Raw genomic sequence first — 67881 nt, 5'->3', positions numbered from 1 at the left:
AGTGAAAGTGAACCCTCACAGAGTGCCAGACAGCTGACTGTGCTGCATTGTGGGAAAGTCTGAGCTGTAGCCAATAAAAATAAGCTCAATTACCGAATGACTGATAAAAATAGGTGGAATGCGTTATTGATTCCAGGAGATGAAATTACACGAAATTACACAATTAAGCTTTTACACCCATTTAAAGTTTTAGAGTGCTCTAATTTCCTCCCAAAATTAGACAATTTCATTGCAGTTCAAAAATATATTATATTGTTTTAACTGCTTGACGAGCAGAGAAACAAACATACCTTGTCCACATGATTTGCTATTTCAAGCAGTCTCCTCTCCATTGTCTTCTTAGGATAAAACTTTTTGTACTAAAAATAAATATTGTTTAAATTAGCAATTCAATCAAACATCATCATTCCAAAATTGTATGACAGACAAAGAAATAAAGAAAATCAAACCTCAGTGTTGTCGACCACCAAAACCAGCTCCACTGTCCTGCCTTTGACTTTGCGGTCTTTCGTCTGGGCTCTGGTTTTCTGCAAAACACAAAAGGTGTAAGGAGTCAGTGTGTGAGTGAGTGTGTCAGACAATGAGTTTGGGTGTTTGGTAGTTCTGCTGCAACAAAATGCATTTTATGATGATTGAGAATAATTGTGATTCATCTATTTGAATATGCAAATTTATATTTAAAAAAGTTACTGTCACTTGTTTACTTACAGTTTCTGAACATATTAAAGTTGCTGTATTTTCTTTTACTTTGTATTGTGATAAGTCACAGAGCTTTTGTGAAAAACAGGATTTTTACTGCATGTAAGTTTGTGTTTTCTCTCTTTGTATAAAATTGTCAAATGTAAGAAGAATGCAGCACGAAACATTAGACGTCAGCTGTTTCAGTCCAAAAATACCAGCTGAGGTTTCCAGTCCTGGTGTATATGTCTGTGTCCACTCTGTGCGTCTTTACCAGGCTGCTGAGCTGGAACAGTCCAGACGGACGAGCTCCATGATCATAGAAAGTGGTCGTGTTTCCATGGGAACAGGAGCTCCTCTTCCTCCTCAGGTGTTTGTAGTTGTAAACAGCATGTAGACCTTCCTCACTGTGAGCCCCTGAGCTCTGCCCGTCATCCCGCTGTCCCCCGTCAGCACCGGCCAGAGGTTCAATAAGGTACATCTGGTCCTGGAGAAGCACAAACCCCCTGCAGTGCAACACATGAGGAACATGAGATCGGACGGAAGCAAACACCTTGACTCAAAACATATCAAAACATATCTCACTGTAGCATCATAAAAACAGCCTTTGTTTATAATGCTTTTACTTTCCACACCTTTTAATGACAAACGGAAGAGAGGCTTTAATCAAAGAAATATGCGCAACTTGTTTTCAGCACTACATGCAGCGTTAATGATCTGCATGTTGGAGCGAATGGTGAAACTGACTGTCTCTCTGGATTGGACACGCAGGTCATGAGTCACAGAAGGGCACTTACAGTCCCAAACGGTCATGGGTTTAATTTGATTTGACACTCTATTTGGGGAGACAATAACCTTTTTGTAATTAGAGATACAGGATGAAATACATTTGCATCCAGCATTACTCACTCTATTCCAGAGCACAGGCTCACGCTGGCAGACGAGTCCTCCACTCCCACAATGTGTCCATGGTAGTAGCAGTGAACCTGAACAGACGTCCATCATCAGGTCATCAGAGGAGAGATTTAACACTAACACTTTGCTTTTCATTAATCAGCCAAATGTCTCAAGCTCAGTGCAGAAATGTGATCTAATCTAAAGAACATATTATGTGTCCGTCATGGTCAGAGGGATTGACAGTCTTGACCTTATATGTCAATTCCTGTTCCTCTTAAGACTCGGGAATTGCTGTGTGTTGCCGTGTGTGGTGTCATTACTCATTAAGAGGAACTTTATAGTTGAGAAACCCAAAAGCTGAAAGGCTCATGATAACCTCCCATGTTTTGAAATAAGAACACGGGACTACCATTGCATGCAAGTTTTTAGCACTGAAGATGGGGATGAGGATAACTGGTATCTGAACTGCGAAATATTAATAAATTATTGATTGATTTTATTGTGTGATTAGTATTTGTGTTGTGGAGTTTCAGAAAACTTGTTACAGCAGCTTGAGATCAAACTTCTCAGAGGAAGTTTATTACTAAGCCAGTTTCTCACATTTAACAGTTCAGCATTCAGCGAGGTACAGGAAGAAAGGTGTGTCAAAACCACAGACATTGGGTTTTCAGTTGAAACAGGACATCCTGCAGCCTAATTAATTTAAATTAGTCAATTGTTGCGTATCTGTTATCTATTAAGAAAGATACTTCTTTGGTACTGTTGGTAATGTTCTTTGGTAATTCATTTATTCTTTGGTAATTTGGTCTGATAATAACACACTCAGAAAAAGGGTTATGATTAAATTTAAGTGATACATGTCTGTTTCTAATAGACATGATATAACCCATTATATTGGAGGCTGATCATGAATACAGAGAATATGTTAATGTTCGTGAAATTGTGCAGAAAGAATTCAAAAGGTACATACCCCAAGATCTGGAGTAGTTGTGATCTGGGTGCCCTGATCAGAATAGTGTGTCACAGAAAAGTTTTTCCCGACAAGATTTCTGAAAGGAACAGATTTTTTTTTCAATGACAATCATATTGATAGATAAAGAAATAAAACACAATATGTAGATACATAAACCTGCACTGCTACACACACACACACAAAATCAAAAAATCTTACTTGTTCCTCTCTAGGTGCAGAGTGTAATTTTTCCCAGCAATCGTCAAAGAGTACTGGAGTACATCAGGGTATGCCTACACACACACAGACACACACACACACACACACACACACACACACACACACACACACACACACACACACACACACACACACACACACACACACACACACACACAAAGAATATACTTTAATATTTTCTTCAAGAGATAAAACACATTTAAATAAACTGCTAAGTATCTAAAGTGTGTGTGTGTTTTACCTGATGTGTAGCTGCATCATTGATGAGAGATGAATCCTTCAGTCTTTGAGGTATCACTGTTTGGTACTTCATCACATGAGGTAGAGTCCCTACACTGTCCACCAGTATTCCTGCAAGTAGGGACATTTACATGAGACAAGAAAAAGAGGAAAGAAAGAAAGAAAGAAAGAAAGAAAGAAAGAAATAGCCTTTACCCCATGAGGAGAGTAAAATCCCTATTAAATATCCAGTATGTAGCATGTTGCTCTATCGGACGGACACTGTCATTGTGTGGCTCGCAGACTGAGGTAAGTAGCTCTCCAGCTCCTCATCTCTCCGCCCCTCCGCCGTGTAATATCCTGAACAATCTCAGGCTGCCTGACACAACATGAGTCACTGTAAGAAGTTCAACGTTGCTTTTACAAAACCAACATGATTTTTTTTTAAAATTCAGTTCCTGGAAGAGCAAAACATCAAGTTACATTCCGCACTTTATTGAAAATACTCTCACAGGTCACGAGCCTAAATTGAAACCACTTCGAGACGCAACCCTAACTTTTTTTCTTCCCACACGTGGGAAGGGTCTAATATATTCAGCCAATTAGCCTACCACCAACAGCACACATATAGGCCTACATTTCCATAACAATGTAAACTAGGTTGTACGTGTGTCAGCATATTTTATTGGGGTGATAAAAAATTATAAATACCGTAAGTGATAACGGGAATTCCCCTCTTTCATTCACAAAGTATGCTATACACATGGTCACTGAGCTGAGCAAAAAGCTGTGACCCTGTGAGGCCTCTTAGTGGCCTTTGGGGCCATCTACTGGCCAAATGGCGTCAATGTTTTCATACATTTTAATTTTCATGTGTTGCCTTTGTTGTCCTGTCTTGTCATAGGAAAAAATAGTGTTTAATTATCTCCAAGGGTCATTAAAACCTCAAATAAAAAATGTGATTGTTTGTGATACTGTGATTATGAGTGTCATAATAAATATTCACGATGCAGGCAAAATGTGGGCTGAATAAATATTAATATTTTGATACAGGGCTTCCAAACAAATGTACCCATTTCAGGCCGGTGTGGAGCCGCTGTGGGCAAGACCACAATGTCCCTAGTTGCCCTTAGAAAGCCCTTATGGGGCAACAAGGGCAAAACTTTCATTATATCATATTTATATATCAGACAAGAGCAATTGAACATGGCAGGAAAGTGAGGGGAAAAAAATTAAGACGTTACCTGACGTTACGTGAATGCAGCATGGGACACCCGCCTAAAACGAAGAAATGACGTTATCATTCCGCGACAATTGCAACCAAAACATAAAACTCTTTCACGACAGTAGCTCTTCTTCTTTCGGCGGACGGAGTATGAGTATGACGGCGTCTGTGCAGGTGAAGTCTCTGCCAGGAAACACGGAGGAACCGGAGCAGAAGCAGAGTGAGCTCCCGTTCAGCTTCACGCCACAGCTCGTGCACCTGCACAAGGACCACGAGCTGTTTGAGGTAACGTAGCGACAACGAACTGGCCCCCGTCAAGTCAACCATAGCAACCGGCTAACCATAGCAACCACACTAACGTACTGCCCGTGGACGCTGTTTGCAGGATGGAGACGTTCACAGACACATGTACCTGCAGGACCTGTACTCCTCGGGAGGAGACGACAAGCCAAGCCCCAGGTATGAGATGATTGTGGTTGGCCTACATTGTGTTAAGAAGGAGCAAACAAATCTTTATTTACACTGTAGCAGGTGAAAAGATTTGTTTATAGACTTTTTTGTTAATCGAATAGTCATTAGAGATATTTGTAAAGCAAAAAGCTTCGTAGTGTTCAGCCGCTAAAATATTAATATTTTCTGTCTAGTCAGTCTTTCAATGCAAAAAATATATAACCTGATTAAGTATCTTTTAGATGTTGGACTGTTGGTTTGATAAATCACCTTGAAATGTATTTTATCACATTGTATGGACCAAACTATGAAGTTAGTCGATCAATTGAGAACGATTGACAAGATACAGATAACAAAGGTTAGTTTATTTTGCCGAGGGAAATTAGCATGTGGAAACACAAAAATCAGCAAACCTTTTTTTAAAGTAAGAAATAAAAAATAAACTAAACCAAATAAAATTCATTAATGATAAATCCTTGGTATTAGCCGACCCCCTTTTTAACTGTAGCTTATTACAGTGTCAGTGCTGCTTGGGCTGTTAATCACCTTCCTCCACATCTTGTCTTCTTCACAGTGTGTCAGAGTTTGCCTGTCACATCTCTGGCTGCAGTGCTGTCTTCAGTACGCTGGAGGAGTACGAACACCACTACAACTCCCTGCACAGACATGTTTGCTGCTCCTGCCGTCGCTCCCTGCCAAGTGCCCGGCTCCTGGACATTCACATTCAGGAGTGGCACGACTCTCTCTTCACTATCCTCGCCCAGAGGCAGGACATGGTAAGCCAAAGCAAAGAAAATTTATAATAATCTCTTAAGTCATGAGGGGCATCTGTACATATAGTTACATTTTTTTGAACATTATTTGAAGAGCTCTTCCTTCACATTGTTCAGTACCAGTGTTTGGTGGAAGGCTGTGGACAGAAGTTCAGGACAAGTAAACACAGGAAAGACCATCTAATAAGAGTTCACAAATATCCTCCAGACTTCAGATTCGACAAACCCAAAAAGGACAGAGGGTAAGTCTCCACCTTCCATATTTTGTCCACTAGATGGCAGCAAAACATCAGTAGAACTGTTACTTTGAACGACTCAGTTTAGAGGTTAAAATAAGAATAGTAAGAATTTATGCATCTGAAATGAACATTTTTGACATATTTCATATTGACAGATTCTCCTTGCTACAGGGTATTAAAAACCAATGGGTGTTTTCTTTAAGAACTCCGCACTGTACACTTGAGAGTTGTTGTAAATGTTTTTTTTTTATTGTTTTGGTGCAAAAAAAAGTAAAACAAGGCAAGGCAAGTCAATTTTATTTGTATAGCCTATTTTTTTTACAAACAGTTTGTCTCAAAGGGCTTTACATAGCATCATAACAACATCTTCTGCCCTTAGAAAACCCTTTTAACAGGGAAAAATTTGGAGAAACCTCAGGGTGAGCAACAGAGGAATCCCTCACTCAGGACGGGCAGACGTGCAATAGATGTTGTATACAGACAAGAAAACAGTTTATAACATAGAATATGCAAAAACAGATGCTATAAAGTTGTTAAATAATTATATATTTCTTATATGTGTAAACTTAGCATTATCTATTTTTTGTTAACAGAACCAGAGAGATTAAGAAACCGCAGCAGAAAGACTCAGCCATGGAGGTAGTAGATGATGTGTGTGAGTCTGAGGGTGTGTGTGAGGTTATGTGTGATGTGTTGTCTGACCAAACTGAGCAAGGGGAGTCCATGGAGACACATGTGTCTGGGGAAGCGGCTGCGCACACTGCCGAGCCCGTCTCTTCTGGGGAGCATGCACGTCTTTCAGCTGCAGCTCACAGCAACGAGTCTGCAAGCACCACAACTGTGAAACCTCGATTCTCCTACAGGTCAGTCTTTACATTTTATCAAGTGTACCAGGGAGTTCAGTGCAAAAACTTCATTGTGTTTTTAGGTTCATCCTATGACCATTAGATAAGATATCAGTGTTGTTAATGTTAAAATTGTCCAATTTTTGTCTGGCAAACTGTAGCAGTGTAGAGAAAACTGTAGGAAGGGATCTTTCTGACAGGTGTATTATGTGTATGTGTCGGTTAATATTATATTATTAAATTACATGTGTGTTGTGTTGATATTCACCATAGTTTTCCTATGAAAACTATGAAAACAACAGCCGTGCTCTTTTCTTTCAGGGTCCCCACAACAGTGTGCTTCGGCCAAGGCTCTGTCCGAGGCTTCAGAGGACGGCGGGGAAGGAGGAAATGAAACCACAGGACTGCGCCTTCTGTTTGTCGTTTTTAAAATGTATACTCAGTGCCCTTGACTTGTAATATACTTGCTGTCACATGTGTCTTTTAACTTAAAAATTAAAGGCTTTTGCACAAAGAAAACATGTCATGCATTAGCATTTTTAGTTGATAGAGAAGAATCCCTTTTCTTGCTACAAGGCTCCTCTTCTTGCTCCTGTGTGAGGTTACATCCAGCAGTTGTCTGTTATACTAGGGGCTGAATAAAATCAAAATGCAATTGCTGTTCAAAAGAAAGCTGCAGTGCAACTCATGGTTGTGCTTGAATCACAGTTTTACAGGGATGTTTTCATGAGGAGAAAAATGAGAGGAATGACAGAATTTACACAAGAGATTTTAATAATTGTACAAAACAACTTCTCACCCATCAAATATAAAATATACTGTACATTAATGACTGATGTGAGTCTATCAGTCCTGTTTAGCATTTTGGAGTGTTTGCAAAAATAGTTGATGACTTTTATTTACACTTTGTAATGAAACTGGTCTTGGATTTTTAAGAGCTCTTTGAACATTCGTGCAAAAAAGTTCATTTGAGGTAATGTAAAACAAAAAACAACGCAGATTTATTTTAGACCTAATTTGTATTTTTTATGGCTATTATATTAATATAAGTTTGACCCAATTTGAGTATTTTTTTGTTAAATGACTGATGTGTGAGATTGCTTCTGAATTGTAGGTAGCCTACAATGCGAAAGTCAAACTCGTCTGGTAACATTTATTTTTCCACCTTCAGCCTATATAAAAAAAAGTCTGACTGAGTTATTATATCTGTGTCTAAGCAGAAATACAGAGAAATGCTGGTGCTCTTCAGAGTTTTCTATACCACACAAATTTCAAACAAACTGCATCTGTTCAAGGTGATAAATTTCAAAAGGCCTCAGAAATGGAAATATATAACATTCACACGGTCACTTCAGTGGTCACCAGAAGTTATTGCTTTAAACAATCACATCATCGTCTCTTTCTTTCTTTTTCTTTTTTCTTTTTACGTTGAAATAACAAAGAATCAAGTAATTACTGCACAATAGTGGAAAACAGAAGTTAACGTGAAATTTTAAAGAGAAAAAAAAAAATTCCGGAAAATGAGTTCAGAAAGTTTGTGATTTGGGGAAAAAATAATATTACCGATTACACTGCAAAAAATGACCACATTAACAAATAATTTACGATAAAGTAAATCTGAAACACGTCATAGAAAATTAATGAAAAATTACCCAAGTGGAAATATTGGACTTGTTTCTGTTCCAATTGTCTCTCATCCCTGTTCCTGTTCCTTGAAAATATAAAGAGACCAGTCTGTTCTGCCAACATTTTTATATGAAAAATATTCCTCTCAACGCAAATAAATTTTTCACTCTAACGAAAAAAATATTTTACATTAGATTTAACATGATATTTCAGACAGGTGGACGTTTGTGCAGTGTTTGTTATTTGCTGTGTGAAGGCATTTTTAAAGGCAACTTTCCCAGCGATGCAGCTCAGAGTTAGTGAGGGTTAAGACAGGTAGTACATCCCATATGGTCCACTGAATAGTCCCGGGACAGGTAAGGCGGGCCGCGGTGCGTTCAAGGCCGCGTAGAGGGACGGAGCGCCCATAGGTGCGCTCAGGGGGAAGGGGAAAGCGAAGGCCGGCAGCAGCGGCTTCGCGGCCAGCTTGATCTTCTCCAGCTCGGCCTCCTGCAGTCTCTTGGCCTTGGCTCTGCGGTTCTGAAACCAGATCTTGACCTGGGTCTCTGTGAGGCTGAGGGAGCTGGAGAACTCCGCTCTCTCCGCGATGGAGAGGTACTGTTTCTGACGGAACTTCCTCTCCAGAGAAAGCAGCTGAGAGGTTGTAAAGGGAGTTCTAGGTTTCCTGTTGTTCTTGTGTTTCCGTAGGTTACAATTGGACGGGCTGGGAAGTCCTGGAAATATATAGAAGTCACATAATCACAACACTGGTATACAAAACATGTATTTCTTGTTTCTTGTTTTAGAGACTGTAGCCTTTATAGTGCCTATAAGTCAAAACAGGACAAGAAGAAGACGTTGCTTGTGTCATATGAACAGTTTCTGTACTTTTTAAGGCAACACGACCACATATCACTCCATAAAATCCCTCTCCATCATCTCTAGATTTACTGAATTTCCTCGTTATTATTTTCTATTAAAACACACAAGGTGAGCAAAGCCTATATTTACTTTAGTTTGTTATAGCTAGAGTTTTGGAGATTTTAGATTGAGTTTAAAACAGTTTGACAGATGAAAATACCAGGCGTTTCTCAGTGTCAATAAAGACAGGGGGCAGCTATCCAACACTCACTTGGTGGGGATGTGCAAGGAGCCTGAAACCAGGGGCTCGTTTCCTTGTCACTGGAGTCCACTGCCTCTGGTTTGGACCGATAAAGTCCACTGGGTGACGCGCACTCGGTCTCCACCGCCTGGACGCAGTCGGAGCCAGGCTCCGGGGAGTGGACGCTTCTGCCGGGCGGCCGCTCTGATATGAGGGACTCCACACTGAAAGGCAGATCCAAAGTCTTGGTTTTACATCTTCTGACGGGCGATAGATCCATTTCGTCTGTTCCCATGTCGCCTGTAGCTCTGTCCTCCGGTGAGATGTCCCCCGGAGCAGTCGAGGGTGGTGATCCCTGCGCAGGATTCATTACGCACGACTGAGGTGCCATACAACCAATTTTCCTGCCGCTCTCCTCCTCGCTCCTGTTTTATGTTTTCGTGTTTTCGTCGTGAGGAAATCTGTCAGACCTCTGAGGCTCCTCCGATGATGCGTGGTAAACTTCAGATTTGACGCACGGACCTGCCTCTCCCTCTGTGATGTTGCCACAAATTCGTCTTTCATCTTGGCACCCGCCTATCAGTCTGTCGGTGTTTCCACGTGACCCAACCAAAACAGTTTCTGATAGGTCGGGCTTATTATGACACCGTAGTGGTCAATATCATCCACAAAAACCAAAATACAATTACAGGGTTTCATTTGTGCACTCAGACATTACTTCAATAGCACTTACATGTGTTTATTACATTATATTGTTTGACACATCTTATTCAATATTCATAATATTGACTAAAGATTTCTCTGATTTCAGTGAATATAAATTTAGCTGATGTGGGCAAATGCTGACCACATCTCACCATAACTTTCTTAAGATTAGGTATTTACCAAGTTTAAAGCTGCACCGATCAGTTTTTAACAGGTGATCATTTGACAAAATTTGAACATGACATGTGTTTCTTGTTTTAGAGGAAGTAGCCTATATGATGCTGCATTTTCCATCAGCGCTGTGGAGCTATGGAGCACTTTTGTGCCTTTCAACACAGTGTTTTGATTTTACAACACAGACTGTTTTGATTTAACGTCCTCATCAACCCTGTGCCCAGAAGCAACAGGCAGCTGCTTTAAAGTCCTGCTATACACTGAGATCAACAACAGAGCTAAAAGGACACTCAAAACTGGACTAACTTTCTGACACATACACGACTTCAAATGAATATTCATGACGACTCATGTCCTCTGCACACATAAGCCAGCTGTGTCTTGGGGTGTTTGTCGTACCCCCCTATCAGTGATAATATGTTAATGCTCTATTTACATCTTGTTTAGCTGTTCCCAAGTGGCTAAATAGACTCCAAAAGAGCAAGATGTTAGAGAACATTTACTTTACAAAAGTTTACCAGCATAAATGCTTTCCTTATGTTGCTGAAACTATAGAGCTGCTGTTTGTCCCCATACTGGAGGTTATGCTTGGGAAAATGTTCGCAGTATTTTATCACTTTGTTTCATTAAAGCAGTAAGACAATCCAGGATTACAGTACTTTTTATTCTCTTAAGAGTTATTATCACTGTAAATTTCTGTCTTGTGGCCTGTAATCCAATTATCTATGGTTGTACATTGGCCATATTTCAGCCTATTGTGTTCATTGTGATCCCTTTCAAAGACAGTAAAACCCCAACTAATGTTGCAGGAGCCCATTGAAGGGGCCCGTCCAAATTGGCCTTGTTTTGCTGCTCCTCATATTAAATCGAACCATTTTCAGTGAAACCTAATATGTGAGAGTTTTTCTGTCCTATTAGAGCTATTGCTGGGCTTGCTGCAGCACACTGTCTGTCTGTCTCCGGGACAATTGGTTAAATGAAGTTAACTGTTTCTCTCCCCGAGGTACATTTCTGCTTTGATCCTGTTGCGCCTGGCGCCTGTCTGCTCTGCCCCCCTCCTCTCCCTCTCTGTGTGACAGTGATAGATTGCTGGGTAACCATACAAGCTTTCAATGACTGTAATTTAGTGCCCCGCAACATTACATTCTCCTCTACTTAGTGCGAATATTACCACTCTCACTCCCCTTCTGTTTGAAGAAGGATGTAGGGCTGTCTGTAATGTTTTGTTTCTCTTCAACTGTTTTATAATGAATGAGTAAATGATATTTCCTGCCTCTCTCCCTGAGTCGCACAGACATGCCAGCAAAGTCAACAATGAGTTCAGTATTTTGGTTTGAGAGATGAAAATTCATTCAGTAGCTGCACTACAGTTTTAGTATTTTTTTTAAATCTTTTTTTTTTTAAATCTATGCATTAGGACTTTCCAATGCATTTGATAAATACAACCAGATCAGTTCAAAGTTTACAGACTACATAAATGCCAACATTTGTTTATTAGCTCAAAAGACAAATACAGCTTAAGGTGATTGTAAAGCTATTCGTTTTGTATTAAGTATTGGTAATTAACCAAAGTTTTGAACACTTTTTACATATTTAAGACACAAAATCAAAAGTAAAAGGATCATCAAAGTTTATGAGGATTCATTGTTTGGGAATTTCTTTTAGTACAAAACGTTATACTAATCCATCCAGTATGTTGATGTTGACATCACTGGTCCTGTTGGTGGAGCTGAAATGTTGCCCAGTTATTAGGATTCAACATCTGGGCACTATGGATATGTGCCAAATTTCAGGACTCTTCATCCAATGCCAGACCATAAAGTCTGAAATGTCAACCTGCTGATGGTGTTGGACATAAAGTCTGTTGATATTGGAGTTTTTAAAATTCATCCTCTGTGGACAATGAATGTGGCAGTGAGGCAGTCCATCTAGTTCTTGTTGACACATTTGAAAGTGATGATCCAACTGAATAACACTGTGAACTGTGAAGCCTCGGCACCAGTGTGAAGAAACAATTATAATTTTCAAACCTATTAAACATACAAATGAAAGAAAAAAAAAAGCAATCAAACAGCGATCAAACCGAACTACAACCAGTCAGTCTGATTGTCAGCCTGGTTTTTGTACACGCACATGCGCACACACACACACACACACGTTTATACACACCTCTCTGATCCTTGCTGGCTTGCCAAAGTGGAGAATTGTTTAGGGAGGTAATTGTGGTTTCCAAAAGAGTTCTCCCTTCAAACAAGCATGTTGAGACAAGCTTTATATATTTCATTTTTTAAATCATTCTCTTTCATGAGAGTTGGCAGGGTTTCCAGTTCTCTTAAGCAAACTTTGTGGAGGGGGCCGAAGTCATGTGGGATAAACATTTATGAAACACACAGCGGGGAGCGTTGTGGTGAAAGTGTATCGTCTTTAAAAGAGACGGGAGGCCTGCCCGGTGAAGCATAACAGAGTATTATCCTGTGTCTGAGTGGACGTGCCAACTTTGTGCAGTATGTCAAAATCTCCATGGATGTGCGATCACAAACTTTCCTTTTCCGGCTGACATTTACAATAAAATCACACCCTATATGAATTCTCTTTATATTCACAGACAGAATGCAGTGTTGATTGAAATTCAAACAAGTATTAGCATTTTTACGATTTGGTCCATTTCCTTCAGCTCATACTGAGCCGTTGTTGGTGTGATTAAATTGGTCCTTTCTCTGGAAATGACTCTAAATGTAAAATATCATATGTCTAGTCTCATGTCAAGTCTCAGTAATAAATATTCCAGAGTCCACTGCAGCTTTCATGTCTGAAATTACATTTTAATGCCAAATTATGTTTTAAATTGGATGGGATACTCTGTCTCATCTTTTTTATTTTCCATGTACAATCCATGTAAAGTCAGGATTGAGTTCAGGTCATGTGACTTGTGTCCACAACTCTAAATTTACAGCCCTATAACCTCATCTAGCTTGTTCATCACCACGCCATCACTGAACGCCATTAACTGTGACTAGTTAATGTCCTGCCATCACATGATGATTATATCACGTCACGTGGTAGAATGAAGAGGCCTCATTGAGGACATTAATAAGAGCAAACTTAAAGCTACCGTAGCAGCGTCCATGACATAAACTGGGATCATTGGATTACAGGACTATTTATATCTATTTATCACAGTCAGACCATTTACATTGGAATAGGCTGCTTACAACACTCACACTGTAAATTGAATTGATATGAGCGTTTTATTACATTTGGCCCGCTTGACTCCAGCTCTGTTTCGCTCAGGCCCAGTCATGCCAAAGAAGAGTGTATGGAAGGCCTGGGGTCTTCCCACAGCATCAACTGATCTGAGCTGGAAGGGAAGCGCCACAACTTGTTAGCCTTGATTAGTTGTTTTATCTTTCCCACCATCATCAACACATTGTGTCATGTGAGCTGCTGCTCTCTCTCTACACCCAATGAGGGTCAGGTCTAACCTGTCAGTGGCGTCACTGATATGACCCGCACCAACCACTGGGACATACTTAAGTTTTCACCTGAGAACATCGCTCAAGGGGTCGCAGAGTGAAATATTACTGGAAATTTTACAAAGAGTTACTACGGGTTGCTTAGGGCATCAATATGAATCGTATCATAAAGGAGGGGGCTGTGTTTGACAAATCACACAGACATTGTATTTTGCCAGTTGTGTGAAAGTAAACAGGGTTAGAGCTAACTTTTGTAGGTAAGACTTCAACAGTTTGAATGCTGTCCAGGAAAACCACTATTTGAATAATTTATGTGAAACTATAAGTGTAGCCATATCGAAAGCCATAAATGTCGTCAACTTGAATTGTTAACTTGAAAATACATTTTAAGCCCACATGAACTGCAGTTGTCTGATCTATGCATTATTTGTGAGTCTGTAATTCCCTCCTGGAGGATGACATGTTTGGGACTCAAATGCTTGAAACCTTTGTAATTACCTGATGGGTTGTTGATTGGTTAAGTGCTTTTCATTTATCTTGTATATGTTAGCATGATTCGGCTGCCGGGGGGGGAAGCGTTGACAAGCAAGAGGCGAGTGGGTTATTATGCCTCTGTGTGTTTTGTATGTAGGATATTGGGCTTGGTGACAGGAAGGCGCGTTCCACATGGCGTCCGACAGAGATGAGCAGAGCGTTTGGCTGTCGGGGACTCGGCAGTGAGTCTTACCTGCGGTGCCAGGTGCTAACAGGTGAACACAGAGATATTGTTGCTCTATTGTTGCAGTTTGGGAGGAACGGAGGGGGGCAGAGGGAACCGGACACCCTCTCTGGACCCGGAGCGAGCCAAGGGTTAGGGTGAGCTCAGCGACCTCGCTGACAGCAGAGGTGGGGACTCAGATGGTAGCCTGCCATGCACTCTGTGAGGATAATGATGATGATGATGATGATGATGATGATGTCAAATTATCATAGGCTGTTTATTGTGTGGCCATGGTAGCAGATGTAGGAGTCGTTAGTATGTGGGTGATGACAGAGGAGGAGCTGAGGACAACGCAGGACTAATGGAAGCTAGAGAAACCTGACACACACACTTGGAGGTGCAGCTTCTCCCCATGCAGAGTCTTAAAATATAGACAAGCTCAACTATAAACTACTGAAAAGGTCTTACCACAAGATACTGTATAATACTCTACATATTTTTTATTATCTACTTGTGTTCCCGTTTCCTCTCCACAGTCTGTGGATTTACAGTGAATTAAATTTGACAAATTTTCTGTGTCACAGCATCAATTTCCCACTTTGTCTTAAGTGAATTGTAGCGTGAGGTCAGACCACAGCACACTGGGAGACGGCAGTGAACACACAGTTTGGTGTATCCGCCTGCTGGAAGCTGAAGATGGCTGGATCTGTTTTGTGTGTCTTGCAAATGTGTTTGAACATTTCCAAACAATACTAAAATTGAATTCTCTGAAACCACTTGCATGATGGCAGCAACACAGAGATACTTGTCTTTTTTGTTTTTGAGACTGCGGTAGGCCTACTTCTTTGAATTCAAAAGGAGACAAAGAGTAATATGACTTTTTTGGGGAAAAAAAGTTATTTCCTTCCTTGCCAGGAGACAGATGAGAATATTACACTCTAATGTCTGTGTGATCAACACTATATTTAGATTAGAAGAAGCTCAGCTCAGCTGGTAGATGGATTAAATTCCTCTGGACACAGCCAGACTAGCTGTCTCCCTGTTTCAAGCCAATTATGCCATGCTAAATGAGCGCAAATCTGCTGGCTTTAGTGTCATGTTTACTGCACAGAGACATATGAGAGTGGTCCAGCTTATCTCACTCTGCAAGAAAGTAAATCAGCATATTCTGGAAAGAAATGTTAAACTGATCCTTAAATAGAGGAGAGCTGAAAGTGCCACCTTCTTTTTTTTCGCTTCAGAAACATAGTGAATTGGGCGCCTTTTGTTTATGTAGCATATAAGATATTTAATTGTCGTAAGAGTTGTCTTGTTTTACCCACTGGAGCAAAACCTGTACATAACTGTGTGTTTGAAGTCTCGTACACTGAGACTTCAAAAGATCAAGTTGATAATGTCAATAAATGACGGTTTCATCATCTACTGAGGCTCTGAGGAAGCCACAGAGGAGCTGCAACTGGAACAAATTGGGGTTACATGCCTTGCTCAGCGGCATTTTTGACTGTGGGAAGAGTATTTTGCATTCACAAACCCCTCATGCAGACTCTTTCAGGCTATCAGAGGAACTGAGTCAGTGTGATGTTATGGTCACACTTTTATCTCTCATACTTTTAGCCAATACTGGACCAAACATGTCTGCTACAGATTCTGGGTTTAAAAGAAATATAGTTTAATTAAAAGATATTGAGGATGCTCATCTGTATTTGTGTGAGAATGTGAGTGCGTGCCTGTGATCTCAGCGCAGTGACAACCTGAACAAATATGCTGAGTTGATTCTTCTGAGATTACAATAGATTCCACGTCGTCTCATGAAGCTCTGAAAGAGATGGGAGGGCACAGCAGAGGCCCCTGAATAAACAACCATTAAATTCTCCCTATGAGGGGAGCCTTCAGACTTGGAGCTGTGCTACAAATAAAACTTTAAAAAAAAAAAAATCCTCCAAAAACTTAATAATAGACAGAGACAGGGAGAGGGAAATTTGTTGGAATAAGGAAGCCCATTTTATCCAGTCTACTTTATCTTTTTATACTGGATGCTTGAAAGCGGCAGATTAGTGGACAGGGAGATAAAGCGAGGAAGATGGGTGGAGGGAGAGAAGAGGGGGATGAAGGAGAAGATGAAAGCTTTGTTGTGCTGATGCTTAATGAGCTGGAAAACACAATTGAACTTCTCTGACTGTGGAAATTGCTGTGAGGGCATCGTAAATTAGTGCCAGTGTGGGAGCTAGCCTGCTGACAGAAAAGGGGCTTTGTGTGGTGAAGGCTTCTTCACAGGCCTGCAGCCACTGGGATCCTCACAGCGGTATATCATAGCCTGATCTGTCGCACGACAAGGTTCGGCGGATACTTGTAAAAAAAAAAAAAAAAAAAAGAAAATGGAGGAGGTTACTGCTTTGGCAGCATTTTTGTTGCCAGTGTAATTCTTGCTCTCCGCTAACCCACCTGTTGATTTGTGTTTTACCTTTTCCCTAAATCCTCCATAGGTTTTTTATTTGATACCGTCCACGCTTCCTTTGCACACTGCTACCTGTAGATTATTAGTCCATAAACAGCGAGGCCAGACAAAGAACAGAACAGACAAAGATAAGGACACAGTGGATAAGGAAGAAAGGGAGCGAAGAGAAGATGGGTCTAACTCTTCTCTGATATGCAGTGAACTCCAAAAAGGGTGACTCCTCATTCTGGCTTTGCAGGCTTGGCACATGCCTTCTGTTACTAAGTGGCTTCATATTGAAAGGCTCTGCGGACGCTATTCTCTCTCCCACTGGGTGCCAGCCTCTCTGCCCTGGCAGCTGCTGGGCTTTAGAATAGACCCATAGTTTCCCCTCTGCAGGTGAGCTGCGCAGCCAAAACAGGGCCCCTGAAAGGCTCTTTCACAGCCTCAATAGGAAACTGACTTCGGGAGAGAGGAACGGGCACACAATGGCCGCCTTCTCTGGACACAGAGGACATGGAGATGAGCTATTGGGGTGCTGCTTTAGTTTTGCTTATAGCCATGGCGAGGAGAGGTGATGAGAGAAGAGAGGAGAGGATGAGTTTCCCCAGTTAAGTTTTTCAAGGCGTGCCCCTCAGCGTTTGTCTTTTCCTTTTTTACAGCTCTGCCGCTGCCGTGCAGGGATGTCCTGTCATCCCCCGTCTCTGATGTAATTGCTGTTGCCTTTGAAACTTGACGAAACAAAATGTTTTTTCCATGTCCTGGGGCGATGGGGGTGACACTCAGCTCCCCTCCACACCCACCCTCTTTCCACCCTCCTCCTCCTCCTCCTCTGAACTCCCTCTCTCCCGAGCAAGACTCTTCCCATGCGGGGAGAAGAGAATGCACCTCCCTCTGCCTCCCTCTCACCTCCTTTTCATAGTTTGCTTTTTAACTTTCATTAGCAACAGCTTTCACTTGACACTTGAAGACTTGGCAATGGATAGATAGGGTGAAGGAGGGGATGAGAGATGAAGAGAGTAAAAAAAAGATAGAGGAGTGATGAAGGACAGGAAAAGAGGGTTAGTCATTTCAGCGTATCCACATCCTGTCAAAGCAGAAGAAAAACAACAGAAATTCACTGAGTCACTGAATCTCTGCCTCTTATCATGACTTTGCGAATAGAACTTTTACTTACTGATGATATTGATTGATTGAATTGATATATTGTGGTTTCAAATGTATTTTATACAACACTCCAGAAGTTTAAACTGTGTGTGCGCTCATAATTTGGTCACATATCCCCTCCTTCACAAAACTAAAGGGAAAGATCAAAGTGTTACTTTTCACCTGTTCACCAACAGTGACTTGTATCTTTTCTTGATCTCACAGTCGACTGTCTTTCTGCCCAATGAGATAAAATGTTCGCCTGGAGCCAAACCAGTGTTAAAAGCCAACATGGCCACGGACTGTTGTGCTCTTGATACTGTGAAATTTTGAATTTGAATAACAAAGAATTACGATCTTATACAAAGAAGTAGTAATATTTGAGATAGCGAAAAATACTTTAAATGCTTCAATCTGCTTCTGGACAACAGGTAAAATAAAACATTTTGATGTTTCCCTCTAAAGTATGATGATACGTGGCTAAATTATGGAGTCATGGATAGAAGTTTGACATCACTGATATGCACAAAAAAATAATTAAAAATACATTTTCCCACCGAAGTAGTACCCTTCGAGTAGTAAACTATACATGTTTTTTTCTCATTCACCCCGTCAGGAAATGTGTCCCGCCCTGTTCTTTACAGAAGTGAATCCTGAGCAGAATCAGACATGACTGAGGCACAGCGATACATTTTAGGACAAACTCTATGGGTTGTAGTCTAATAATCAAGACAAATTATTGTTGATTATTGTTTGAGCATGATTTTGTAATCAGTGATAATAACCCTATCATAAAACGTACAAAAAAAATATTAAAATAATTAAAACCCTTTGACCTAATATTAACTGGTTAACAGGTTGCATGTTATTAATCTTTCAGTAAAATGAACGAGGGTCAGTTTAATACCTGCTCCTGCTCCAGAAAACAGAAATATTTCCACAGAATATTCATTGTTATTGTCTTGCAGTTCACATATAATTTTAAAAACAGTCATCTGAGAGATTATGGAGTCTTTAGCCAACTAATATAATTAACTTTGGTAAGAAGATGCTATCAGTCCCTGTCTCATTTTTCCTCTCTTTTCTTTCTTTCTCTCTCCTCCTCTAATCAGTTCCACTCTGTTATTGCTGGCCCCAGGCTGTTTACCTCTTTGCTAAACTGCTTTTACAAGCATGAGACCAAAGCCTGCTCAAATGTCTATTAGACCCTTTAAATACCCACTCAGACCCACAGTCACTGAGCGGCTGACCTGAAAGCGGTTGTTACCATCATTATGGAATCAATGCTCGCTGATCTGGCGTTCCTCACACCTTCTTAAGCCAGGAATGGTTTCCCCCTCTGAAGTTAGTTGAGCACTTTTGAAAGGTTAAGTGGTGAATGGGGGCTCTCATGGCAGCGCGGAGGGGCTGAGCAGACTGACAGAGACAGACTGTGACCGCAGCCCTGGAGAGCATTAAACGCTATGAAATCCCGGACAGACAGTTTAACATAAATTCTGAGGACAGACATGCTCATGAATGCACCATGCTTCATGTACTATTTGCTCTGAGGTTTTGAGAAGAAAGAAGCATTTCCTGCAGTCAGACCAGCTGGGAGTGATTTAGTGACATTAGTAAAATCCCATTCTGGCAAGCGTCTTTCCTCAGGGATAAGTTCATAGGACTATGTAAACCAATAATGTAACAGCAACCCTCTTCGGTGAGATTCATCTTGTGTAGGCTTATTTGAACACAGTGGGCATCATTATTGTGTTAGTTTAATTTGCAAAGAGTTGTGGGGAGTTTTGAATTTGGGTACAGTGTTTAACTCTCATCACTACATGTGTGAGTAGCTGCTGAAATACACACGGCCTGTAGTTTTTGCATCTACTACACTGGATTGGGTTATTAGAACAGAATTTATCGTTTTATATTTTGTTCACACACTGTTAGAAATTACAAGGATTTCACAATAATTAACAGTATTATTTTACAGTAACTTGTTGTAATTAAGTTTTCCTGTAATTTCCCGATGAATACCTGTAAAAACTACAGAATCCTGTGATTTTACAGATTTTAACTGTTATTTTACAGTTAAATACTGCAATCAAAAAACTCCTGTTATATCACAACAAGGTCTGTAATGTCACAGCAACACCGTAAAAACATGCAAGGATTTCACAGCATTCAACAGTTTTATCACAGTAAAATATTGTTTTTTCAAATATTCCATGGTCACATGACACCTAACCGACGCACTGAACCAACTGAACCTGAAGATGCCATTTTCTCTTCTGGACTGAATGGAGAAGGTGAGCTGCATGCATAACTCCAATGTTATGGGTTTTTTACTTTCAAATGAACGTATATTGCATGACACATTTCATATTTTTTTAAGCAAGTGCCCGAAAGGTTGTCTCATAGCATTTGCTAATAGCTGTCTTTTCATTAATGCTACCCAACTACTAACGTTAGCTGCCGTACATCATGCTTTTGCTGAACCGTATAAAGTGTTAATGTGTTAAGATTATAGGCTAAAGGTCATAATGACTCAACATTTGATCATATAGTTGGGTTTGGGCTTTTTTTGAAGAAAGTGGGACACCTCGGCCGTATCGATCCCATACCAGCTAGAACATTTTCTGATATACAGTATATGTGTGAAATTAATTTTACATTTTTTATTTTCCCCTACTTGGTCATGTCAATGTTTTTACATTCAAATGACACCACCACGGCCCTGACGGACGTCGATGTCCCCCAGATCCGAGATGTTGTGGCCTGCTGTGATCCAGACCCTGACGAGTCTGCCTGCATCCTGCTGCTCCTAATGTCGGACTTCAAAAAGCCGAAGGAGAATTTAATGCTTGAAGCTGATGTAAGATTTTTTTAATTCAAAATATTATTAAAATGGAAAATAAGTGATTACATTAGACGCCATGTATTACCTTGTATGAAACCTCTGACCAATGAACAATATTTAATGTTAAATATCTGCTATGGTGTGTTTACTATTTTACAGCCATGTGCCACTGCCATGGACGTCAATACTGCAGAACTCCCCAGCACCGCCTCCTTGATCAATCATGGTAAAGTTTCTTGGATCTGTTATCCACATTTCTAACTCAGTATTTTATTTTGATTCTAGGAATTTACATGGCCACAATGAACATTTGTGGAGCACTTTATATTTGAAACAGATCTCAAAGTGCTCATAACACATGATGTTTTATCTGTTCATTTCAGGTGACATGATGAAGCCCTCTGGATGGCTGATATCCATTGAGGGACATGTGATGGGCCCACCCTGCTTTCTTCAGCAGCTATTGCATCTTCAACCTTGAGTATCCTGTCGCTGGACAGTCACTAAAGGTATTGTATAAAGATCAGATTTGATCTTGTAATTCATATTATAGTATAGGTTTCTAATTCAGTGATCAGCAATCTTGATGTTTTTCATGCAAGTAACCGTTTAGATCCCAATATGTGGTAAGTTTTTCGGAATGATCAAAGGAGATCCAACAAGTTTGGATTATAAGTCTATTAGGGTGTGATATGGGAAAATGCCTTGACAAATGCTGCCTGCAATACATAAGTCTATTTAAAACTGAAACTATCTTTGCTTGTTAACAGGTGCTTCTTGGACATCGAGGAAGAAGTGGACCAAAGACCAAGAAGTGGACAACAATGAACCCTTATGTGAGCACCCTTTTGAGGAAACTACCCCTTTCTGACATCCCTTCATTGCTCTCTCCCTTCTCTTATTTTGCCATGTAGGCCTCATTCCTATCCTCTTACTGTTATTGTGACACAGCTAGGTAGTGAATTCCACGTTTCTGTACAATTTCTCTGTATTTTAAAGGGATAGTTCACCCAAAATTGAAATTTCACTCATTATCTACTCACCCTCATGTGGACTAAGGGTTGGGAGAAGTTTCAGAGTCCTCCGTGGCTTCTCTGAGTTACAGGGGGTCTCGGCGTAGCAGTGCATGTCCATATGACGGTTGCAAATGGATACCAACTGTCTTCGTAACAAAAAGACACGCCAAAAAACATCCAGATACCTCCATGCTGCTCGTATGTAATGTCCGTCTGTATTGAATAAGTTAAATAAGTCTATTCTTCAAGCTTGTTTTGTAGCGGAAGCTTCTAGAAGCTCTTCTTCTCTCGAAGAGGACAGATCCTGGTTCGTCCAAATTTGACGGACCAGGAAGAGGAGCTTCCGCTACAAACAAGCTTGAAGAATAGACTTATTTAATTTTTTTGGGGACAATTTCGCATTTCGGGGCTTCAATACAAGACGGACATTACATACGAGCAGCATGGAGGTATTTGGATGTTTTTTGGTGTGTCTTTTTGTTACGAAGAAAAGTGGTATCCATTTGCAACCATCATATGGACATGCACTGCTACGTCGAGACCCCCTGTAACTCAGAGAAGCCACGGAGGACTCTGAAACTTCTCCCAGCCCTTAGTCCACATGAGGGTGAGTAGATAATGAGTGAAATTTCAATTTTGGGTAAACTATCCCTTTAAGATGGCTTTGGAAAGTTTATAACTGTTGAATTTCTTGAATTCTTGAATATCTTGGCATTTACTGTATGTATGTATGTTTTATTTGTAAATAAATATGCCATTGGGCTAACAGTAAATTGAAACTTTGTCTGCATTACTTATATGACTTCCACAGTATACATTGTAAATTCACAATAAATTACTATGAACTTGTGCATTACATTTACAGTACACACTGTAAAAGTACAGGGCCTTGTTGTAATGATGTACAGCAAAAGGTTGTAATTCCCCAGTAATGTACTGTAATATCACAGTAATTGCTTTGTCATTGAAGCTGTGAAGTTACAGTATACAGCTGTGCTTTTACAACAATGCATTGTAATATCACAGGTATAAAATTACAGTAAATTGCTGTGAGTATATTTCACAGTAACCTTATTGTGAAAGTCATGCAAAATTTATCCAATAATTTATTGTAAATTCACGGCGAAAATCTTTACAGTGCATGAATGAAATGTGAATTATTAAAAAAAAATAAAAAAAAATCCTCTGAACGTTCTGGTAAAATATTCCCTCATTTTTCATATTATGCTTTGTTCTCTTATTGTAACCCATAACATATTTTAAATAGTTGCCTAAACAGAGATTACAACAGTGAGTCACTGATTATGCCAGCAAAAGGCAAATCAAGCTCAGTGAGAAATTTCAAAGCATTCGTGCCATAACATGCCGCAGTTTTAGATACCACGTCATTCTCAAAGTTAAGTTTAACTTCCTCTTACTTTACCCTCATATTGAGATATATCTAAATCAAAAGAAGACCAGTATAAACATCACTGCAGTATCTCCTTTTATGGCGTCTACTTCTGCATCCGCTCCTTTTCTATGTCAGAACTGTTTGACTGCACTTTATCTGGAGTTGTTTTATCCACATTATGTAAACATGTCCGACAGCAGTAATCTTTTCACTGGAGAGACGCTGTATGCAACAGAGTGATATTTAATATGTTGAGCTGCTGGGATTCAGAGGAACGGAGGAGACACTCGACATTACTGTTGTTTCAGTGAGCAGTGACTGTAAAAGACTTATTTACAGTACTTCCCTTTAAAGTAAATTGGATACAGTGGTTTGTGCATGGCAGCGAGTTATCACGTATCACTGATGGTGACCCCTTCCTCTTTCATGCTGTGTCTCTTTCTGCTGCCGCTGCTGCTGTTGTCTGCCTTCTGCAGGTATGTAATTATGGTTTGAAAAGGTTGGAGCCAGACGTTCCACAGGGCACAGCGTGGGAACAAAGCCGGGTCTGGGAGGGGAGGTCAGGGAGCGCGGCGGCTGCACGGGGGCTTCAGACTACAGAGATAGACATCTTAGGGACAGTCATCGTCCTCAAATGAAAGCCTGCGAAGTGGAGTGGATTCAGAGGTCTGACTCACATCCTCTGACTGTGCCGAGGATATTTACTTGGCACTGAATGACGTGCAATGAGCAACTTTGCTATTCTGGCATGAATGGAGGTCGTTATAGTAGCTGCGGCTGATGAACGATGTATTACATGTAACAGGATTCCTCAAATCCGATTACAATTTGTCATTGTGAGACAGCGCAGTTACTGAGCATTATACACAGGGGCAAATACACACTCTGTGTAGTTCTTAAATACTGGAAATGTCTTTGCTTCATAAAAGCAGGCATTTAATGTCATAAAACCAGAATGCAATGTGAGCCTTTTGTGTTTGGGGAGATTTTTTGCATTAGAATAGGTACAACACTTGGATTTTGACTAGAAAATATCAACATTTATATATCAGTATCTCACAGATTTTAGGTCTTGTCCACTTCAGGATGTCAGTATCCCTGTTTTGTGTTTTAAACTTGAAAGAGACCGTTTTTTATTATAGTTTTGTTGCTCTCATTCTCACATAAGTTGAAGATTAGCAGGGTAAGAAGACATCAGGACTGTGTTGATCCTGGGGTTGTTTATTTATTCGAATATAGCACACATTTCCAATTGTAAGATGCTAATGAAATTAACATTAGTAAAGATTTTTGGTCAAATTGCTCCCTGTACTGAGAGAAACTTTGCTGTTACGCCAAACCAGCACATGAGAGCAGCCCTAGAAGCCACGCTCCAATCCAGTTGTGGAGAAACGGGGAGGACCAAAGATTAAGTAATCATCTTAATTGAATCAGCTGGGTGTAACATTCTTTGTCACCAGGCAGTCTGTAATTATCCTTTGACTGTGTGACAAAGAAACCACCCTTATTTCAAGTATGAGGATGCACCAAAAGGAGGCATAAATCAGATACAAATAACAGTCTTTTTATTCATCTCTACATATTCTCACAGGCTGAACCTTTTGTTTCTTATGACAAAGGAGTGTATAAACTTCAGAAGATTAGAGTTTTGTGGACTGATCATATCTGTGTAATATCCTTATCTCTACTGAGAGAAACTAAAAGCAGACAGCATGAAAAAGTTTCATCTGCCGACATCACTGCACAGAGAGGGCACATGTTTCTTTAATAAGGATGAAAGCGCGGCACTCTTGTAACCGGATCTCTCTGTAGCAGGCAGCTTTCCATCAAGGAACAGCAGGATCCTCTTTTTAACCCAGGAGCATCAGGACAGATGGGACCGTGACACGCAAACTCAAACACACACAACTCACCAGTTCAGAGCGTGACAGAATCTGAGAGGATTTCTGTGATGTTATGGATACTTCTTCAATGTGAGTATCAAGAGAGGAGGGGGGGGGAGTGTGCAGTGTGAAGAACATCCTTAACACCTGTCCTCCTCACTGTTAACACCTGTACTCGGTGTCTGCCCGCTCTGTTGTCGTGACACTGTTTCACAGGATGCGCTCCCCGCTGAGTGCATTGAGCCGACGGCTCTGTGATGAATTTTGTGGTGCTGGGGGTCAGATGTTAAAGGTCGGGGCTTCTCCAGCTGGCAACCAGGGCCGCTGTGGACTCCAGTGAGGAGGCATTCAGTGGCTGGAGCAGGAGGGGGGACGAGGGGGAGGCCGAGGTTGTTTTTTTTTCTCTGTGTCTTGTTTTAAGTACTCCACCCTGAAAGTGCTTTTCGTTTCTGGCACCATCATCACTTGTCTCAGATAACGACTTAATAACGGCTGAAAAAGCAGATAGTTTAAATTTTACAGGCCTCAATCTCAATTGAAAGAGCTACAATCAACATTTTTATCCTAACAGTGGCTCACATGACACACATGTGTGACTGATTCACTCTTAATGATTAATCCAAAGATAATTATTACCCAAAAATCACAAAACACTCTAAGGCAATCTACTTTAAAGCTATTGGAAATTCTTTTGCTGTACTGAAATGCTTTGCAGTTTATTGGTTTTAAGGTCTCACATGACTATGCTGTTAAAATAAAGGCTTTTTAATAGTTTTAAAGGAGAGCCTTTGTGATTTTTAAGCACATAAACGTCCCCATATCCAAAAAGCATCTCAAACAAACGCATCCTGATGTATGCCGACCTCAGTTATCACATTGTAAAACATAAAACAACAGCAACTAACAACAGGTAAAGCCACATCTGTAAAACTATTCTGTGAGAGCATGTCAGTGGTCATGTTTCTGCAGTTCCCTGCTTAATCCTGTAGAGGGCAGTTTGTTTAATTAATGAACCACATCTGCCAAGTTTTGGCATGATGTGTGCTTGATTTAACAGAGTTTTCCAAAACATTAGTTCTCCTCGAGTGGAAAATGTGTTTAATGAGAAGCGTACAAAACACAGTAAATAGCCATTAAACTTACTTTAACAGCTCCCACATGTTTACTGAGTTTATGAGGGGTGTGATTGAGGCAGGATAAGGGTGTGAGGTATGTTTGTGTGTGTGCGTGAGAGAGAACGGGAGGGACCACCTGAGCTCTCCCTCTCATTATTGTGTCTATAATATGATATTTCCATGGCTGATACACACTGTCGGAGCTGTGCGATGGCTCTGCGTCAGCCCCGAGCAGCTGGAGCCACTAATGGCCGGCGTTCACACAGAAACTCAGTGCGGCTTTTCAGATTAGCCGCTCTGGACAAAAAGGTCAACCATATTCCTGTGCGTCTCATCTGAAACAGACAAAGAATTTCCCAGTCCTCTGTCATCAGTTACATAAGAGACAGCGGAAAGTTGCTCTCTCTGCCTGTCTCCTGTGTAGTCGGACTCGTGCAGCTCCTGGTCCATCTCCCCTCAACTGCCTCTGCTGTCATCAGTGCTATTATTGCTGGAGAACTGTCTCAGATATTACCTGTGGCCCCAGACTGACTGGCTCATCACTCCCGTCCTTTAACCCCCCCACCCCCAAAACACACCTAATATCCAGCCTCTTCAGGGAGAAGGCATTTTATTAAGCACTTAGCATCAAAACATGCTCAAGGCAGTGTCGAAAACTGAACTGCCGGCATGTTACTTTCGAGCAGATGGTTCACTAATTCTTTCTGCGGCTGCCTCACAAGCCTGACAGCTCCTCCGTTCACCAGACCGTCGTCACAACATTTCATGTTCGCCTCCGCTCTTCCATGGAGGTCCTTCCCTCAGCCCTGTAATTTGTGCGGTTAAACTCCACTGTGAGATGTCTAATGTGTGTTTAATGGGTGTTGGTGAGGCATCAATTAAGTTAATTGTAGATCATTGAGTTAATTTTAGTTATTTAGAAAACCCCAGCTTTCCTAAATGTTGTGAGTGATGGGGGATGTGACGGAAGACTGCGAGTGAAGACAGTGGTGGCGGTTAGCTGACAGCCCCACGCTGCAGGACGACCTTTATGGGATTTACTGACAGTAATGATGAGGATGATGGAGGTTTTGGTGCTGATGATTGTTTTAGTGCGGAGGGGTATCTTTTCTGTTTTCATACAATTATGTAATATTAATTCTCACACCTCAGATAATGATAGTCTCTGTTGAGGTTTAGCATGGAGTCTGATTGTCGCCCGTTAGATATTGAATTTTATGATTGCCCTTTTACCCGTAGAGAAATCTCGATAAAGATGCCACTTTAAGTCAAGTAGAAACACGACGGCTGCATTCCTCACAGTTTCAGCAGTGATAAAGCTTCTATGACTTTTGGGGCAGAGCCAGAATAACAGATGTTGCACTTAAGATACAATTTCAAGAGAGTGCTGTCATCGGTGGCAATGACATATTAATCTACCGTATCTGACTACACACTCTGCATGTGGGTAAGAGACACTGCAAACTGTGTACACAAGCATCCATTGCTCATGCATGCGCCCCCACACACCCATGCAACAAGTGTGCAACAGTAACATTAAGAAAAGTGAAGCCAAGTTTGTTCATTTTGAAATGGGAATTCAGTCAAATATTCATTTTAGTGGTTTCCCCCATAAATTGCTGCAAGCTGCAACATTTGGAGCATGTTTTCTAACCCAGAGTTACGAGCATAAATCATGACTTAATGTTGCATTTAAATAGTTACAGACAGGCAATTTATTCTTGGCTCCCTCTTTACATTTTGTGCAATAACATTGAAAGGCTGTGTGTGTTTGTGTGTGTGTGTGTGTTTGCTTCACAGTTTATTGGGAGCAATCATTACTTGCTGACAACTCCCATTCGTTCTGGTCTTGCTGTTACGTTTTCTGAAAAGTTTGCCATTCATGTGACACATGCACGTTCACACGTTGAACCACCACATGCACCGAACCAACAGTAGGATACAAACAGAAGTACGTGATGTGGCGGGACAAGGAAAACGTATTTGCACCTCATGTGCTTGGCAGATTAAACCAAGCCTGTGATGAGTCCTAGAGGTGTCAGGGTATAATCTGTACATACCACATATAAAGATTCAATTATCCTCATATCACCTGCAGGCTGTTTGAAAGAAGAGAGACTCATTGAGGTATCTTGCCATCTTTCATTCTTGGTTTGCTTCCAGGCTTGACAATTACACTACATAAATTTCTTCATCACTAAAGTATAAACAAACTCATTGTGAAATATGACCAATATATGACCCTAATAAGATAAATCTATGAACAAATCAGAGCAATAAAACATGAATGTACATATTACATTTAGAGAGTTTTAATAGAGGGATGTGCTTTGCTGTAGAATCACTGCTAATAAAAAATGTAAGTGGCAGTAAAATGAGATCAGTTAGATAAAGACATAAATATCTCTCCCTATTTTTGTGGTTGAAATGATGCCACAGCAGCAGTTATCTTAGCATAAAGAGTGGAAACTGGGAAACAACAAGTTTGGCTTTAATCCACCTAACAGCTCCTCACATGTTATATGTCATTAATTTAATGTGTACAGAGACTTAAGTGACAATTTGCTCTTTTATAGGGGTTATGTGCCAAAGCTAATTACTGCTATTCCTTTAAAAAGTTTCCGTATTAAAAATATAGTATAAGATTTTAAAAGTTTACACAGTAGTATTTATTTATACTGCATCTTTCCACTGTTGCTGTGAAAAACTAAGAAATCTTGATCACCTTGATGGCGTGACTGAGACGTGATTCAGTCCAATGGAGAACGACTCATTTGCTGAGCTGCAGCTCTCTGCCACAACCAGAGGCTGGTTCAACCACAGAGGAGCATGTTTTCCTGGAAACCTGTGGGAGCATCAGAAGTTCAGGGAGCACAGAGTCATGTGGTTAATCTGTGTTGGTAACTGCTGGGCCTCTGGGCTTCACATGAAAGCTGTTTTACTGATTGTGTGCAGAGCACAGAGGGTGGATTGGTAGAAGCCTCTGCACACTTGATCCATCAAACCTCACTTTCAAGGCCTTGGAGCTGCGGGTTGTCTTCTCCTGGGGTTGTGGTTTCTCCGATACATTTCTGTAATGGCTCAGCAGCCAGTTTGTCATCAGTGGTGAGCCGGGGCCGGGCAGCAGTGTTTTTATGATTATCTTCATAAAGACAGTATTATTTAAAAGAATAGATTAACATTTTTGAAAAATGTGATGATGTCCCTCTTGCTGAAAGTTGAATGAAATGATGACTACCTCTCTCTCATCAGTCATGTCTAAAACCTGTAGCCAGTTAGCTTTGATTAACACAATGATTGGAAACAGCTAGCCTGGCTCTGTCCTGGTGTAACAACAACAGCCTACCAGTACCTAATTGATACATTATATCTAATTTGTTTAATTCATTCAATAACCAAAGCGTAGAAACAACAATTTATGCTTTTACAGGGGCTAACTTCAGCAGAGCCAAGCTAATTGTTTCCCCCTGCCTTTGGTCTTCATGCAAAGCTAAGCTAACTAGCTGTTGTCTGTACCTTCATATTTAGCTTACAAACATTTAAATGGTATTGATTTTCTCATGGCATTCTTAGCATTCATCTAAATATTCTTTTAAATAATGTTATATACTGCAGCAGTAAAAACTGAACAGGCTGTTTGCTTAGACGTCTGGCATTTGCTTGCTTAGGGAGAGCATGTTTAGGTCGAAGACAGTAGGCCAGTGAGTGACCTGGGTGTGGGGCGAGTCGAGGGGCAATGTTGGACTTGCACATATGGATCTGATAGAGAGGGCAGATAACCAGCAGACGCCGTGGAGCCATCCCTTGTACCGGGCAGGAAGTGTGCGGTGTGTCTGTCTGCTCCTGTTCTATACTGTACTGTGTGTGTGTGTGTTTGCTGAACCCTTCTGTTGTGAGCTATTATTAACCCATATGTTAACTCAGTGACTCCCCCACTGTCATATGAAGAGTGAAGGAGGTGTAGTGAAGAGTTGTAATATTGCCTCAATGTCAACAGTAGTGTGATGGACAGTGAGAGAAAGCTGAGATTAAATCATATCCCTCAGGGATGTATATGTTATGTTACATTAGCTGACTTAGTTTGTGGTGGTGTATGTATATCTACATAGGTTTAACCTATAGCCTTTGAGTTAAATGGTTTCTTTCTTGGGTGCATATCAGAAAAAACTGACTCATAAAGAGAAATTTACTTTAAACAGCTCATGTAAAACACACACTAAAATAATGAGTTTTACATGTGTGGATGGGATCTAGCATGGACATATTTCAGAGCTGACACACTGAACAGTTGATTCACTTTAGTGGTGCCTGGTCTTAAAATCACAGATGAATCATCTGCCTCCAATCTGTCCTCCTACTGTGAATGTGAATGTGAGGGGTAATTAGTTGTTTTAAATGGTTGAAGCTGTAAACCGGAGGGAGTCTCTCTTATTCTGAGAAGGTTTCTGTATAAATCATTATTGATTACTGATACAACCTTGGACAGTGTCCCTTTTGAATAAAACCATTATTTGAATATAACATATTGGCAACACGTGTACACATCCAAAATCAGAGTAGAATTCAATTTCTAAAATGTGTTGAAATTGTTACAGGTAGAAACAGTGAAGCAAACTGTGTCAACAATGCTGAATTGAGTGTCAGCTTTGTTTTTGATATATGCGTCCAACACATAAACATACACTATCATTTCCATAGTAAACAATGATATACTTTTTTTGTTTGTTGTTGTTGTAGTTCACTGAACCCTAGGAGTAGGAACAACCCTCTCACAGAGACTGGAGAAACTATTTCTACATAATAAAGATTGTCTCATGATAAAATATCTCAATCTCAGCTTTAAGGCTGCAGGGCTCTCTAACCTTGTGATAACTGATTGCTGATAAGGACCATAAATCACACAAAATGTAGTTATTATGCTAGTAATTATATTAGATTTAGCAAATAACTCTAAGTCTCTGCATGCAGTGAATTATACACAAGCGTTACCTGTTATCCAAAACACCGTACAGTAACAAAGATGATCTAAAACATGGGTGATAATCTTATTTTGACTCTCATATGTGCAGTTTACATTCACTCTTATTAGACTTGATGACAGAATTAATTCAACTGTCATCAATCATCACAGTTTTTATTATATCATGAGCCACTTTGTTATGCACAAATATGAGATAAGGAGAGATTAATTACTTACAGCGAGTGTTCCTGTATTCAGAGAATACAAAGGTCAAGAAAGTCTCACCGGTTTATAGGAGGAACTTTGGTCTATTGCTTCAGGTGAACTGAAGTCAAACTTCCCTTTTCGTTCCAAAACGTAGAGCGGACTGCAAAAGGAGACATCATGATCAGGTAAGAGGAGTAACACTTATCTTAAAATGGTTTCTGACTTCAGATCAAAATGACCTGGTTTTCATGGTGAACAGAGTAGAGACTGTACATTAAAGTTACAGTTTGTTTCTTTGATTGAGCAAGGATCTATTGTGCGGTGAATGTTTCACGTTGAAGTTTGAAATGTGGACATTAATCCTGAGTCTTTCCACTTCTAGGTTTTCGCTACTAGTCTGTGTTTCTCTGATATTTGGCATCGCAGCACAGCCATACAAACCCAGGGTATGTTTGCTTCTGGCTGTTGCTTCAAATCACATGATTAATTGTGCCTGATTATTTTAAATTGACAAACATTGTTGGTATGGTTGCTGACGTCTATTGACGCCCTACAACAGTCATGTAACATTTGTACTCTTTTCTCAGACTAAACTTACAGATGAGGCCTTCCAGGACACTGTTATGTACGTTTTAATTTCCTTTAACTACCATGAAAGTGAATGATTTTCTCTCAGGCACAGGACACAAGACTGAGATTGTGTGATATTTTCAGGTCCATAGATGACAATGGAAAAATGTCCTGGGCAGTGGAGGTGGAGCCTCCGGAGGACTTGGATGAGACTGACTTCGACATCGACCCCAGTATGTTGATTTGGAAAAGCATGATGGGCAAGCAGCAGGACAAACCACCCCTGATGGCTGAAAAAGACTTTGACAAGCTGAACCATCCCTCCATGGCTGATCTCCTCAGAGACGTGCGTCCAGCTGCTGACATCCAGGCAGGGCTCACACAGGAAGAACCCCGCAAGTACGACGAACCGGAGGAGGACAGAGACGAAGTCGACCACCCTGTTTTCAGCGAAGCGGAAGAGGAACCTGAGGAGATCAGTGAAGAAGCCTACAACCAAGCCAGAGAGGCGTTGGAGAGATATCTGGCTCCACTGACGGCTGAATACAGAAGACGCTCTGAGCCTGAGAGGGATGAAGACGACCTCTATCACCACGACGACCAGCCTTCACCTGTGCAGATGGAGCTGCTGCAGCGTGAGGTCAGGGAAGGAAGAGAGGTCAGAGTTCACCTTCAACCAGAGGAGGACATGGACGACCTGTACCACAGAGACCTGCTGCAGCCCGTCCCTTACCAAGATGCTGCCGCCGCCGCTCCTGTTGATTTGCCATCAGAGAGGAAGCACAGTGAACCAGAGGAAGATCTGGATGCTCTGTACCACCAGTGATCCTTCAGTAACCATACAACCTGTGGAGATCCTTTTCATTTCAGATCGGACACAGCTCATACACTGTAGCAGCAGCAGGAAAATTAATCATGAGCTTATTTTGCCTCATTAAAATTGTCTTTGTATCCAAAGAATGATCCCAATGTCACTGTCATCTATATGTATCTTGATGATAAAGACACAAACACACTCATCAAAGACCTTCTGTCCTTCATTTATTGACATGCAGGTTCAACACCGAAGATATTTACAAAAATACAAACTAATTTCTGCTCCATGTAAACTAAAGATTTTTCAAAATCGTATTTTACTCATTAACAAACATAAATTCTCTTGTAAAAATTGTTGTTCATGCCAAGATATTAATCTTTCCTTGATTTTTACTTGAAAGATTTAACATGTATGAAATTGTCATGAGATCAAGATTATTTTAACATGTGCGCATCACTGTAGCAGCTCTGCAGGAATCACCCCCTTCTTCAGTATCAAGTTACCGTAAAGAGCCGTTTCCCTGTGTAGACAGAGCAGAGGAATACATTCAAATTGAGCATTTGTTTATTATTTCCCAAATAATAGTATGACTTCAGAAGGTTTTTAGACTTTTACAAATGAAGAAATCTGTGCTCTTGTACACATTAACCCACAATACACACCCTGTTGCGACAACTGCATAGGCTTTCTTGGCTCTTTCATAGAAAACAAACCTTTCCACCCTCTCGAGAGGAGCCTGTATGTTGACAGAAATCAACACACAGTGATTCAAAATTCAATGGGATGCACATCTATATTGTGCTGCCTATAACTGTTTCACTCAGAGGTGTTTTACCTGAGAGCCGGCCTGGTCCAGGAGCTGTGTGTACGTGTCCCACACAGGAACAGCTAAACATCTCTGTTTGTCACTGTCTACCAGATCCATGACTGCAGCCTGTGGAGACATATTACCACAAACCTAAGAGTGTTGTACTGTTTCCATATAAAAAAAGACACTAGTCTGCTGGCTGTGGCTTTTTTTTTTATATGTGAAGGTGCTCTACCGGAGAAGGGACATAGGTATCCAGGGGCAACAGCTTCAAAATGGCCTCCAAAAGTTGTGGGATTCCCACACCTACATTAAATTCAGGCACAGTTGAAACAACAGCTCCAATACAGGATTTTATTTTCACAGATGTGTGTGTGTGTGTGTGTGTTTACATTGTACACAAGTACATACCATCCGCTCTTATCTCTTTCGGGCCATGGGTACAAATAGAAGATGTTGGAAAATTTGCATCAGCAAGAACTGAAAAAAAGGAGAAAACCACAGTCTATATGGTGAGAAGTAAACAAACTGACTGAATGAACCACAACGGGTTAAGTTTGTGGACTTTGACAGTGTAGCTGGTGCCTCCTGCTCTGTAGGTGATAGCTTGGACCTGGAGAGGCAGGCGACCTGTGTGTCCGTGGTTATGTATTGTATATCATACCTAGCTCATCCCCGTGGCCCATTTTAGCGAGAGCATAGAGCAGCTCAGGAGATAACACAGAGGGGATTCCTCTCAGGACGACCATACCAGCAGCTGCGGTAGCGACACCACCACCGAAGAGTGTTTAAGCGAAGTGAGAGCAGTCAGTCACTCCAGTCGACTTCCGCCTTCGTTTCGCTCCGCCAAAAAAAAAAAAAGCGAGCCGATATGCCAGTAAAATAGTTTGTAAAATACGTTTATGAGGAGGCGGCTGTCGCGGCTGTCGCGTGTGAATCACGGTGATGTTTCCTGTTGGCCGTGAAGCCGATTATTTGGGCTGTTATCTTCCGGACGGAGTTTTTCTGCGCTGTTGTATCTATCTTGATTCAACACCGTCGTCTTTATGAGGCTCGTCACGTGATCCGGGCCTAATTTAATTGGCTAGAGGCGCTATACGTCAAGTCCCTGTCAAAGATTTGTGATTTAAATACTGCAGGCTTAAACGCATCCACCTGTTTCCAACATTAATAGCTACATTCAGTTATTGTTATCTATTTTTATTTTTGTTTTGTAATTGTGGAGTTGGCTTGAAAAAAAAGACATGCCATTGCATATGTGTTAGCGTTAGCTGCATGCTTTATTGCACATAGAATAAAATGGGGGAAAAAAATTATGAAACACAATTACAATGTGGAGTCACCTTTACAAAAAGTATACATATGGCTAAAGATATGGACTGGGGCAGTGTCATTAGGAGGTTACGACAAGCTGCATAGTTGGTTAATCTTCGGCCTATGTTATTTCTGACACCCTTGGGTGGGCATAATTCAAAGCAGACACCCCTGGTGAACGTGTTATTTCGACGTACGGTCGCCGGTGCCAAGAATGTGAGATAATGAAAATATTTGTCAGATGAAAACCACACTCCACCCGGCACTGTTTCATCCGAGCCAGAAGAAACTCTCAGCTGGATGGCAGAAAAAATGCTGAGGAATCCTTTCCATGACCGCAGATCCCGGTTGTGTGTAAGAAAAAAGTCAAGGCATCTGCATATAAAAAAGGCTTTTATAAAAGTCAAGTCACAGTGTAGCGTTGCGGGCTTGTGGCCCTGGCCTGTATACTTGAATTTACAATCCTCATTCAGCTGCTGTTAATAATGGACGGGAGAAATATGCAGCCACTTTATTGCAAATATGTTCTATACGTGCTCAAAGGATTTTTGCATTCCAGCCCTGCATTTTATTCCCACTTTATCCGTGTAATATCCCCCCATATATCTAGCGCCAATGTGTCGTTTGTGATTTCTTTAATTGTGCAGGAAGACATCCTCAACATCACACTGCAAAAACCTATTTTCATAGGAAGCCATAGTTTTATTGTTAATTTCTTGGAGCCAATGGAAAATGGTTGGTGTTAAAATAATGAATTGGATGAAAACGCATAGATACACTGTTAGAAATTACCAGGATTTCACAATAATTAACAGTATTATTTTACAGTAACTTGTTGTAATTAAGTTCCCCTGTAATATCCCAATGAATACCTGTAAAAAAATACAGTATCCTTTGATTTTACAGCATTTAACTGTTATTTTACAGTTAAATACTGCAATCAAAAACCTCCTGTTATATCACAACAATGTCTGTAATATCACAGCAACACAGTAAAAAATGCAAGGATTTTACAGCATTCAACCGTATTATTACAGTGAAATATTGTATTTTCAAATATTCCCTGGTCACATGACATAACGGCACTGAACCAACTGAACCTGAAGATGCCATTTTCCCTTTCTCTTCTGGACTGAATGGAGAAGGTGAGCTGCATGCATTACACCCATGTCATTTTAAATATGATAATAATATTGACTTTCAAATGAACGTTTATCGCATGACACAGTTTATATTTTTTTTAGCAAGTGCCCGAAATTGTCGAACGTTCTCTCACTGCATTTGCTAATAGTGATAGCTGTCTTTTCACGTTAGCTTTGCTATTTACTAACGTTACAGCCTGGACCAGACAAATGCAGCCTCTTACTATTTTAATTTGAATACGTAAATAATGTACTGTACATTATGCTTTTACTGAACCAAAGTGTTCATATGATAAGATTATAAAGGATGATGACTCAACATTTGGTCAGATATAGTTGGGTTTGGGCTTTTTTAATGAAAGTGGGACCCCTCGGCCGTATTGATCACATATACCTTGAAGAACAGCTATAACATTTAAAAACAACTTCATAATAATTTTCTGATATGTGTGAAATTAATTTTACGTTTTTTATTTTCCCCTCTATACTTGGTCATGTCAATTTTCTACCACCACAGCCCTACTGACGGACATCGATGTCACCCAGATCCGCGATGTTCTGGCCTGCTGTGATCCAGACCCTGACAAGTCTGCCTGCATCCTGCTGCTCCTAATGTCCTACTTCAAAGAGCCAAAGGAGAATTTGATGCTTGAAGATGAAGTGTAAGATTTTTTATTCAAATATTTAAAATGCAAAATGAGTGATTAACGCAATTTATTACCTTGTATGATTGACCTCTGACCAATGAACAATATTTATTCTACATTAAATCTCTGCTATCGTGTGTTACTATGTTACAGCCCTGTGCCACTGCTGTGGACGTCAATAGCCTACTGCAGAACTCCCCACCACCGCCTGCTTGATCATTCAAGGTAATGTTTCTTGGATCTTTTATTGACATTTCTAACTCAGTATTTTGTTTTGATTCTAGGAATTTACATGGCCACAATGAACATTTGTGGAGCACTTTATATTTGAAACAGATCTCAAAGTGCTCATAACACATGATGTTTTATCGGTTCATTTCAGGTGACATGATGAAGCCCTCTGGATGGCTGATATCCATCGAGGGACATGTGATGGGCCCACCCTGCTTTCTTCAGCAGCTATTGCATCTTCAACCTTGAGTATCCTGTCGCTGGACAGTCACTAAAGGTATTGTATAAAGATCAGATTTGATCTTGTAATTCATATTATAGTATAGGTTTCTAATTCAGTGATCAGCAATCTTGATGTTTTTCATGCAAGTAACCGTTTAGATCCCAATATGTGGTTAGTTTTTCCAAATGATCAAAGGAGATCCAACAAGTTTGGATTAAAAGTCTATTAGGGTGTGATATGGGAAAATGCCTTGACAAATGCTGCCTGCAATACATAAGTCTATTTAAAACTGAAACTATGTTTGCTTGTTAACAGGTGCTTCTTGGACATCGAGGAAGAAGTGGACCAAAGACCAAGAAGTGGACAACAATGAACCCTTATGTGAGCACCCTTTTGAGGAAACTACCCCTTTCTGACATCCCTTCATTGCTCTCTCCCTTCTCTTATCTTGCCATGTAGGCCTCATTCCTATCCTCTTACTGTTATTGTGACACAGCTAGGTAGTGAATTCCACGTTTCTGTACAATTTCTCTGTATTTTAAAGGGATAGTTCACCCAAAATTGAAATTTCACTCATTATCTACTCACCCTCATGTGGACTAAGGGCTGGGAGAAGTTTCAGAGTCCTCCGTGGCTTCTCTGAGTTACAGGGGGTCTCGGCGTAGCAGTGCATATCCATATGACGGTTGCAAATGGATACCAACTGTCTTCGTAACAAAAAGACACACCAAAAAACATCCAAATACCTCCATGCTGCTGGTATGTAATGTCCATTTTGTATTGAAGCCCCAAAATGCGAAATTGTCCTGAAAAAACTTAAACAAGTCTATTCTTCAAGCTTGTTTTGCAGCGGAAGCTTTTAGAAGCTCCTCTTCCCGGTTCGTCAACTTTGGACGAACTGGGAAGAGGACAGATCCTGGTTCGCCCAAATTTGACAGACCAGGAAGAGGAGCTTCCGCTACAAACAAGCTTGAAGAATAGACTTATTTAATTTTTGGGGGACAATTTCGCATTTCGGGGCTTCAATACAAGACGGACATTACATACGAGCAGCATGGAGGTATTTGGATGTTTTTTGGTGTGTCTTTTTGTTACGAAGAAAAGTGGTATCCATTTGCAACCGTCATATGGACATGCACTGCTACGCCGAGACCCCCTGTAACTCAGAGAAGACACGAAGGACTCTGAAACTTCTCCCACCCTTAGTCCACACGAGGGGGAGGAGATAATGAGTGAAATTTCAATTTTGGGTAAACTATCCCTTTAAGATGGCTTTGGAAAGTTTATAACTGTTGAATTTCTTGAATTCTTGAATATCTTGGCATTTACTGTATGTATGTATGTTTTATTTGTAAATAAATATGCCAATGGGCTAACAGTAAATTGAAACTTTGTCTGCATTACTTATATGACTTCCACAGTATACATTGTAAATTCACAATAAATTACTATGAACTTGTGCATTACATTTACAGTACACACTGTAAAAGTACAGGGCCTTGTTGTAATGATGTACAGCAAAAGGTTGTAATTCCCCAGTAATGTACTGTAATATCACAGTAATTGCTTTGTCATTGAAGCTGTAAAGTTACAGTATACAGTTGTGCTTTTACAACAATGCATTGTAATATCACAGATATGAAATTACAGTAAATTGCTGTGAGCATATTTCACAGTAACCTTATTGTGAAAGTCATGCAAAATTTATCCAATAATTTATTGTAAATTCACAGCGAAAAATCTAACAGTGTAGAGGCAGAGAGTCAGTGTAGTTCAGCAATCTGAGAGTGGGTTTTTTTGGAGAGGGGTGGGAGGCTGCAGGAGAAAAGGCCCTCGCAGGAGCCAGGCCTGTCTGCCGGACTCAAAGACCCTTTCTCCCTCTCTGGACTCACGCTGCTCCTCCTTTATCTGGCCTGCTTTAAATGAGTTTATCACGCTATGAGGGTCTGCGCTGCCAAAATGTAACGTTTTGCCCCCTTTGTCTGTGAGGAGAGCCTCAATTGAGTCTACATTTATTATTTTGACCTTTCGGTAGCCTCAAAAAGGAGCTTCTTTTCGGAGCCTCTCTGCTGACTTTTGTGCTTCCCCGCGGACTGAGGGGACGAGTTTTTTTTTTCTTCTCTCTCCTCCCTTTTAAAGTTTTGTTCCAGGGGGTTGACAAGAAAGCAAAGCTCCAGGGGAATATTGAATGAAAATAAAAATCAATTAGGCCATGGCCTTGTGGAGATATGGGGCACCGCCGTGTGAAGATCACACAGAGAAAAAGGTGCCTCGCGATGATTGGAGCGGCAGAAGAAAGCGCACACTAACCACATTTGTTCTGCTGTTTTCAAAATTATAGTTATACCGAATATTTTAAGCCAATAGGTGATGAGCAGGACCTGACATACGGATCAGTGTGAACCACGTCTGTTTTTTAATACAATGAAATAGGCCTACAACATATTTATTTTTACTGAATCAATCAGCCTCAGTGACTTTACATCACTTTATCGCTTTAGTCATTAATTAATATCGAGTTTAAGTCTGTACTGTGACGAGATTTGACCGTATTATTACTTATAGACTTACAAATCAATATAGACACTGGTATTTTTTAATTACAAAACGTAGCCTAATATTGAAGGGAACATATTGACCCTATACACTCTCCTTATTTTTCTTTTTTAACATTATCTGACATAATATCTGTCACTTTAAACAGTTAGACCAAATCAGACTAAAAACCACCGCGCACATCTCGACGTATCAGGCCCCTTGAAGTTATTGTCAATGTCCAGTTTCTATGCTTTTATGTAGGTAACGATACGAGACAAGAGCGCCCTCTAGTGATGTAAATTAGACACTGGCTGGAAGAGGCTGAACTAGTTTTGTTTCAGCTGTACTGAATTTCTTGTACCTTTCAAAAGATACCTGACTATTTGTGTTGAAAGAGGCAAATATGAATTACATGTAATCATAGTGTACCATTGTGGGTTGATTGCAGCACTGGAAACCAGTCTAGAGATTTATTTGTAAAATTTACACAGGAAAAAAAACTGCTTTCAAATCGCAGATAAACATTTGATGGTGAAAATGAGTAAGGCAAAGTCTGTAGAAGTCATCGGGGCTGATTGCTCCCGTTGCACACAGACTATAGCATGTTATTATATTAAATGGTATTCACATACAAACCCACAGCACTCCTGCACCATCACTGCACCAGATTTTGACACTGAGCCTCAGCAGGCAGGGCTTCGCTGTGATAAGACACTCTTGTGCACTCAATCACTCAGTGCCAGATCATAACCTAAACCAGCGTTTTATGTCCCGATACCATCAGGATTTCGGCATCATTCGACTTGTTGTGGATGAGGAGGAAATGTCCTGCTAATATCAGGAACTTAGTGTTCTTGGCTGAGCTCTTGATCTGCTCGTCTTCTAATTGTCCTGGAAACTGGCCTTCCTCTTCTCCACAAATGCTGTCATACCTTCTTTACGATCATCCTGCAAACAAAAACAAATCATTACTGCACTGTCAAAATCAAAGTCCCTCACCCAACTAACTCACTGTGAGATGGGCTCGTCTACTCACCGTAGCAAAGGTAGCGTGGAATAAACGTTTTTCCAAGCGGTTGCCCTCAGCCAAAGTCAGTTCAAAAGCTGCGGTCACACAGAGCAACCAGTCAGACTACACTGAAACATGTTCAACTTTTGAAAAACGAGCAGAAACAAACTTTACTCACCTGCGTTGACAGCCTCTTTAGCCATGGCAGAGACCAGTTTAGAGTTGGCAGCAATTTTTTCCCCACATTTCACAGCTTCAGACACCAACTGGTCGACTGGATAGATTTTACTCACCAAACCTGGGAAACAATAACAGCCTTATGTAACACAGAAAGAGTAAATAACATATGTCTGGCTCTGCTAAACCTTCTCTTTGTGTGAAAATACTCCATTATAAGAATTTATCCAAAATCCCATAAGTAGAACTGACTGACATATCATCATTACATATTACATTATCATCACTTTTTGATACGGTGTTGAGAGAAATCAAAGAAATCTAATCCATTGTTATGCAATTGTTATGCAAGTAAAACCTCATAAGCAAATAAAGTGACAAATAATTACACCTGTCAAATAAATGCAGAGGAATAAGTACAATATGTGTTTCTGATTAGTAGTGGAGTTGAAATATAAAGTAGTAATACAATGGTATTACTCAACAATACAGTGGGAAAAATAAGTATTTGATACCCTGCTGATTTTTAGCCTTATTTCACTTGATCAATGTAAATTCATAACCTTTATGCTGATATCATTTCTGGATTTTTTTTGTTGATATTCTGTCTTTCTCTGTTAAAATAAACTTACCATAAAAACTACAGACTGTCCATTTCTTTGTGGTGGAACAAACTTACAAAATCAGCAGGGGATCAAATAGTGTATAATCCCCACTGTATATGTATAAATGTACTTTCTAACACTGCTGTTACCTGACTGCTTGGCTTCTTGAGCATTAATCTTGTCTCCTGTTAGGACCAATTCCATCGCCAGGGACTTCCCCACTGCACGAGTCAGGCGCTGGGTGCCACCCGCCCCTGCAGGCAGACAGACAGACAGACAGACGACATGAGCAGCCGCTCCAAGAGCAACAATCTGGTAACTTAAGTAAGAGGAAGTAAAGTCTGAACGGATGAAGAAAGTAGAGAGAACCAAGTCTTTACCTGGAATGGTCCCCAGCAGGATCTCTGGTTGGCCGAACTGCGCCTTCTCTCCAGCGTAGATGATGTCACACATCATGGCGAGCTCACAGCCTCCACCCAGCTGAAACCATACAAGGTACAGGAAGTGAATGAAGTTTCTATTCATTGTTTTTAAAAGTTTCAAGGAAAAACACACACAAATTATAGCTGCTGTGCAGCGATGGGTCGGGTCCGGGCTACTTTTGGGCAAATTTAGGCAATTCTGAGCAACAAACAAGAGAATAGGAAGACAAGACAGTTGACCTTATAATGTTCAATTTGCATCAGTTGAGGATTGAACCCACAACCTCGGGAACCAAAGACCGTTGTCTATCGCACTGAGCTAATTGGCAAGTGGCATACAACAGTGGCTTCACAAATTGAGTAAGCCATTCACTGTCGTGTAGGCAGATTTGAAACCACAGTGAAAAGAAAAATTTTTGAGGTAAAATAATGATATGTATTTGTCAAACATCTACTATGAGTCTAAGATGTTAGGAGCCTTCACACATGGTCCAGTCCAAGCTATTTGGATTTTTAAACTTAGAGGCTTGCTGTGATGCCACCAATTGTCTTGTGTTTCGTGTTGAGGACAACTGACATTTTGATGTGTCATCATCATCATCATCATCACCCATGCTGGGTCTTGAACCCACAGCCTCTGACACCAAGAACCAGCTCCTAACTCGCTGAGCTAATTAGCTGGTAGTGAGACCTGCTGTGTAGCTTCATTTATCCACTCAGGTGAGCCAGTGCCCGGGCAGCTGTTGTGATGAAATGGTCAAAAGTCAGAAATTCAGTCATCTAAACAAAAATCTGATAACACATAAATTGCATCTTGACAGCATGGAAATGTTGGTGATTTGTTTTTAATGATAAGTGTTTTGCTTCATAAGAGAAAATATGATGTTTATAAATTCCACTCTCACATTGACTGCAGTTGTTCCCATGAGAGCAGAATTCAAAATGTTCTCAAAAATTCAGTTTTTGAATTAAAATTCTGATATTTGCTAAACTTCATCAACCATGACTCCAGAATATTCTCATTTTTTTTCAGGAAGATTGAAAATGTATTTATCAAGAGTTTGATGGTATATGTTTACAGTAGTGTTTACAGTCAAACGTTTTCATGCACTGTAGGCTCAATTTTTGCTTAATCAAAAATCCGAGAAACAAGTTTTGTGGAGGACGGTCTGGAGATGCTCTGTAGCAAGTTTGGTGACAATTGAGCAAAAATTGTGGGAGGAGATACATTTTAAAAGTTTTACAGTTATTGAAAAAAACAGAGTGATGGACTTCATAATTTGTAATAAGTTTAAGTGGACAAAAGTTTCAGCAGTATTGAGGCTACATTGTGGTGAAGTTTCAACACTGTAGCATCTACCGTTGGTATGGTAGGAATTTTTAAAGTTTTTAAATTTAAACGCTTATTGTGCCCCCCCTAGGAGGGGGGGGCACATGTCCTTGGAGTTGAGTAAATCTGGCATGGGGTCGGATGTTTCTGTGAAGTTTGGTGAGTTTTCGCCCATGGGAAGTATGACTTCCTTGGAAGAAGAAAGAAAGAAAGAAAGAAAGAAAGAAAGAAAGAAAGAAAGAAAGAAGAAGAATTCCTCGGAATACAATAGTGTCCCGGCAGCTTAGCTGCCCGGACCCTAATGATGAGGAAATATTACATTTATTCCAATTCTGGTTGCAAGTTGAGTCTGTGTTTGTTTGCTTTGACAGGTTCACTTCAACAAAATATCTGTATATTGTTTTTCTTTCATCTTTTTTCAATTAATAAAATAAATGATTAAAAAAAAGACACTTACAGCAAACCCATTAACAGCTGCGATCACAGGCTTCTTCACTGTGGACACTCTGTTCCAGTGAGCCAGGAAGTTTCCTCCGTAACACTCCTGGAAGGTTCGATTCTGCATCTCTTTGATGTCCGCCCCCGCTGGAAAACACAAGTCAGACTTACTGCTGATGTATCACTGTGAACGGTGTATCGTTATATAGTCTGTTCCCGGCTCCGAGGAGGCACAATGCAAAACACCAGCACAGAAAAAAACACACTTGGTTGGTTCCCTCACCAGCAAAAGCCCTGTCACTGCCTGTGATGACGACAGCTCCGACGTCGCCGTCAGCCTCGAAGGCGTCCAGGGCCTGTCCCACCTCCCTCATCAGCCCGTCACACAGAGCGTTCAGAGCTTTGGGCCGGTTCAGCTGGATGAAACCCACGTTGCTCTTCTCACCTCGCTTCTCCACCAAGATGTACTCATACTGACCACCTGCATGAAGAGCAAACAAACAAACACTGATAAGAGGAGACTTTAAGACACTTAGAATCGAAGGCTTTGATTTCTGCTGACTCTCCAGACCTTTGCAATTCAAAAAAGGAACAAAAAAGCTATGTCCTGACATGATTTATTAACATTTGATTTTTCATGTCACTGAAAAAGAAAAAGTACGGTAAAAGGATTAACCCTGGAAAAATGACTAATTCACTAAAGTTCATTTAAGCCTTTGATTTACTGTAGTTGCCAGTGGTTAAAGTACTTGATTCATGTAGTTACTTAATCAATGTAGAAAGTAAGTGAGGTTCTGTCCAATAAAAACATCTAACATGTTGTGAAATCATGTAACTATCTGGTCACCTGCACTTCATAGTCCCGGCCTCCTGTTAATCATTCATGAAAGGTGACAACCTTGTGCCAAGGCCTTAGAGAAACCTTGGAGAGCCCTGATACATCTTGTGGAGAAAAGTTACAAAACTCATGTTTGCAGGAAACACAGATTTATGTATGTTTGGCCTTTAAGAGAAAATCCACCCAAAAACAGAATTTACTCCAAGCTATTCCCATTACTGTGTACAGTCTAAATGTAAAACCACAAACTGTCACTTCAGAGTTGTAAATCAAATCACACTGACTGTATAATTAGTCAAAACAAACAAACATAGTAAATACTAATCAAACTTTCGTCAAATATGCCTCTTTCTCCAGGTTTTTAGATGAAGACAGCAAACTTAAATGCTGCATTTTAGATTGCACGGTTAAATTCTGCAGTATGTGTTTTTTTTTAATCCTTTATATCTTGTTTGCAATGCATAAATAAATAAATCATACCATAAGATTGTACAGAAATGACCCCTGTAAATTCCACTTTAGGGTGGAATTTCTCTTCACACAGCACTGATATCCAAACGAACAACGTGTTGAGAAATGATTTGTCGTTAAAGTGCAGCAGCAGCAGCAGCTCGGTTTGTGGTGCTGGTAAAACAACACGCAGACAGTCAGTCTATGGTTTGGACAGAGTGAAGTTAGTTAGTTAGTTAGCTGCTGCTGCTGACTGCTGCACATGCGTCGCAGTGCGTGTCGCAGGTTTCTTGACATTGTGGCAGCAGCAGCAGCAGCAGCAGCGGACTGACCCCGGGTTGTGTCTGAGTCTGAACACCGACCTGAGCTGTAGAGGCGGGCGGCGGACAGGGCGGCCGGGGCCCGGCAGGGCTTCAGCAGCGAGGCGGCGCTTCTGCAGAGGAAAGCCATGACAGCGACGACGGCGACGGCAGACTGTTGTTGTCAATGAACTTGCTCCTGGATCTCGGGCTGCTTCTTCCTCCTGCGTCTTCTTCTCTGTTGGTGTTTTTTCATTAGGAGGCATGTAGCGCCCCCTGGTGTCTGGGAAGGGCAGACCAGGGGGAATTGCCTTAAAAGAAAAACGTATTTATTTAACTAGCCTAAGTAAAATTTTGCTCCATTCACTTATTTATAGGGGCTACATGACTTTCGCATTATATTCATTTATTTATTTTATGTTTTATTTAGTTCATTCCGGGGATATTATCAAAAGGTTAAATATGTGGACGTATGAAATATTCTAATATCATATAATTTTCTCTGATATCCTACACTGTTATTGAAAAATTTGGTTGGTCTGGTTAATATTCATCCTTGTTAAATCGACACAATTAGCATAATATTATCTAAGTAGCGTTATGCTGAAATACCTGGCGTTAAATATGAAGAGCAAATGGATCTTCCAGCCTACACGTAACCCCCCCCCCCCAAACAACCAAAATAAATATAACACTAACTATGAGTTGAAATATGAAGGAAATAAGTAAATGCAGATGAACGTTTGACAAAACGTTGTGTCGCACAAGACAAGAGAGAAACCAAACAATTTCATCATTTTATCACATAATATCACAAAAATCATCTTTGGAAAAGGCTCCCAGTCTGACTGTGACTGTTTCGTGGTATCTGATGCTCCTGTGAGACTGTGTGAGCGTGCTGCGCGCTCTCGCAGCTTTCTGCGTGAACGAGCTTTATATGCATCGCCCGTGACAATCCCATCTCCATCTCCTCTCCTCCGAGTGAAAAACATAAGCAAGGATAAGAACACACGGAAATAAGGTAGGCACCGACCATTAAGGTTTACTGTTTAATATGGGCGTGGATGTGTGAGGGAACAATGCATGTGTTTTACATGGAGGGATTCCTTGAGGCTACAGCAGCGAACAGGCTGATTTATGAGAGTACAGTCAGATGAACATCATCTATTTGCATTATATATGCATTAGTAAAAAACCTGTTACTGATGACATATTGTACATGCAATAACCGCAATACTGTGTATATTTCTACTGAATGACCCAGTTACTTGCCAGACCAGGCATTTCTGCTGATGGCCTGTTACCACTGGCAAACATGTCATCTTTTTCTTTTTATTCATAATCATAAATAAACCGAGCAGTCTTTCATGAAGGCTGAAAGGAAACAGCACATTTCTCTTTCTCTGCTGAGGACATTTATTTTTAAACTGACCTACTTTGATGGAGAGAGGGATGTTGCAACACTGTGTTTATGATCAGACAATATATTCAGCAACACTGAACACTACAAGGCTGCTCACGTTTGTGTAAGAGTACTATAATCTGGGTTCTTCAGTTCTGTTGAGGGTGTATATATTGGTTTACACTCTGGATTTTAAACAGAATTCATCAGTGAATAGAAAATATTATATGTTTACTGCAATGTTCCCAAAATTGTCTTTACAGGATGTGGATAATTTCTCTATTTCAGACATTAAAGATGCAGGTATCCACCACAGGTAGGCCTCAAATGTGTTTCTGCTCCATTTTCTTCCTGCACAGGCGTCAGGAATGAACCAGGTGGTTGCAGCATGCTGGACTTGCCTCCTGCTCTCTGCTTTCCTGTTTGAACCTGCTCTTTCCAAGGGCGGTCGTGGAGGGTCTCGGGGCTCCTCTCGAGGATCCTCCTCCCGCAGCTCCACGGCGGGGAGTTACCGGGGAGGAGGCGCCTACGGTGGGACCCGCTCTCGCTTCAGGGTGGCGGGGCGATCTTCCCCGGTGAGGGTGGCGAGCGCAGCAGCTGCAGGGGCAGCGGTGGCGTTGACGGCGGATAAATGGTACGCCTCCGCCTACCGCCGCAGCAACGCCGACAGCTCGGAGGAAGAGCTGGATTACTACAACAGGACCAATTACTTTGATGCACTAATGTCAGGCTCAACTCAAAATGGGATTTCTCTCTCCAAGCTGGTTTCTATCACTATTGCAACATTTTCATCAAAATACGGACTCCTACTGGACACTATACTGTAGATGTCGAGGTCATTTCTCAGGATGAATTCCTGATTTGGTTTAGGCCTGAGCTTCTGCCCTGGATCTGACTATAATGTGCAGGACTGGCTAGAACCTGCACTGGGAAGACCAGTTAGAGGTGCATCACAGTGGTGGAGTGACACCACGATCACAAAAAACAAAGAAAAAAAACATCACTGTACTGTATGTTTTTACACATACGATCCTCTATACCAACAGACATTACCAGCACAGTGTTCAACATGACATCTCACCTGTCAAAAAGTGTGTCTTTGTGTAATCTACTTCAATCTGTGTGACAGAGACTGACAATTAGTTTCCTAAATCGTGATTTCTATGTAAGAAAGTGTTTGTCATAAAAATCCCAAATAGCCTTTATAAAGAGTGTAAACACAGTGCTGGCTGACAGCTTTAATTATACTGCCAAACTCAACTGTATGTTAAAAAAAAATAAAAGGAAGTATTTTCATAAACAGAAATGTGAGTGACCATAAACACTGCTCTGTACAACTTAAGTTCATTATTTGTATATATATATTCATCAGCCTGGACTTGCATCTGTGTGTAAAACACTCAAGTGCAGGTCACTCGTCATTCAACAGTTTAAGTTCAAGTTAAACCCAAACATGTCTTTTTTTCCCCCACGTTATTATTTTTTATTTTAGGAAGAGAATTGGCACATTTTTCTTATTGTGTGACCTCAACCAACATGTTATTTACTTCTTCATTCTTTCTGAAAAACAAAGTATTGCTTGATTTATGGCAACAGTCATCGGTGTGGCCATAAACATACAACACACAACACCTTGTATTGGGAAAACTAGACTGCATCTTCCACAATCACCTCAAACGTCTGTGTAGTTCAAACCCTTTTATAAGACCTTGAAATGTTGTGAATTTGTTTCTCAGACCTTTATGTGAACCCTGTCCTGGTTGGGAGGGACACTAGAGAACAGACTGCTGCTCTCACTGTTATTTATTCCTGTCTCTCTCTGTCCGTCATCCAAGAGGAGCTTTTAATCTGCAGTAGACACTCAGGAGCAACAGACTGTTCCATATATATATAAGTGCAATCTATTATATGCTACTACAATTATGTACATGATCAATAATTTGTTATCACTGTCTTTATGCTAATAAATATCCTGTTTACACCACGTCGGATATGTGTGCCTCGTGTCTTCTAAGCAAACCTGAGAAAAATGTCAAACCTGGATCAAATTAAATAATTTTATTTACAAAAGATACAGTGACTTTTTACAATTGAAGACAGACTGCATCACTTGCTGCAGACCGCAGGATGTCTTAGCCACAAGGACAGACTTGGACCATATTTCCTTGATGACACACTTCATTCATCCAGATTGAGGACGAACTGGCAAAAATCCAGCAACAGTCTCTTGTTACCTTGATTCAAAAGGCTCAGGTCAGTCCAGCATGACTCGTCCCAGCTCTCCTTTCCTGAAGGCTCTTATGAAAGCATAGGCTGCTGCCGTGTAGTTTGGAAGAGTGACGGTGATGTTCCCTGAAGGAGAGGAGCAACAAACATTTCTATAGTAGGGCTATTCTTTAAGATGATATGATGCCAATCAAACTGAAGAGAAATTGTGCACATTGCTTCAGAATGCAAGAATTAAATAATATGTAGTTATTTGCCTTTTGCTGTCTACCATCTTAAATTTTCCATTTCAGTTTTTTGAAAATCCAGTCTTCTTAATTATCACAGTAGTATTGGTCAAATATGTAAATATAGTGGATTATCTGGTTCAATAGCAGACATAGGTGTAATAAGTGACATTTTAGGACAGATGCATATTCGCTTTCTGTTAGAGTAGCTTATCTTAGCTTAGCTTAGCATAAAGACTGGAAACAGGGGAACACTGTCACCTTTTCACTTATTATAATGTCACATTTTATTTGTTAATCTGTACAAAGGAAATACTTTATAGTACATCAATATAAAAAGTTTTCTCAGAAAAAAAGGCTATAGCTAAAGTCTACGGGCCTCTTTTCCTCAGTCACTTAATTTTATTTCAGCTAGACTTTTCCCTTTTAAACACCATAATTAATTTGCAAACTTACCATAAGTGAAGCTAAGCTAACTGGATGCTGGTTATAGCGTCACACATACTGTGCAGAATGATACAGTTCATCTCATCTAACTCTCAACAAGAAAGTAAACAAGTCTATATTTCCCAAAATGTCCAGTATTCCCATTAACATATGGCGTGCCGTGTCTGTAATAGTATATGTAACAGGGGTATCTGTAGGATTAGTTTTTCCTTACCCACTCCTGTTATGGCTTTGACTCGCTGGGTCTTTCCAAGTTTTACAGCGATGCGTTTGAGGACATACTGGATGTCATCACTGGGCTCTTTGAGGTTGTATTTCTCCACATAACTGCACATCAAGAAGACACATGGAGTAAACAGTCGATGTGAAGCAAAAGGAAGGAATACACTAACCTTAACTGTAATTTAGAAAGAAAAAAATCACACCTGAAGTTTCCCAGCCTGTTTAGAGAATAAAGTAAGTAGTCAGCAATAACATCTTCACCAACCAAATGGTCCAGTATAGTTCCTGGGGACAAAGAAAAAAAGACGAAAAGGTCGGTTGAGCACATTAGAGAAACCTCTCATGCAAACGAGTGTGAGAGCCGCTCCACTGAACACAGAACAACAAATTTACACGTGGCGTTTACTGAATTAAAACATTTGTTATGTTGGGTAAAAAATAAAAGACCATGTTCTGCTCACCACATAAAGCCAGCTTTATGCCTGTTTCAACACTCTCAATCTTGGGAGGCAAAACTCCTGGTGTGTCCAACAGGTACATTATGGGTCGCTCACACACCTGAGGACAAAGACAGCTACAAATACTGCACAGATACACAAATACAATGAATACAAACATGCACATGGACAAACATGTCCTTCACACCCACCTGAATTTTAGTCAGGACCGCTTTAGTTATACCAGGCTCTCCACCGACTCGAGATGCACGACCTGAGATTGGTGCATAAGTACAATACTTAGTATTACACAGAGGCAATGCCCAACAACTATCAGCTATTTTCATCATGTATACCTTTCTTCAAGTTTGTTCTTCTTAATGAGTTAATAAGAGACGACTTCCCCACATTGGGCACCCCGATCACCATCAGGCAATAATTTGTATTCTGAAAGTTTGTCAAAATATTCAAGGATTCAATAATTTGTGAATCACACAGTGGTTTAAATACAAAAAACAAAGTATGGTATATAAAGTTTAAATATATGCGATATATAGGTTTGATAAGCATTGTTCATAGTTGTGTGAGGCTGTGACCTGCCTCTTATTTTTTATTTTGTGACACATTATGCAGATGTTTCTGATGTAGTAGCTTATTGCAGATGTTGCACAATGAGAAATGAGAAAAGATCACTGAAGTTGTTAGGAATAAAGTTTTTTTCGTTAAGTTATTTATTTGCACAGCTGTAAATGTCTGCTGCTGATAATGTTTTGCCAGAATTACAATGAGCTACAATATATGATTACACTGCGTGAATGTATTTACCTCATCTCTGTTAAAACGTGGTGTGTCTCCAATAATATCCATCACCATCGGCACCAACTAACAAAAGAAAAAAGAAAGGAATGACTTGCACGTTCATGATCAGATTTCTATTCCACATCAGGAACAAACTTGTGAAAACAGTCATATGTGCAGATGACCTTTACCTTTTTGATGTTTTCATGTCGTTGCGTTAAACTATCTGTGAAGAGAACGTTCCTCACCCCATCCTTTTCCAGCTTCTTCAGGGTTTTCTGTCGAGCGTTAAATGTAAAGACATTGATAAGTCTTAGCAATTTAAAAATGCTACTCACATGTGACGTGGCTAGAATAGCAGCGAGACCTTTTACCTGCTTGTTGGACAAATCAGCAAGGTCCATCTTGTTGAGAATAAGCACATGTGGTCTGACATCAAGAGCCTCCTGAAACACTGGGTTTCTTCCAGAGAAGGGGATGTGCTTAACGTTAAAGAGAAATCAAACACCTCTGCAGAAAACAGCAGCAGTCAAGTTCCTCCTCGACACTGTGCAAGGTGTACACATTTTATATGCTACAGTGAGTCCTGACCACAGAGATGCCGGATGGATATTTGCTTAAACAAATCATTCACTTTGGAATATGAAAATTTAAATCAAGTAGTACACTGGATAGCCTGGATCATCCCACTGGTCATCAAGCCTTAACCTAGACTAGAAATACATTTAGAAATTATAATTTACATTATGGCTGTTAAAAAAAAGCACTACAATACAAATACTTATATGGATATATATTATTTCATGATTTTACTATTTTTTTCCCCCAGGTAACAATCAAAACTTGAACATTTCTACTACTGGTTTCTACTTTCTTTATGAGTGATACTAATGTGTAGCTTTTTTTTTTCACATTACATCAAGGTTGGAAACAATATTGTCCTTAGTGAGTATCAATTTATCCATTTCCCCCAAAACCCACTATTGTAACTCACTTGCTTGTGAGAAATAAGTGCTCTCTGGGTAAATGATAGAAAAATATCTGAATAAAAACAATAAGATGTCATTTTTACTGTCAGTGTAAAAACAAAGGATATTCTGGCATCGTGTATTTCTATGATGCAGTCCACACTCCTGAGGCTGGCTTTCATCTGCTTCAAACCTGTAAACAGTCAAGTTTTTCACATTTGCCCCGACCACATTACATCCAACACATTGTGGAGATAATACGGTGTGAAGCTGGTGTGAAGCTGGTGTGAAGCTGTCACCTTTAGCCATGTGTCCGGGGAACCAGTGAGCCACATCCCGTCCCCCGAAGTCAAACACGGTCCTGAACTTATCGACATGACGGAGAGCCTGGTACAGTCTCATGGCCGCTGAACAACACTACACTTCACGTCCAACTGGTCATGAAAGGCGTATGTTGTTGACCAGTTGGCTACAAACTTCTTGCAGCACAGGACATGCCGGTGTGTTACACTGTTTACATGCCGACTCGAATAATCTACCGTCAAATTATCCGTTCCGGGTCGAGACTGCTTTCCGTCTCGACACGCTGTTGGACGCATTGTTGCCCTCCCCAGGATAGACAATGAATTACTCTGATCACGTAAACCAAAGAAAGATATATAATATAACAAAAAAAAATTCCAAACAGATATTTGACAAATATATTTTTCCATTTATTGAATGCCCGTCATAAAACAAATAGGCTGAGAATTAAATATAAGAAAAAGAGCAACATAGCAGAGACACATTCACATGGTGTTTGTTTTTGATTTTTTTTAAGCATGTCTGTGCCTAGGGTTGCTTCCTACATCTAATTAAATATAGCTTTTAGAAAGTTTGCTGTAAAATTTTGATAATTTTTATTCAAACATAATTTTTGTTATACACTTTTCTTTGGTGATGTTTCACATCATTCAAAATTAATTGTAGATAATAACAACATTTGTGCAACAGTAAAAGATAAGGCAACATATTGTGAGATAACTCTGATAAATGTAATATGGTTAAGCAGATTTGTAAACAAGATGTACTTACAGGCATTTCTTTAGTTAATATTCAAAGCTGTTCCCTTTATGTGTTTATTGATAATATAATTACTATATTGAGTGCAATTGTACTTGATTGTATTTCAATGCTGTGAACTCAACAGTATAAGGTCAGCAGTATGGCACCTCATTTGTCTTAGGACAAAGTGACTGATTTACAACAGCAGCACACAAACCCTTAAAATCAACCATGAGATCATAGTGTTACAAGGAGTCACAGATTGTGGACATGAATCTTATCTCATTGTTCTTCTAAAGCTTCGACTTGGTCGTCTGAGATGGACTGAAGGAGGAGTAGTGAGAGATGAGCCGATCAGCTTCTCTCATCCCGCTGAGAAGAGCTCCATGGACGGTGGAGAAGTAGCTGGGATGAGTGGCTTCCCCAGCAAACAACACCTGCAGGGGCTGAAACACCAAATATTTAGAATGAGGATTCTTAAACAACGGATCGTTACCTACAGGCTCGTGTGTACACATTTGTGTTTGACTATGAACATTTAAGTACTTGTGACTGTGATCCCTTCAAGGGCAGGGGCTCGGCCATGTTCTCCAGGTCCTGCATCGAACAGCCTTTGCCGGGGTAACTGTACGACCCACGTGTCCAGGGATCATGAAACCACTGGGAGCGGAGGACTCTCCTCGGGGTGATGGTGGGGTTTCCTAAACGCACAGAGTCACCAGTGTTAAGAGATTCTTTTGAAAATATAAAGAAGAATAATGCTCAGTGGAGGAGTATTGTGAATTATTTAGACTTACCTGTAAACCTGCGAATAAGTTGTGTCATGGCATGTGTGACCTCCTGCTCCGACAGCGTCTCCATGTACTCCGACTCGTGCCCAGCAATCCATCCACACAGAACATGGCCATATCTGAGAGTTAAACCGTAAACAGGACTGATTTCTCAATACGTGAACATCAATCAATCTGCCAACTTTTATACACAACAAATACAACATAAACAAGCAAGGTACATATAGTGTGAGCATTTGTGTGCCTAATGTGGTTGTTGACCTTTCAGTAGGTTTAAGCACAGTGAAGCCAAACATCTTCTTTATCCAGGATCTCTGCACATCTGGCACCTGGTCCACCATGGCATCCTGAATCATAACGAGTGAGAGAACAGATCAGAACTGTCTCGAGTCTGACGTACAGCAAATTAATTGTGAAGTCAAAATGTTTGAGCTAATTTATAGCACATACCGGTACTTATGTGCTGTATGTGGACAATGCATGTGTACTTTTATTCACTGACTACATATCTCACCCCATCTTCCCACACAAAGTGGATGACCTCACAGTCGGCATCCCACCATGGCGAATCAAACTCCACAAATATTTTATTATTTGTTCCAAAGCCCAACCTCTGGACGGAGTGCAGCTTGTGTAAAGGGAGAGGGGGACTGAACAGAGTTGATTGGTGCTTCTTTAGGTAACCTGACAAAAAAATACAGAAGCATTGATTTGTGTTGCTAAAGAATCAAACAAAAATGTAGCAATTAAGGTGTTCATATTATAAATAGACAAATATTAATCATTAATAATTATTTGAATAGAACACAACTATTTACAATATCCCCTTAGATAGTTATTGAGTGATTGTTTATGGACACATAATTCTACCTAGAGGTACGGTGACAATAACATGATCAGCAGCGATCTTCTCCCCATCATCACACTCAACCATCACAAGGTTTTCTCTCTTCTCTGTGTGGCTCCAGTGGACACAGCGTACAGGCCGATTGTAGGTCACAACACCACTGGGGAGCTCCGACATCAAGTTTTTGATTAGACCTTCATAGCCACTGCAACACAAAGGTATTTAAAAGTTATTTATCACAGACATAGTCATCTAATGGACTTGATATCAACCTGTCTCACTAAGAATTTGTCTCAGAACATCGTCATATCTACCACACTACCTACATGCCATAAATGCCACTGGCCACCTTTATAAATATTCATAGGAAATAGTAATTTGTGTATCTTTTGGTCACTGGCCAGATGAGCAATTGTAAAACATCACTGTTACATATCAAATGTTTAATATGTAACTAAAATTGATTGTTGTAATTATTGAATATAGTTGCTGCAGCATGTGTTTGCAGTGTCGGGGTACGGACCCTGGGAATGTACAGTCCAGTCCAGGTAGAGTCTTGTAAAGGCCGTAGGCGCCCAGGCCCACCTCATCCAAGCTGTGAGTCCCGTTAACAGAGCACTCCGCCTTCAACAAGGTGGTGATAGCACACAGCTGCAGAGATCTGGTGTTTGCATCCATATCTTTCCACAGCTGTGGTGCTCGTTGTTGCACCTGTGACAAAGCAAATTCTTTATTCCGGATGCAATTTATTGTCAAAAACAGCTGAAATGACCAGTATTACTATTGTGAGTCCCTGAAAGAAACGCACCTTTGACCGTATGAAATCTCCGATGCTGGCACAGGGTTCTCCTCCTTCAAAGAATTCTGAACTTTCATTCATCAGCTCAAAAAACATCTCTAGAGCAGGAGAGATGTCCTCGGGATTCAACTTCCGACCTACACACGTCACATAACCCACAGAATACAAATAAGGAAAGAAGAAGTTCAAATTCTGGTTTCACACTTTTTATACCTGTACCTTGTTATTCCAGATTCAGAAAAAGAGCATTTGTATTATTGCCAAACACATATTACTAAGTACACACTTAAATATTCCCTAAAGCGTGGAAGGACCATCAATGTTTAACTATGTGACTGGTATAACAGGCTGCTGTTAAACCGCTGGTATGTCTTATGACTTCTGAAATCATCAGTGCACTATTACAGTCCAGACTGAAACATCACTGCAGCCTACTTTGCAGAGTAAGTGCATAGAAAACATCTGTTTCTTGTCTGTATCGTGTTATTGCCTTTCACTTCTTGTTAGATGCCTTTTGCAGTTGACTGCTACAGATAACAGGCACAATTAACCAGGGTGTATCTAAAGTACAAGCAAGCCGGTACATATTTTCCTGTCAAGCTGTAATAATCCTCCCCTGTCTTATCATGAAAGTGGGCACCAGCTGACCTGAACTGGTGAAAACGTTGGGAACCCATGGTGGATGTCCTCCCACGTCCATGGCCTGGTTCTCTGGGGTGAGGGCCTCAGGGTCCAGGAGCCCGTACTGACGAGCCAGACAAAACACTGGGTTGCCCTCGGATGGTCCATGGATCCAGTTTGCCCCTATCTCAACAATATTATCACCTAGAGATGAAAAATATTATGAAATGTTAGAAAACACGTCAGTTTTGTTACTGAACTGCCATTGCTGTTTGAAAATAACAAGGTCATTCAAGTGGAATAACCCTTAGAAAATTATCTCTTGTATTTTATCAGTTAGTTTGATTTACAACGGACATAAACAGGTCTGGTCATAGTTGAGAAAAAAAAAAAAAGGTGAGGAAACATTTCACAGTACTATCGTTTGGATTTAGGGATTTAAGATGCCACAAACTTCTTTTTTTAACTTCTGATTATTTTTCCTTTTGTTAATCAGATCATTAAATCACTCTTGTGATGATGACACAAACAAAGCTTGAAATCAGGGCTTCTTATTTTCACATGTGGGGAAAGCCTTTGGGAGCACAAACAAATCCCCACAAGATGTTACATAGAAGGCTGCTTCTTTCTGCATGGAGGAAAATCCTCTCTCAAGTTTTAATAAAGTTTTTGAGGTGTGTATACATTCATAGCCTAACTGTACAACACACTGACCTACAGTTACACATCTGGTAACTCACATTGAGTTACTGATTATATCTTATTGTACAGCTGCTGCATACAGCTGCAATAGGATAGGTCTTTCGTCATATGATCTTTCTTTCCTTCTTCTTGGAGTAAATAATTAACAAATGCCTCAGCTGCATGCAGACAAAGCTCTTTTGAAACATTTTTATTTCTAGAAAAACTGTCTAATTCAGCTCGAATATTTTCTGTTTTTTCTTCGCAACTGGTAAAAAAACATTGCGGGTTTTCAAGTGTTTGTGAGGCAGGTCATCTAAGGACACCGACACCACCATAAACTTCAGGAAGCTGGGAGTGTTTTTCACACTTTACTCTTCAGATTAACAGATGATAACGTTAAATGTTATTTGTCGGTGGCATGTAGACTTGTAGATTAGTGGTTTCTGTTGCTACGGAGTTGACGTTTGCTATGGAAAAATATCTTATGAGCTTATCCGTTAACCAGTGACCATATGTTTAATAACCTGTGCAACTGCAAAGATCTAACTGTATAAATAGGATATATTATATTTTTTATTTATTTGACAGTGGTTCTCGCACTTCCGCCTTCTTGGGCTCTACTCACCCCATCTTCGTGTTTTTATTCTTCCTCCGCTTCTTGCAGTCGCCTCCAGTATCCGCACATGCTGAAACCCAGCTTTAGACAGCCTCCGTGCCGCTGCTATACCTGATACACCGCAGCCTATTATAACTATGTTAGCGTTGGCACCCGATACCACCATTGTTTACACATTTACACCTTACAGTCTATGATTTACACACACGCTCCTTCACTAGTTGAAGCCTCTTCTTCCTCCTCTTCTGCTTTACGGCGACGATTCAATGTCTTCCGGTTAAGAGTTTCAAAATAAAATTCGTTTCCGGAAGGTTGTTGGACGGATAGATATTTTTTGTCAGACTTAGGACTTACAATGGTCAGTTAAAAAAAAGATCAAAACTCTTGTTTTTTTCCGTATTGTTTCTTGTAATCTCTTATTTGTTAAAATGTGGCACACATTACACACACTACCCATGCAACTTGGCCCCCTACCAGTTCAAGTGGAGATGGTTTGAAAATGAATCACAAATAAAAGGCCTCAAGCAATTATTTCAAGGGTATTGCAGGATTCCCTGAGTCAACCATGAAAAATGCATGACAAGTTTCTTTGCAATAAACCTGAAAATAAAAACAGTATTTTTTTTATGCATCTAGTCTAGTGTGTCAGTCTTTTACAGTTTTTGATCTTGTCTACATAGACTGTTGGGGGAGTAGTGAGAGATGAGGCGATCAGCCTCTCGCCATCCGCTGAGAACAGCTCCATGGACGGTGGAGTAGAAGCAGGGATGAGTGGCCTCTCCAGCAAATAACAGCTGCAAGGGCTGAGACACACACAACCAGTTAGGAATGATATAGTCATTTTCAATTGTTGGTGTAAATTTCATGTGTTTGTGAGGGAATGCAACAAGTTCATCTATGCACCTGTGACTGTGATCCCTTCATGGGAAGAGGCTCCATCATATTCTCTATGTCCTGTGCTGAGCATCCTACTGCTGGGTGACTGTAAGATCCACAGGTCCAGGGGTCATGGAACCACTGGGAGCGGAGGATTCGCTTCGGTGTGATGGCAGGGTTTCCTAAACACACAAAATTATTCTGATGAGAACCACCTTCAAATTACCAAGGCTCAGAAACACTTCAAACACATAGGAAAAAGAGTAGAATTAGCCAATAATATTAATATTATTATGTCAATCAAGACACCTAAACAACAGCAAACTAAGAATTTCCTCATTCAGGGAAACCACAATAAATCTTAAAACAAGTATATCACTTAATGTTATCTACTTCTCTTCCTAACTCAAATGTGCAGCTAAGCTGGATAAAGAATGGCATTTTGCATGAGGAATAATAATTTAGCCTCCTCAGGTCAAATTAGTACCTGCACCTAGTTCAGTCAGTGCAACCTGTTTACAAATGCTAGATGAATATGTGCCAAATTACATTAATTACAGGAAAACCACCATTTCCTTATATCCTAAAACAACTCCTGTAAATCCATACACCCTAGAACCCACATTTCAATAAGGCTGTGTGTGTGTGTGTGTGTGTGTGTGTGTGTGTGTGTGTGTGTGTGTGTGTGTGCGCAGTGCAGTTTGTCCAGCAGCTGGCAGCACAGCAAAAGTTTTTCTTTTTCCTAAAACAAAATGGATATGACTCTACAAATTCTTATATTTAGCTAATAATTATACACAACTTCAATGTTATGTTGTCAAATCTAAGGTCAACTTACATAAACTTTGTCAATCATTAAAGTAGAACTAATTGCTTTTTGTATTCATATGGTCATGTGTGTTATTCAGTTTCTATGTGTGGGTATATGCATTTTTTTTTGCTTTTCTGTATCTTTCACCTTCCTTGTATTTCCATTTATTTATTTTTACAACCTTGCCTTTGTAAAACAGTTTGTATTTTTTAAGAAAAAAGTAAAATGGTAAAGAATTACTCTCCATTTTCCTCCATGTTAGTGATTAGAAAGCAGCTAAAGGTTCACACTCACCTGTGAACGTCTGGACGAGCTCTGTGATGGCATCTCTGACCTCCTGCTCAGTGAGCGTCTCCATGTGCTCGGCCTCATGTCCAGCAATCCAGCCACAGAGAACATGGCTATACCTAAAGGGTTAATCACAATTAGTGAAAGGACTGCATTGCTCTCTTAATCAGTGAACCATTAATGTGATATATTACCTCTCAGAGGGTTTGAGCACAGTGAATGTTGACATCTTTCTAATCCAATATTTGCTTATATCTGACACATGGTCTGAAAAGTCTTTCTGAGGACACAAAGGGGGTAAAACAAATATTTAATGTGTGTGTGTGTGTGTGTGGATTTTCCAGTGATACACAACTAATAAATGATCAGGTTATTAAATCACATTATGTAAAACAGGTCTTTTCCCTATTTGGTAAGTGTGGCAGTCAAATGTTAAGTTACATTTTTTAGGATCATAGAAATGTATTAATGGGTTTAAAAATCAATAAATCAAAACTATGTATGTTACGGCTGACGAAATCAATAAATCTGAGGCCTGATATTTAAAGGTGCTAAGTTGCAAACCATCAGGAAACACTGAGATAGTCTTTTATACGTGTTCTTGGTTGCACTACAGACCTCATCTTCCCACACCAGGTAGATGACCTCACAGTCAGCCTCCCACCACAGTGATTCAAACTCTACATATATTTTGTTGCATGTTCCAAATCCTAGTTTTTGGATGGATTGCAGCTTATGTGTTGGGAGAGGAGGACGGAACAGGGCTGAATGGTGTTTCTTAAGGTAACCTGCAAGAAGAAAAGAAAATGTTATGCTGACATACTGTGCTTACAATAATCTTTACTGAGATGGCTTCTTCTTTAATATCTGGTTATTGTGGTTAATCTAAATTTACATCATCTCTGATTCATGGGATGAAGAACAGTACAACATGCGAGCAGAAGGCTACCTAGCGGTACGGTGACAATAACATGGTCAGCAGTGATCTTCTCTCCATCCTCACACTCAACCGTCACAGTGTTGCCTCCGCTGCCAGTGTTGTTCCAGTGGACACAGCGCACAGGTCGATTGTAGGTCACTGAACCACTGGGGAGCTCTGACATCAAGTTTTTGATTAGACCTTCATAGCCACTGCAACACAAAGGTATAAATAAAAGTTATTTATCACAGACACAGTCATCTAATGGACTTGATATCAACCTGTCTCACTAAGAATTTGTCTCAGAACATCGTCATATCTACCACACTACCTACATGCCATAAATGCCACTGGCCACCTTTGACAAACAGTGCAGCATTATCCTAGTAGTATCACTCATGGACTAATCACTTCAGCTCTACTTATTCATGGGGTATACCACCACTTGATTGGTTGTGCTTATACTGTCTGAATATGTTGGACATGTTGGAACACAAACCATGGGAATGTACAGTCCAGTCCACTTAGATCCTTGTACATACAAAATCCCGCTGGGTCCATCTCATCCATGGTATGAGTGGCACTGGCACAGCACTCCACCTTCAACATGGCACTGACTGCACATTTCAGCAGCTCCCTGGTGCTTTTGGGTTTATCGTTCCACCTCTCTGCTGTTCGCAGTCGTGCCTGCATGAAGTAGCCGACAAACCACACAGAGCAGACGTGTAGACATGCAACCAGACTTGTTTTACAGACTTCAGTTAGTCATCATGACCTTGAGCTTAAAATAATTCAAAAGTAAATGTACCTCTGACCGTATAAAATGCCCTATGCTGGTCCACTGTGTTTCCTCTTGATTCTTAAACTGTGACGTGTCATTCATCAGCTCATAAAACATGTCCAGAGCAGGATTCATCTCCACAGCACTTAGCCTATCACCTGCACACAACCCACAATATATACATTATTAATTAACAACAACAATCAGTGCACATACACAGAGTAATAGGTAACCTACACATCACTGGACAGCATACAGTATGGTAATCCTCACATAAAAGAGTAGTACGACTGGAGGTGTAATGTGTTAAAACAGGCTGATGACCTGAATTGCTGAACCAGTTGGGTACCCAGGGAGGACGCTCATCAACGTCCATTGCCTGGTTCTCTGGAGTGAGGGCCTCTGGATCCAGGAGGCCATAGTCACGAGCCAAACAAAACACCGGGTTCTCTTCACATGGGCCATGGATATAACTTGCCCCTATCTCTGTAATGTTATTACCTGTGGAGGAAAAGAGCTCTGTGAGCTGTGAAACAAAAATTAAACAGCTAGGGTTAGGGGTTTGTTTGAGCTAAAATTAACACACAGTGATGATTTGTTCCCTTTGTACAGTGATCAGCACACAACGACTTAAGAAAACACAGAAGTGGAGAAGTGTGTTTGGAGAAGTATAAGTGGTGGTTGGAAATTAGGTGAGTTTATTTGGTAGTAATATCAGCCTTCAGGGTTTTCCCTGGGTTTTTTTGAGACCAAGGTGGCAAAGGCCTGTTGGGGTGGGGGACGGGGACATGTCCTGTGATTTTCAGCATATAGGACTTTTTTTTTGTGCCCATGGAAATAAAAAATCTTCATACCATATTAACGTTGTAATAAACCAAACAACGTACCTTATTTTCCTAACACTTCAAGTGTGTTGCCAATGTTTGCAGCATATGTTGTCAAGTTGTTTTGATATTTATGGTGCCTTGCGTGTATTTTCTTTAATTGCGGTTTTGAGCTCTGAGGGCCACTGTATCTTTGTGAAGGATATGGAGAGGGATGGGGGAGGTGGGACATATTTGTATATATTTGTATCTGACTTAAAGAGAAACTTCAGCTATAACACTGGGCATTAGCTTGCTCACCCACTCTTCCTGTTTTTATTCGTCCTCCGCTTCTTGCAGTCGCCTCCAGGATCCGCACATGATGAAACCCCGCTTGAACGAGCCTGTGTGCCGCTGATATACCGGATATACCGCAGCCTATTACTATAACCTTTGGGTCGGGACTCCCAGACATGCTCGGTTCTCGTTAGAGGCGTTATCTCCTATAGGCACTGACTATAAACTAATGTAGAAAATAACAGACAGATCCCAAGTCCACCGTGTCTTGCTATAAGACAAAGTGCAAGTCTTTTTGCAGACTTTGGACTATAAGATCCCTCCGCCTGTTGCTCATGGCTAAACCCATAGACTGTAAAAAGAAGGCGAAACCAGATTCAGTCCAGTTTCAGGTGGTTGATAAAGTTTGTTTCTCATATGAAGGCATGTCGTTCATATGGGAGCGTTTCTGTTGCCAGTAGCTACACAGTCCGCCATAGATGACGCTGCAGTGGACAGCTGATAGGGCTGCTCTGTGAGGGGGTGCACGTCGGATGTAGCCAACCAGCCGTTTTAATGGACATGCCCCCTCTGTAAGGGGAATATCCAGAAAATGCCTTATTTACTGTAGCATGAACTGCTGCTGTGCTTGTTTTTGCTCCCCCTGTGTCTTCATGAGGGGAAATAATCTGTCAGTTATTTTGTAAATGTTTGTTTTGTATACCATTATACAGAATTAAGATGCATCAACTCATTGCTTCTCACAAATAGGCCTACAGTAGATATAAATCATATTCATTTTGCATCAGTTTAAACTTTCCAAATTTTAGTCCTAACATCTTCACTGTCTGATAGACCATCAAGAAAATTTGATATGAAAGAAAACAAAAAAACTTGATGACAGCTTTTCTTGAACTGAGAGAATTAAACAAAGCTCTGATAAATAATCAATCATTAAACAACAGTTATGTGAGCAGAAGGCTATATTGAGCTACTGTACTTTGACCCACAGTACTGCCTTCATGTAAGGAACTTGAACTTCATGACATTATCCTCTGAAAATGAAAATGGCAAGAGAGGAGTATCCCAGCAGTAATGGGAGAGTCTGGAAAGTTTATCCATTACTCAACCTTGGACAGGCGGAGAAAAAAAACACAATCCAGCTAGTCTATCTTCAACAAAAGGTTAAACTGCTTTAATCAGGAAGAGTTGATTCTGTCATAAGGGCGTATTGTGTAAAATTGAAGTGAAATCAAAAAAATGGGTGGGGGTTTAACTGATAAAATATAATTATGATTACACCGGTAGGCTTATCTATTGATGATGATTGATTGATATGATTATATTTTTGGCACAGATTACAACATTTATTTTGTAAATACTTTATTTTATTTGCACTTGCTCCTTGCATTAGGAACAACGTTTGCCCTTTGTTGGGGTCATTCCTATGTTCCCACAGCTCTCCCACATTTCTAACTTTTTTTTTTCACTGAAAATTAGGCCCTGTGTTCCCACAGGGGGGCAACCGCCATTCCGACGTCCCACCAGTCCGACATAGGCCTCTAATTGTCTAAATGGCAACACTTCATTTTCTATCAAACGCCCGATTATTCCGACAATTCCTGCCTCCTATGGTCTGAATGACAGTATTTTTGTTCTTTTTTTAAAACACGCCTTTCTGCATCCTGCATCCTGCCTTTCCGACAATTCCTTTAATAGCGTATTTTTCCCACAAAAAGATTTTGCACTGGTTGGGTTTAGGCAATGATGAAAGGAGTTGGTTAAGTTTAGTAAGAAGACCAAGTAGAGGATAGACGGAACATAGGGCTGTGGGATAAGGCTGTGGAAACATAGGGCTGTGGGAACATAGGGCTGTGGGAACAATGGGCTGTGGGAACATAGGGCTGTGGGAACATAAGTTGAACATAAGCATGGACCCCACTTGTGTTGTTTTTCATTCCCTCTTGGTCATGGGAAGCCTGTGTGTTTGATGATGTGCCATTAGATGTAAAGCAGATGAATAAATCCTTTAGTGTCACAAATTTGAAGGGACTGGATCCAAATGCAGACTCAGAAGAAGACAGGTATGATGGAGTAATGAAAAAATAATGTATTGACTTACAGAGGTAGCCTACTCTGAAGAACATGCAGGAAGGAACTCAAAGCACCACTGAACACAACCACAGGCAAACAAGTGATGAATGCAGACAAACCAATGAAGGACAGACACTGAGGTGAAACATGAGACAGAAACGAGACACAGGTGACTAACATGAGGTATAACACCCGTGTGCAGGAGAGAAAGCGCAGGAAGACAAAACACGGGAACTTCAGAATAAAACAGGAACTAGAGACAAACCATGACAATCAGTCACAGTGTGGTGTGTGTGTGTTGTGTATGTGGTGAGGGAAGTGGTAGGATTTCAAGGAGGATCAGCCGATGGGGAAATTCCTTACTCTGCAGTAGCCTGCACCTTTCAGTTTACTGTAAGAGAACTGTAAGCCATTTCTGGTAAATGGTGAAGGGAGGGGTGAGCAGCAGGAACACTAGTCTTTTGTGGTCAAAGTAGCAAGACTTTATTTGAGTTTCACTTTCACTTTGACGTCACAGTGCAGCTTTTTCCGGTTGACTCAGTGGTGCTTATAAAACCAGACAGAAGGGAGGTGTGGCAGACACACACCGGACTCTTCAGCACTTCAGACTATTGAGCTCCAGTGTCGTCTCTGCTCTAACTATGGACAGCTTCGGTGAGTCATGTGTGTTTTAAATTACCATTATATTTATGGTGACATAACAGTGATTATTGCCTGATGTTATTTTATATAATACTGCTGTATGTCCCATAGATAAATTCTTATGATAAAACGGCAAACTGTTTTTGTTTTTCCAATTATTTTTTATTTCTGTTTTATAATCCATTTTCAATTAGAAGATCACAATCAAACTTTCAAATTCAGCTCTGGTTTAGCTAATCAGTTTAAATCGTTGCTATGTTTCAGGGTTGAGAAATTAATAATGTAGCTACAAAAGAAATGTTCCAACACATCTCTATTGGTAACCTGTTATATTCTTATTGCTCTTCACAGGATCTTGCATAACAAATAATGAGGAGCTGAGGATTGTGATGGTGGGGAAGACGGGGAATGGGAAAAGTGCTACAGGAAACAACATTCTGGGCCGACAGTGCTTTGAATCAAAGTGCAGTGCTAAATCTCTGACTGTAGAGTGCTCTAAGGGCACAGCTACAGTGGATAAGCAGAAAGTTGCTGTCATTGACACCCCAGGCTTGTTTGATACCAGGTTTGATGAGGAACAAACATCCAAGCAAGTAGGGAAATGCATCTCTTTCGCTGCTCCTGGACCCCACGTCTTCCTGGTGGTCATCAAGGTGGGCAGATTCACAGCGGAGGAAAAAGGGTCGGTGACGAAGATCCAGGAAATCTTTGGCAAGGACGCAGGTCGATACAGCATGGTTCTCTTCACTGGTGGAGACTTTCTGGACAACACCATTGAAGAGTTCTTGGATGAATGTCCAGACCTGCAAGAGCTTGTGGCCAAATGCAACGGCCAGTACCATGTCTTCAACAACAGGCTGAAGGAGCGCTCACAGGTCAATGAGCTATTTCAGAAGATCAGAAATATGGTCCAGAGGAACGGAGGAAGTCACTACACCAACGAGATGTTCCAAGAGGCTGAGAGGGCAATCGAAGAGGAGAAAAGACGCATCCTGGAGGAGGAAAAAGAGAAAATCCGCAGAGAACAAGAGGAAATGGAGAGGAAACTTCAGGGGAAATATGATGAGGCAATGAGGAAAATTAATGAGCAACTCCAGGCTGAGAGAGAGAGAGAGAGGAGAGAGAGAGAGCAGGAGAGGCAGAGGGATAAGCAGGAGATGAATGAGGAGAGAAGAAGAGAGAGGGAGGAGAGAGACGCAGAGAGAAAGAGAGAGAGAGAAGACAGAGAACGTGAACTGGGTAAAATGAAGAGCGATTTACAAGCGAAACATGACAGTGACCTTCAGAGGGAAATGAATAAAATAAGGGACGACTACGCATCGAGGGCCAGGTCTCAAGCTGAGCAGAAGCGTAAATCTTCTCCCTGTGCAATCCTGTAAAACAAATTCTGCATCAACTTCTGTTTGTTAATACACTCAGTGCTGCGTATCAAATGAAACGAAATGAGCAAATTGTATGATTCAGCTGTACAGATATCCATAAACTTAGATTCTTTAGGTCTTTGGTTCTATTAAGATATTGATATAAAATGTCTGTATCTTCATTTTACCTTCCATGCAATTGACCCTTTCTACCCATGATCTGTAGTGGTTATTGTGATACTGACATCTGCTGGTGATTTACTAGATTTATGGTATCAGTGACAATAGATATCAATAAATAAAAAACTGTAACACTAAACAATCTTTCTTTGCATGACTATAGGAAATGTTTTTGTTTGTTTGTTTAAAAAAAGTCTACCTATGTGGTTAATGGTACTGTGAAAACAGTTGTTAAGGGGTCCCGGCTCTAAGTGGCTGGGAGTCTCATTCCCCTCATCTGTCTGACTTCTTTTTTTTTTTTAACCCAGGGCATGATCTGAACTATAATGAACACAGCTCATCATCATGTAGAGATACATGTAGAGCTTGCTTTCTTCTATCTTTGATTAAAACATTGCTCCAAATGTATGAAATCATTGATGAGCTGATGATTATGCAAAACAGATTTTTTTTTTTAAAGCAAAAAAGGCTTCAATCTGTGGCACCATCATAGTTGCAGTCCTGATCTCTGTCATCATGGGAATCAAACCCTCAATCTTAATATCAAGAGCCACCCATTGGGCAGACAGAGCCTTTCAGACAAATGATCATCTCCCTTGATACTGACATTAATGAGCTGTCAGCCTGTGTGTGACTGTGCGTGTGTTGAAGTTTGATATGTGATAAACAGCTGGCATCACATCCACCTGTTGTGCATGTTGTCTAAGGTTTGGCTTCACCTTTTGCCATGAACCGAGTTCAGTCCAGTTCAGCCGGATGGTTGGGATGTTTCTCATGTAAAGGTGTGTCATGTGGTAGATTTTGTGTTGGCTGGTAGGCATGTCTGCCATAGATGACAGATTGGACAGCTGATGGATGGGTGCACAATGTGGTCAACCAGGACAACGTTTGGCTTGGAAAAATAATCTGTCAATTATTGGTACATTTTTGCTATTCTTAAAAGGTATTTCTTAATATCAATGTTGTACACCATTATACAGAATTAAAATAAATGATCTATCACTTCTCAATGATATACTGTACATCATTCATGCATCCATTCATTTTATTTATGTATTTGAAGCTACTTCAACAAAAAAATTCTAATTTTTAATCTTTACAACTTCTCAACTTATAGCTGTGCTAACTTGAAGACGTTTGAAGACTTGAAAACTTTTGAAATAATGAGTTGCATTAATATGAATTAAATCTCTGGAGAAATGGGTTATCAAGTCACGGCACCTCAGTAACTCTCAGTCCTCTCACCTTTTCTCACTGTCTGACACACCTAGTTTTACCAACTCATCTGAGACAGTCTCACATTCCTCTATTGTCCAATGCTGCTTAAGATCATTTGAGATCAACTATTTAAACAAATAAAAAAATACTTCATAGCAGCATTACTTGAAGTGAGAGAATAAACTAAACTCTCTAAAAAAAAAAGAAATAATCAGTCATTCCCAATTCAACATGTGAGCAGAAGGCTACATTCACCTACTATGACACACAGGTAATGTGACCCTTCATTTGTAGCTCCTATCATCAACAACTACTACAAATAGTAAAATACAAAGGTTAGTGACATTGTTGTCTTTACAAGAATGATTCTTT

General features: G+C 40.4%; 11 protein-coding genes across 13 annotated transcripts in view; 4 read left to right on the top strand and 7 right to left on the bottom strand.

Annotated features, from left to right (window-relative positions):
• adam8a (ADAM metallopeptidase domain 8a) overlaps positions 1-3311 on the bottom strand; it is an 8469-nt gene extending 5158 nt beyond the window's left edge. Inside the window, exons 1-8 of one of the 2 annotated variants that reach the window (XM_085800207.1) lie at positions 3203-3311; positions 3009-3118; positions 2747-2820; positions 2546-2624; positions 1588-1664; positions 953-1184; positions 450-527; positions 291-359 (exon numbers count right to left, since the gene is read on the bottom strand). In XM_085800207.1, coding sequence (XP_085656333.1) covers positions 291-359; positions 450-527; positions 953-1184; positions 1588-1664; positions 2546-2624; positions 2747-2820; positions 3009-3118; positions 3203-3248 — 765 coding nt within the window. In that variant the 5' untranslated portion in view covers positions 3249-3311. The remainder of the gene's footprint in view (positions 1-290; positions 360-449; positions 528-952; positions 1185-1587; positions 1665-2545; positions 2625-2746; positions 2821-3008; positions 3119-3202) is intronic. The other variant, XM_085800206.1, reaches the window with a different exon arrangement.
• A 977-nt stretch (positions 3312-4288) lies between these two features.
• znf511 (zinc finger protein 511) lies at positions 4289-7028 on the top strand. Its single transcript, XM_085799015.1, has 6 exons — positions 4289-4496; positions 4597-4670; positions 5236-5437; positions 5552-5676; positions 6267-6536; positions 6840-7028. The coding sequence occupies exons 1-6, from the start codon at positions 4362-4364 to the stop codon at positions 6910-6912; spliced, it is 879 nt and encodes a 292-aa protein (XP_085655141.1). The 5' UTR covers positions 4289-4361; the 3' UTR covers positions 6913-7028.
• Positions 7029-8403: 1375 nt separating this feature from the next.
• On the bottom strand, positions 8404-9811 carry msx3 (muscle segment homeobox 3). Its single transcript, XM_085800205.1, has 2 exons — positions 9256-9811; positions 8404-8857 (listed from the first exon to the last, which is right to left on the bottom strand). Exons 1-2 carry the CDS (start codon positions 9614-9616, stop codon positions 8451-8453), a joined length of 768 nt encoding a protein of 255 aa, XP_085656331.1. The 5' UTR covers positions 9617-9811; the 3' UTR covers positions 8404-8450.
• Positions 9812-31423: 21612 nt separating this feature from the next.
• On the top strand, positions 31424-32886 carry LOC146973548 (uncharacterized). Its single transcript, XM_085800203.1, has 4 exons — positions 31424-31458; positions 31656-31719; positions 31861-31898; positions 31988-32886. The coding sequence occupies exons 1-4, from the start codon at positions 31451-31453 to the stop codon at positions 32667-32669; spliced, it is 792 nt and encodes a 263-aa protein (XP_085656329.1). The 5' UTR covers positions 31424-31450; the 3' UTR covers positions 32670-32886.
• Positions 32887-32981: 95 nt separating this feature from the next.
• On the bottom strand, positions 32982-34297 carry fuom (fucose mutarotase). The gene is made up of 6 exons (XM_085800204.1): positions 34133-34297; positions 33880-33948; positions 33704-33774; positions 33496-33594; positions 33323-33396; positions 32982-33180 (listed from the first exon to the last, which is right to left on the bottom strand). The coding sequence occupies exons 1-6, from the start codon at positions 34215-34217 to the stop codon at positions 33114-33116; spliced, it is 465 nt and encodes a 154-aa protein (XP_085656330.1). The 5' UTR covers positions 34218-34297; the 3' UTR covers positions 32982-33113.
• A 5722-nt stretch (positions 34298-40019) lies between these two features.
• On the bottom strand, positions 40020-45356 carry echs1 (enoyl CoA hydratase, short chain, 1, mitochondrial). The gene is made up of 8 exons (XM_085800202.1): positions 45195-45356; positions 43828-44025; positions 43564-43691; positions 41735-41834; positions 41504-41608; positions 40751-40870; positions 40600-40667; positions 40020-40511 (listed from the first exon to the last, which is right to left on the bottom strand). The coding sequence occupies exons 1-8, from the start codon at positions 45280-45282 to the stop codon at positions 40446-40448; spliced, it is 873 nt and encodes a 290-aa protein (XP_085656328.1). The 5' UTR covers positions 45283-45356; the 3' UTR covers positions 40020-40445.
• Positions 45357-46036: 680 nt separating this feature from the next.
• sprn (shadow of prion protein) lies at positions 46037-47508 on the top strand. Its single transcript, XM_085800201.1, has 2 exons — positions 46037-46152; positions 46893-47508. The coding sequence occupies exon 2, from the start codon at positions 46902-46904 to the stop codon at positions 47358-47360; it is 459 nt and encodes a 152-aa protein (XP_085656327.1). The 5' UTR covers positions 46037-46152; positions 46893-46901; the 3' UTR covers positions 47361-47508.
• Positions 47509-48576: 1068 nt separating this feature from the next.
• mtg1 (mitochondrial ribosome-associated GTPase 1) lies at positions 48577-52391 on the bottom strand. The gene is made up of 11 exons (XM_085800200.1): positions 52158-52391; positions 51987-52051; positions 51265-51369; positions 51082-51168; positions 50918-50974; positions 50449-50539; positions 50305-50366; positions 50117-50213; positions 49859-49940; positions 49648-49760; positions 48577-48885 (listed from the first exon to the last, which is right to left on the bottom strand). Exons 1-11 carry the CDS (start codon positions 52258-52260, stop codon positions 48788-48790), a joined length of 960 nt encoding a protein of 319 aa, XP_085656326.1. The 5' UTR covers positions 52261-52391; the 3' UTR covers positions 48577-48787.
• A 347-nt stretch (positions 52392-52738) lies between these two features.
• LOC146973543 (peroxisomal N(1)-acetyl-spermine/spermidine oxidase-like) lies at positions 52739-57483 on the bottom strand. The gene is made up of 10 exons (XM_085800196.1): positions 57270-57483; positions 55988-56164; positions 55349-55476; positions 55064-55251; positions 54564-54745; positions 54208-54377; positions 53955-54040; positions 53700-53812; positions 53449-53603; positions 52739-53348 (listed from the first exon to the last, which is right to left on the bottom strand). Exons 1-10 carry the CDS (start codon positions 57424-57426, stop codon positions 53196-53198), a joined length of 1509 nt encoding a protein of 502 aa, XP_085656322.1. The 5' UTR covers positions 57427-57483; the 3' UTR covers positions 52739-53195.
• A 428-nt stretch (positions 57484-57911) lies between these two features.
• On the bottom strand, positions 57912-62330 carry LOC146973542 (peroxisomal N(1)-acetyl-spermine/spermidine oxidase-like). 2 transcript variants are annotated; one of them, XM_085800199.1, is made up of 10 exons: positions 62060-62330; positions 61260-61436; positions 60963-61093; positions 60654-60841; positions 60185-60366; positions 59854-60023; positions 59430-59515; positions 59242-59354; positions 58164-58318; positions 57912-58054 (listed from the first exon to the last, which is right to left on the bottom strand). In XM_085800199.1, exons 1-10 carry the CDS (start codon positions 62211-62213, stop codon positions 57914-57916), a joined length of 1497 nt encoding a protein of 498 aa, XP_085656325.1. In that variant the 5' UTR covers positions 62214-62330; the 3' UTR covers positions 57912-57913. The 2 variants fall into 2 exon arrangements, with proteins under 2 accessions (XP_085656325.1, XP_085656323.1); XM_085800197.1 differs by having other exon boundaries at positions 57912-58063; positions 62060-62329.
• A 2349-nt stretch (positions 62331-64679) lies between these two features.
• LOC146973541 (GTPase IMAP family member 4-like) lies at positions 64680-66473 on the top strand. The gene is made up of 2 exons (XM_085800195.1): positions 64680-64762; positions 65102-66473. Exons 1-2 carry the CDS (start codon positions 64750-64752, stop codon positions 66127-66129), a joined length of 1041 nt encoding a protein of 346 aa, XP_085656321.1. The 5' UTR covers positions 64680-64749; the 3' UTR covers positions 66130-66473.
• Positions 66474-67881: the final 1408 nt, after the last annotated feature.

The sequence above is a fragment of the Trachurus japonicus genome, chromosome 15 (assembly GCF_045865225.1).
Source record: "Trachurus japonicus isolate A0001 chromosome 15, Traja_1.0".
NCBI classification, from domain to species: domain Eukaryota; kingdom Metazoa; phylum Chordata; class Actinopteri; order Carangiformes; family Carangidae; genus Trachurus; species Trachurus japonicus.
This window is presented reverse-complemented; position numbering and strand designations above follow the sequence as displayed.

Coding starts and splice junctions, on each gene's coding strand:
- znf511 (XM_085799015.1), top strand. CDS start 4,362: ATGAGTATGACGGCGTCTGTGCAGGTGAAGTCTCTGCCAGGAAACACG. Junction 4,497..4,596: donor AGGACCACGAGCTGTTTGAG/GTAACGTAGCGA, acceptor CGCTGTTTGCAG/GATGGAGACGTTCACAGACA. Junction 5,438..5,551: donor TCGCCCAGAGGCAGGACATG/GTAAGCCAAAGC, acceptor CACATTGTTCAG/TACCAGTGTTTGGTGGAAGG.
- msx3 (XM_085800205.1), bottom strand. CDS start 9,616: ATGGCACCTCAGTCGTGCGTAATGAATCCTGCGCAGGGATCACCACCC. Junction 8,858..9,255: donor TCCTTGCACATCCCCACCAA/GTGAGTGTTGGA, acceptor ATATATTTCCAG/GACTTCCCAGCCCGTCCAAT.
- LOC146973548 (XM_085800203.1), top strand. Junction 31,720..31,860: donor CACAGCCATACAAACCCAGG/GTATGTTTGCTT, acceptor CTCTTTTCTCAG/ACTAAACTTACAGATGAGGC. Junction 31,899..31,987: donor GCCTTCCAGGACACTGTTAT/GTACGTTTTAAT, acceptor TGATATTTTCAG/GTCCATAGATGACAATGGAA.
- fuom (XM_085800204.1), bottom strand. CDS start 34,217: ATGGTCGTCCTGAGAGGAATCCCCTCTGTGTTATCTCCTGAGCTGCTC. Junction 33,595..33,703: donor ATACCTATGTCCCTTCTCCG/GTAGAGCACCTT, acceptor ATGTCTCCACAG/GCTGCAGTCATGGATCTGGT. Junction 33,181..33,322: donor TATGCAGTTGTCGCAACAGG/GTGTGTATTGTG, acceptor CTGTCTACACAG/GGAAACGGCTCTTTACGGTA.
- echs1 (XM_085800202.1), bottom strand. CDS start 45,282: ATGGCTTTCCTCTGCAGAAGCGCCGCCTCGCTGCTGAAGCCCTGCCGG. Junction 44,026..45,194: donor CGCCCGCCTCTACAGCTCAG/GTCGGTGTTCAG, acceptor CTCTTCATGCAG/GTGGTCAGTATGAGTACATC. Junction 40,668..40,750: donor TAAAGAGGCTGTCAACGCAG/GTGAGTAAAGTT, acceptor GTGTGACCGCAG/CTTTTGAACTGACTTTGGCT.
- sprn (XM_085800201.1), top strand. CDS start 46,902: ATGAACCAGGTGGTTGCAGCATGCTGGACTTGCCTCCTGCTCTCTGCT.
- mtg1 (XM_085800200.1), bottom strand. CDS start 52,260: ATGAGACTGTACCAGGCTCTCCGTCATGTCGATAAGTTCAGGACCGTG. Junction 49,761..49,858: donor AACAGGCTGGGAAACTTCAG/GTGTGATTTTTT, acceptor CTTGATGTGCAG/TTATGTGGAGAAATACAACC. Junction 48,886..49,647: donor CAAAGCCATAACAGGAGTGG/GTAAGGAAAAAC, acceptor CCTCTCCTTCAG/GGAACATCACCGTCACTCTT.
- LOC146973543 (XM_085800196.1), bottom strand. CDS start 57,426: ATGGTGGTATCGGGTGCCAACGCTAACATAGTTATAATAGGCTGCGGT. Junction 56,165..57,269: donor AATAAAAACACGAAGATGGG/GTGAGTAGAGCC, acceptor TTTCATCTCTAG/GTGATAATATTGTTGAGATA. Junction 53,813..53,954: donor GTGCTTAAACCTACTGAAAG/GTCAACAACCAC, acceptor TTTAACTCTCAG/ATATGGCCATGTTCTGTGTG.
- LOC146973542 (XM_085800197.1), bottom strand. CDS start 62,213: ATGTCTGGGAGTCCCGACCCAAAGGTTATAGTAATAGGCTGCGGTATA. Junction 61,094..61,259: donor CAACTGGTTCAGCAATTCAG/GTCATCAGCCTG, acceptor GGTTGTGTGCAG/GTGATAGGCTAAGTGCTGTG. Junction 58,064..58,163: donor TGAAGGGATCACAGTCACAG/GTGCATAGATGA, acceptor TGTGTGTCTCAG/CCCTTGCAGCTGTTATTTGC.